Genomic DNA, 72,089 nt, shown 5'->3' with positions numbered 1-72,089 from the left:
AAAGCCTTTCAATTAATTTTAAGTTAAAGAAAGGCGGGTTATTGACTATGAAGATCTTACAAGATTTAGTAACAAGTGAGTATAACTCCGGGAGTGATTATCAAAAATGGTTGAAAATCAAAAACGTCTCATCATGACAATGAGGTCGACAACCCATACCAATTTTTAAAAGATGCGTGGATTAGTATAGCCTCTATGCTAACTAACAAGACGGACGGACGAACAAAAGTTCGTACAAGATGCGAGGTTGGTGACAATATACGACCATATTAAATTACTTAGAATATTGTATGAACGCCGCGCGGCATCGAATAAGTCGTTATACATATTTATGAAATAAATTTCCATTTTATATTTTAGGTGAGAGATGTCCAACTGATAAAGGTAAGTTGTTTTACAATGTCAAGATTATAGCTATTTAGACTACCCTTCTTGACCCCATCCAATGGATACTGATAACTATCCAGAAACATTTTGGGATTGTGAAAAGACATTACCAGTAATTATTCTTTTGCAACCATCTCAGTCGTAATTAACCTATCACCAATAGTAACCCCTAGAAAACCCCTACCCTAAAGCCCAATTCCAACACAATTTTTGATCATAATATCGTTACATCAAACCAATATGCTTCCTTCAAATGGGCGGAATTTACTTTAGTTATGGACACTGTAACCATTCTGAATGTCCACAGCAGTGTCAAGCCACGTCCTATGTCATTAAGAGCTGATGGGCTGTTGTTCAATCCGGAGAATGTGTGTTACGTTGTGCTGAGCTAGCCACGTGATCATTTATTATATATTTTTTACTCCACGTATTATAAGACAAATACTATTTCAGGCCCTGTTGTTAATATGTGTAGTAATTCAACACAAGGAGGATCCAGTATATTACTAGATATAAATATACAACCAACAGATAACTTTAACAGCTGCTCCTGTACACTAAAATTAATACGTCCGGAAGTGGGTACAGGAAGAATAGTTAGCTTTAATTCTACAACTTTAACCAGGTGGTGTTCGTATAATTTAACTTTAAAGACCAAAGCTTCAACTGGTCGGTATAACTGTGACATATCGCCAAAGCCACTACCATATAATCTACAACCAAACGGTGAAGTCAATATATTCTTGCAGAAACATAATGGTTCAGATTTTACAAGATGTCTTGAAATTCAATCATCAGGTAAACATTATAAGAACTGTGTATTAGATAAATAGAATTAAAACTGTGTATTAGGTAAGCAGAATAAAAATGTGTATTAGGTGAGCAGAATTAAAACTGTGTATTAGGTGAGCAGAAATAGACTGTGTATTAGGTGAGCAGAATTAAAACTGTGTATTAGGTAAGCAGAAATAGACTGTGTATTAGGTTAGCAGAATTAAAACTGTGTATTAGGTAAAAGTAATTAAAACTGTGTATTGTCCCGATCTTAACAGAGTCTCAGAAATAAAAATCCGTGTACGTATGAAATTTAATAGCCAAAATATAGAGGAATGGTGTATTTATCATGTCTTCGACCTCGATTATGCTAGGGAAGAAAGATTTCAGAAACACCCTCGACAGAAAATCCTCGGGCTGGCGGCCTCGGTTTTTCTTTTTCTCGGGTTATTTTCTTCAGTCTTTCTTTGACCAGCATAACCTCTGTCTCGTGCTTTATCCTACACATATTAACTACGTTAGCCAACTTTTGTTATACAGTTCCGTTAATGACACTGATCCGATCGCTCGTGACAAAATAACCGTTGGTCCAATCTTGGTGTTCTCGTAATTATATTTTAGTTGCGACTTATAAGCTTCTACGACAGATTCACCAAGTCACAAGTGGTGTATGTACCCGGTGATTCCTAATAACGGCGCGAAGATTCATAGAGGATCTTTTCTTTCTTTGTAAAATATTATACATGTATTAGCCAATAAAAACTACTGCATATACTTTGCTAGGTGCAAAGCGCCCTGCAACATAAAATTCATTCCTTCTTCTAGTTTATCATTTATTTATGTTCGTTTAAATTAAGATATGTATATGGTATAGTGTTTGAATAATCACCTGTTTTGTTATAGAAACGCCCACTGAACTTCTGGTTGAATGTTCTCCACCTACACAGGTTACTCCTTCAACAACCATGTCAACCGAAGAAACAACTTCTGGTGATGATATGATCTTTAGTTCTACCGACAGTTTCGATTTTACCACTTTGGACCCAAGTACAAACCCGCCAGGTAATTATTGGGGTATTATTGCGGTTTCACTTTGTACCACATAAACCACATGCAATTCCAGAATCGAATAGATATGTAAACGATGCAGTTTAACTGCAAGGAACTGAACTAAATCGCGTACCAAATCAAACGACGACGCCTTTGTTTAAAGGACCATTGGTAAAATTAGATAAAAAGCTAACAGTTCTCGCTTTAATAGTTAAAAATAGATAATGGAAACCGCATATGCTGAAAAGTTCAGTCAAATTGCTTCACTCTGATATTAGCGATTCAGTATTAGGCTCACCTCGATCGGCATTACTACCGTTTTACGATCATCATCATCATCTCGCTTATCCATTTGTAGGTTAAATCGGCCATCACAAAACGTATTCAAATCCATTAAATATCGCAGACTAACGATTGCATCGAAAGTTGAGTATGGTCTTGATAAGTTAATTAATGTCAAATTAATAAGTTAGATAACATTTCAGGCCTCTAACTCTTTCCGAAATTTGTTAGGGATGAATGGTTTTAATAATGTAATAACAATAATAAAGAAAAAAACATTTAAAGAGATATGGCCTTTTTTAGTAAACGTAAAGAATATGGTCAATTCTTACAATGTTCGCCAATACGGTATATCGAGGAGCAACGGTTTATATATTTGGTCAGTATTCAAATCAGTGGAAGAAAAAAAAACCAAACACGACATATATATACGCATTTCTTTCACGATATAAGTTGAATTGAGTCGCTAAACTTAAGGACAACAAAGCTTATATTTCTACACATATTTCATTTAAGATATAAGTTGAATCGAGTCGATAAACCAAAGGACGGCAAGTATGCGTTTATCGGCACGCAGGTTCAACAAAGCTTATATTTGTACATATAAGCATTTCTTTCACGATATAAGTCGTTATTATTGTTCAGGAAGTTGATTCGTACGTCAGAATTGTACGTCAGAAAAAAGAAATATGTCGGTTAATCGCCCCAGTTCACATAGTTATCTGAGGTTTTTGGGGTTTTTTTTAATTTAAATTTCATTCGCAGTTTCAAGAACCACCGTTGGGGCTATTTGAAAAGAATGAATTTTAGATTAAAATAAATAACAAAAAACAATATTGTGATGGGTTCTATGTGAACCATGACATAAACATTTATGGTCCTATTTTGTATTTTGCTTTTCCCTTAAGCTGTGTTTACAGTTTGTTGAAGTGTATCTGTTTATTTACCCCCCAACGGCTCGAGTTTTAGCGTTGGGAGTGTTAGCAAATTAAACAACTTCAAAATCGTAACGACCTTTATACCGACAAATATATATCTTGTAATATAATCAGTTTAATATGTGACAAACGAGTTCAAAAATTATAACTGAAAGCCTTTAAGATGCATCCCACAACATTATTAACGGATTTCAAATAAACGTATAGCAAATTGCGTATGAAAGTAGCGACACTCAATTTAACTAGAAAAATATGATATTCCCTAAATAAAAAACACCCTATTAGTAAGCGCAGAGGGGCAGCACCACACACAATTTACACTAAAACAAATACATGGACAAGACATCATACTCAGAAACTACAAATAAATAAACAATTCAAAAAAGGTGAATGGTGCGCACGTGAAAGGGCAGTGGCGTATCCACGGTATGGCAAAGTAGAGCATTTGCCCTGGGCTCCATGGAGAGGTACTGGCATAGGACCATTGCATCAGTGAAAGCAAGGAAGGTACAATATTGTAATTTTCATGTAGTGCCATAATTTGTTAATTAAAAGATTAACGAAATTGACTTGTATTTTTATGGTAATTTTATGTTATCTAAAAGAAATGTTTGTCAGATGTTTAGACAGGGGCGTAATTCCAGTGCTTGTCAGAAGATACGCCACTGCTGTAAAGAATCACTAACTGGAACCTGTCGGCTTATTGGCCGAATAGTTAGCGGTTGTGAGAACAGTGAGCGACTTAAACGTACGACAGAGTGTCATTACTGCACGGCAAAAAAGAAGTGGTAAATGGAGGGCGAGTAACGGCAAATACAATCTGTATTGCCCCCCCCCCCCCACACACACACACACATACACCCGTTACTCAAGTTACGTGATAAAGGTGCGTAAAATAGATTTTAGAATTACCTAGCGATTTTAGTTTTGAGAGGGATTTTAAGCAAACTTTTGATAGATATAATAGTTTGAATATGTTTTTAGTTCAAATATATCAAATACACAGTTTGTACATTAGAAAGCATCTTAAGTCACTAAATAGCCGGTTGTTGTGACCATGTAAACATCAATAAAAATATACATGAAGACTGAAAAGGTAAACGATGAGCCATTACATCTGGACATTTTCTAGGGGACACCACGCCGGAAAATCCAATGAACTTTCTCGGCCATCACCGGGAGCGAACCCGCGACCTCCAGACTAGCGAGCCAGTGCCTTACTCACTTAGCCATCGTGGCTCCCACAATCATTTCACAATTATCTGATACAAAACTCGTAAGCATCACCGGGAGCGAACCCGCAACCTCCAGAATAGCGAGCCAGCGTCTTACTCACTTAGCCACCGTGGCTCCCACAAACATTTCACAATTATCTGATACAAATGTCTAAAAGATGACTGACTATATTGTTTGGCAATACACGGTCAAATGATCGTATAGTGGAAATATTTCCATGACAAGAAATTCACATTTACCTGTTTTCTATCTCATCCTTCCGCCATAAATCACTGATATTAATAACAAATCCTGTATATTCAAACCGTTTTCATCATCTTTAGATCAAACAAGTTACCAAATTTATATATTTATAGACAACATGTACCAAATTCGTGAATTTCTGAAATATTTAGTCGCTGGTTCCTTCTTTGCCCTTCTAGACCTATACCGTCTAAGGCAAATATGTTTAAACGGGCTGTTTACAAGAATTTCAAGATTTACCTTAGATTCTGCGTGTTACTCAACTAGATGTCTTGGCAACGCATGGTTTCCATGGGTATTATGTTTAAGAAACTTGGTGACCAGTTTCTAGTATCGCTCTGAATTCATAATTTAAATTATCAGATTATTAAAGCTGATATAAAACAACACTGTTCTGTGGTTAACAATCACTAAATTAGAGCTTAAAATATTATCAGATGTTCTTGACAATTTAACATACTATTGTATATTACAGTTGGTGCTATTATTGGTGGATTATTTGGTGTCGTAGCAGTAATAGGTTTGGCTGTTATCGGTGTTTGTCTTTGGTGAGTCTTTTTATTACTATAAAAAATACATTTTGAGATAATTTATTAGATTTAAATGACCTCCAAGGACACTTGAATTAGATAAATCTACAAAATCATTATTATTATTATTATTATTACATGTATATAACAATACGTAGACATGGCAACCTGGATTGTGTATGTTCTTTTTGAAACGATCGCTGTCGGGATATTTGGATACAATATAACAAATAAAATGATAGCAGATGTCTCCTTTCATTTTTTAGTAGTTTGATCATTTTTATATTAATATTTAAGGTTATTTCATGCGTATACATTAATGTACAGTCACGCATATTTTAAAAACAATAACTTTTCAGATTTATTATTTCCTTCTGTTTTATCTTTGTTTAAATGTTTTCTATAGGAGAAGACATAAAAGCAAAAGAATGGAAGACGAGGATCCGACTTACAATACCATAGGTCCAGAAGATGCTTTTAATATATCACAGCATGGGTCTCAGAACCCACCAATACCATTAAGACCCTCGGGTTATGAACCTGTTACTTCAAGTCAATCACAAGTGAAGGGAGGTGTTTATGAGAACTCTCCTTCGAAACTATCAACATCCCCTGATCAGGCTTATGAAAGTCTGACTTCATCCATGTCACCATCTTATGAAAATATTGCTGCAACAGCCCCAGAACATGGTTACGAAAGTCTACGCTTAAACTAACCTAACCAACGCAAATGCACTGATCTAGCTCGAAGCAGTGTTTATCAGTTGTTTTCTTTGTCTTGTTTTATATTCCATATTTTATATTTGACTGGATTCTAAAATCCTATTATGACCGTCTCGCGTTCTTACTGGTATACTGTAAATAGTCAAAAAAATGTATAGTTCTCCAAATGGCGCGAAGACATTTTCAATGACCGGTGAGTGTACAATCAAGCCCACTCAGTTATTTGAACTGCAGCTGTTCTTTGTAAATGTTATTAAACGTAGCTGTTTAATTTTGTTTTTCGTTTATTTTGCACATTTCGATTACTATATAATGTTACAATTTTGTATTTCGTTCATTTTGTATTATGCGATTATTATATAACAATGTGTTAAAATTTTGAAATTTTATTTTATTATGAGAGTATATATAATCCTAACAATTTTGTATTTCGCTTATTTTGTCACATAAGAACTATAAAAACCTAATAATGTTACAACTTGTTGAATTTCATATTTATTTTATGCTGTATTATGAGTTCTTTATAATGATATCAGTGTTACAAGTTCTTTGCTGATGAACCTTATTGATGTTATATAATTGCCAATATAAATCCTTGGCATTTTTTTTTTCTATCTGGGACATTTTTTTACCGGATAACAGGATGTTTTAATATAGAAGGATATGGTTACTTGTACATATTAACATGAACCTTTAACAGGACTGGACACACAATGGTCGATTACATCACAATTAATGAAGTTAATAACACTATGTAGAATGAGGTGTAATTAAACAAGCGATTCCATGTTCATGTCCTGTCCAACCTAATATTATTTGCACATGTCTATCAAGCGTGTAAACAATGGCGTGCACGTTAAAGAGTAGGTCGAAGCGCCGAAGTCCGGGAAAAGTCGGAGCAGAATAGTAGGACGTTAAACCCCATTTTATTTCTAATACAGAATGAAATAGTTCCCTGCATATATTATTATTACAGGACTCGACTGGACACATAAGTCGGTAACAACACGACTAATAAAGATTACAATGTTGAAGGGGGTGTAATGTTCATGTCTGGTCCAACCTTTGATAAAGACCGGGTAATATTATGTGAAACTTAACTCAATAATAAGTAGTAATTACATTAGATAGAATGGTCACATTTGGACCGACTATTCCCGTAAGCTGCAATTGGTGTCTTAATAAAATAGTAAACAAACCATGCAACCTCCACTCAGTCTTATATTATGTAAGGGTTAAATCTGCCTATTCAGTGCCTTCCCTTTAGCCTCATATGTTATATAAACTATTAATATGACATTTATTAACGTGACAAGCCCATAAAAAAACCTCTCTGGATCATCGGATGGAAGTGATTTTCAATGGATTGAAACACGATCTCCATTTATTAATTTAATTTAAACGTGGATAATCGAGACTTTGTTGATGATCGTAACAGTGGTACTTGACAATGGAGACGTCTTTAATCGAAATATCAATTCAATTCAGTTCAAGACATTTTAACCTAAAATGTTAAATCCGGGTCTACACTTTCAAGTGTAAACTCAAACTTTTTAAAGTCTACCATTATAAACTCATAAGGCTGAATTTAGAGAAGGTGGGCCAGAATTCAAACCTGTCTAGAAGTTAGCATGGGACGAAAACTGGCATTAACCTTAAAGGATTGCTTGGCCAAGACATTCAAAGAAGTACCCGAGGAAGCCGCTTTCTAGGCTGCATACATGCCATGGAAAATAAAATGATCACACCCTTCTTTAACTTTCCTTTCAAATCAATGAAACATTCGCTATTTACCGAGTTTAAGAGCTATGAACCTATTCATTAGCCATGAATATTGATGTCCTAGTCACGTTTCTAAAGCTTGTTATAAATATCAGAATACAAATAAAAGGGAAATTACTCCACTTTTCAATACATCCTGTTTCACCTGTATCGGAGGTAATTGAGCAGTGGACGTGTCTATAATTGTGTTATTTGTACCAATTTCAATGATTCTATCCAGAATACATGGTAAGAATTTATAATTGTTTCACGTATTATTCTTATAAATTAGATTATTATGCTCGCAACCGTCACTTCATTATCACAAATCTCCAGACCGATCTACTGCATGTTAAGAATAGCGAAATATTGCAATCTGCGAAACTGAACTTTTTCATTTAGCATTTAATTGATTTTACAGTTTCCAATTCGATTGACTTATGGATCTAATACTTACCAAATAATTGCTATCCCAAGGGCATTCCTGCTATTTTCTTCATCAAAATCCCAAACCCAAATATTTAATTCAGCTTTTTAAATGGCCTTATCTTTTTCAATTTGATTGACTTCAAGATATAATGATTACCAATTTCATTAGATGTTGTGTTGATTGTTTACAGGAAATAGCTGTCCAGATAATAGTAATGGTAAGCCATTTACAAAGCCACTCTGTTTTCAAACGTTTTATACGATTTTGCAAACCATACTGTTCAGATTTGGTCTTGTCGAAATACTCATCTTTGTTCAAGAAAGGTTAGTTCATAATGAGCCAGGTTTGAATGTCAAGCAAGTTCTAGGAACATAAAATCTTGATTTGAGTCCAAATAAAGTGCTCAGTTAAGCAGCAGTCGCTCTAAATACTGTTGGTGGACTTAAAAGTTTAATCGTAGACGTATAGTTACTTTTAAAAACACACACATATTTAGTTAAATCTACACCTTCATATTTACCATCAGCATAGAGATCTACTGCCCATTTTAATGAAACCATGATTGGGTCTGTATTAAATCTACACGTTTTATATGAATATCGTGTTATGTCTAATTCCTTGAAATTTTAATGAAACCCTGACTGGATCTATTTTAAATCTACATGTTTTATATTAATATCGTGCTATTTCTAATTCCTTGAAATCATATTCTATCCGAAGGTATCGCGAAATAGTTTGTATTGTCAACTACTGTGATCAACATGTGTGTTACGAATTGTTACAAACCGTTATTTATATTTTCATAAAATAGACAGGTCATTATCAGTGAATTTATATACCCTAGAACATACTCTTTCAACTAAGCTTGTGAGGCAGTCTGAAATTTTCCTCTAATCCGAAATGGCGACCAGAATAACTAAAGTGCTATTTCTGAGAGTTGTTTTTACCTATTGATGATGTTTGTGTCAGCTGATTGTTGCCTATTATGATAAAGAAAGATATTGCAGTCACGAATAATAACATTCGGTACTTTCGTAACGCTTATAAACGTGTAACAATTTAAAAATTGTTTTAATATCTTTCCTTTTCATTGGAATCTTGTTCTACTCCATAATGTAACTTCGAAGAAGCGAAAACATACGTTTATTGCTTACAAACAAACTTGTGAATCTGAATTTGTAGAGATAACCAAATAAGGGTGACAACTCTTTTGTTATAGTCATAATATATGGGCCTTCCACACGCTGAATGGAATGGGCTGCATCTATCCAATTGACGCATTAACTTGAACATTTCGATAGAAACGTACCACGTCTTAAAATCGAAAAAGGACGCATGGCACAATGGCCGATTGACCGTCACAGGAACAACATATTAATAGACATACCATAAACCCGAATTCCATTAATCTAGGATAATAGGATAAAATTTCCGGTACGGATTAAAATTTCAAACTCAGGACAGATTGGTTACATTACTAGCAAATGACGGCTTATGTTGCATAATATATGACTATCGGAGTTATCTGTGAAGTTTCTATATCATCATATAAAACGAGTAAGCAAAAGCACACACCATCACACAACTTAATTCTGGAAATTCGCTACACCTTTTAATTCACGAAAACTTCATGATTACTGGTTCAGAATATTTGCGAAAAGTCCAAAATTAATGAACATTTTTATACAACTAATGTATAAAATGTTCACCACAAATGTTCATGGTTTATGTGTATAATGCGTGATTTGTTCATAGTGATAACTGTGTGGCGTACTCAAACATTCAGTAGGTTATTTTAGTATTTTGTAAATTACAGCGTAAAAGCCAGCAATAGTTCTAGTCATACTATTTTCATTCATATTTATTATAATAATACGTGTTGCTAGACCCATGTTCGTCAATTTTAAGGTTCCAAAGAATAAAACCATTAATGATATTATGTTAGACACTGCTAGTTAACATATTCATAGTGGGGGTTGGATGGCTGAATGGTTAGCGTGCGCGCCCTGTATCATAAAGTCTGTCATTGAGTCGACTGGCGTAGTTTCGAATCCCCGGTTGTACGTGACAAGGAGTAGGGTCGCCTGTCCAACCTCGTGGGTTTTCTCCGGGTCCTCCGGTTTCCTCCCACTGCTAAAGACCCCTACGCACAAGCGAATTATTGAAATAAAATTAAACCATATGTTAGTCCCGAAATGACCTAGTTTGTGTTGAGTGGACGTTAAACCCCATTTCTCTCTCTCTCTCTCACATATTCATATGTTTCGTATGCTAATGGTAGGAATATTTTTTTGGACGGAATGCTGTTTGCTAATATCCGAAGATTGTGATTATAATATTTATTTTATTGGTCATTGTCTATCTCCCACGACAATGGAATTTGTATGACAGATGGTTGATAAATAGGTTTATTTGGTACAAGGTAATGATCAAACCATAAATTATTTGGGACCCCCTTAACATTTCTCCATAAATTTGTGCCAAACATATAATTATTCTTATATCCCAATTACATTTTTTATCAATCCTTCTATATCTCAAAAAAAATATACAACAATTATTGCATGTTTATAAATCTTGATGAATAGTATTTTACTAGTTACGTACAGTAATTGTGTAATTAACTTAGTGATTACCACTTATCTATAACCAATAATTATGTTAACCCCAATATATTCCTCTCCAATAGTCAGCTTATAAATTGTTATCACGAAAAACTAACAACAGCTAAAGAAAGTTTAATTTCTTACTTTAGTGGGCTTCACCAATTGTGTACATGAATTGTTTAATTAGCTTCATGTGTCTCCTCACACTTTGATCATATGTTAACCTTTTATCAATTATCCTATTAGTTGTTTATGTGTTAAAAGTTATGTTTCCAATTGAACTAATCACTTTTTTATTGTAATAAAATAGGTCTTATGGTTTCATTTTATAGGACTATAAATATTTCCTTTTAGTTTATCAATTTATCATTTGTACTTGATAACGATAACACAATACTTGTCGAAACGTCGTGCTATATGTGTATAAACAAGTGATTGTAGTCCATATAAATTGTGTTGTGATTTTTTACATGTATATAGTTTCGTTTTCTCGCCATGTCACACATTCTTCACCGTGATGGAACACCGACGAAACAAGTTGTATTTGTATCAGGTATTTAAAAATTCTATAGAGTTGATAAAAAGGAGATTTACAGATTGATATATGTTGTGTCATGTCCACAGTACTGTTAAAGATTACGCCAAGGTTTCTTACGGAAACTGAAGATGTTATATTATCATTTCCATGAAATGAAATGAAATGGGGTTTAACGTCCTACTGTTCTGCTCCTATGTTGGGCTAATGAATACGGGCATACGCCATACAGTGTGCTATGAGGGAAATTTTGTCTGGGCAGCGGCACTATCGCCTACTCTTATATCGAATTCCATCTGCCAAGGGATCTTTTACGTGCATTCCAATGTATACACGGGACCTGGATTTTTCGTATCATCTGAAGGACTAAACAGCTGTCCTTGTCACGCCCTCCGTCCTGCATCACTGACAAGGGGCAACCATCGGAAAATCTGGATGAACTTTCTCGGCCAATGCAGGGATCGAACACCCGACCTCCAGGCTAGCGAGCCAGCGTGATCCCCACACTAAGAGTGTTGCTTGGGGATCACGTGGCTAAGAGGGTAAGACGCTGGCTCGCTAGCCTGGAGGTCGGGTGTTCGATCCCTGCATTGACCGAGAAAGTTCATCCAGATTTTCCGGCGTGATTCCCCTTTGTCAGTGATCCCTTGGCAGTTGGAATTCGATATAAGAATAGGCGATAGTGCCGCTGCCCGGGCAAAATTTCCCTCATAGCACACTGTATGGCGTATGTCCGTCTTCATTAGCCCAGTATAGGAGCAGAACAGTAGGACGTTAAACCCCATTTCATTTCATTTGTAGTGATGAAAATGGCTTATTTGAGCCAGGAGTCAAAAATTCAGTTTTGTCTGTGTTTAATTTTATAAACTTTTCAGTCATCCATTCACTGATTTTTTGATATACACTTTTTAAGAGTGAATTGCTTATTCCGAATGACACACGGGGGTCCAACGACGCACAGTTCAGTATCGTCAGCAAACAAATGAAAATTGGTTACAAAGTGTCCGATAACGTCTCCTAGTGGAAGAGTGTAGACTGCAAATAAGAGCGCGCCAAGAACTGAGCCCAGAGGGAAACCATATGGACACAGATCACCAAATATTCCTACGCCGTCACCCACGAAACAAGGGCCAAAGCTATTTTTAGTCTTCCTCTCCCTTTTCCTTTTTCCCCCTTTTGCATGGCGATTTTTGTTGACTTTTTGGTGTAGAATTGAGGAAAAGGGTTTGAAAATACATTTTCTGCCAGGTTTTGGTGAATATTCATAATTTTGATGCGGAAGGATACAAGAGTTGAGAGGTTGGTTACGTTGAAATGTAGGGCCTGAAATTGCATGTTTACTTGTCTCTACTTCCAGCTTGTGTATCTCAAGTTTTTCATGAAGAACCTCATACGTGCTTTTGGGCAAGTGGTTGCCACATGTTGCTCCATCTGTGGTAGAAAGCGTTCTACCCAACGGAAATTTGGGAAAAAGTTAGAGCCGGTCTAAGATACGAGAATTAACATTGGAATCAATGGGGAAATCTTTAGTGATCTGTGTCCTGTCTCGTACACGGCTTGGTTTGGATTGATTGTTTTGTATACATACTACTTGACTACGGTCCGATAGATATGACTGTATCAGGTTTACCGCCGGATCTGACAGAAGCAATCTGTGAGACGATGCAGAAGGATGCTGCACCTATCGTGAATAGCTGCAGCTATAAAGCAGCACAAACATCTGTATGTTTCTTATCCATACTCTGCAAAACGTAATTGTGTACGTATATTAATGACGGCCGGCAGATAGGGTTCAAGTAGGTTATAATGCGCTAAATGTTCCTTGATTTGAACGGAGATCACCCTTTCCAGCAGTTTAGAAACAATAGAAATATTCAAAACAGGTGGATAATTTTCGAAATTGTTACGATCGAGAAATGTTTTGTTTGTTGGTTGTTTTTTTGTTTTTTTTTTGGGGGGGGGGGGTAACAAAGGTTTAACAATAGCCGGGAGGGATAATGTTTTACGTTAAACAAATTGCGAAAGAAACCATTACAGTTTGATTCAATGATAAATATGTCAAACAAAATCATACTCAAATTATGCCGAATTAAGCTAAGGCTAAATGATGTTATTAACATAATGCAGTTGGCGGTCTTCAGGTATTTTAGGAAAGCGGTATGGCGTATGCCCGTCTTGAATAGCCTAGTCGGAGCAGAACGAACAGTAGGAGGTTAAACCCCATTTCATTTCATTTCATTTTGATATTCTATTCACGTTAGCAAGCTTTTTATAAATATCAGAATACGGATAATAAAAGGGAAATTACTCCACTTTTCAATACATCCTGTTTCACCTTATGGTCTCAGACTAGCAATTATTTGCCCATTGACTTCAATGTTAAATGGCTGTAACATCACAGGCTGTAGCTTTTTGCTCAACATTCCGTTGGTTCCAATCTTTATAGGCACAATGGGGACAACATTTGGCAATCTCCTCATCATAACTTTGTAGGGGGTTGACCATTTAGATTTTTTGCTACGAAGATTTGAAGTTGACTGGGGTGAAAATCTCACTTCCGACACAATGATTGCTGCAGAAAGACACTTTACACCCCCTATCCCTCCGCTGTAATATCATCAGTATTACCCAAAACTGCTATGAAATTGCAAATTTGATCCCTTTTCTCCAATTCTAGACCAAAAAGTCAACCAAAAAATTCAGGAAGAGGGGAGAAAAAAATTAAGGGAAAAATTGTCTATTTATAATTACTAGACTTAGTCCTTATCGGAGATAATTGAGCAATGGACGTGTCTATAATTGTGTTATTTGTAACAATTTTACTGATTCTATCCAGAATACATGGTAAGAATTTATAATTGTTTCAGTTATTATTCTTATAAAAATTAGATTATTATCCTCGCAACAGTCACTTAATTATCACAAATCTCCAGACCGATCTACTGCATGTTAAGAATAGTGAAATATTGCAATCTGTGAAACCGAACTTGTTCATTTTCATTTAGCATTTTATTGATTTTACGGTTTCCAATTCGTTTAACTTACAGATCTAATACTTACCAAATAATTGCCATCCCAAGGGCATTCCTGCTCTTTTTTAAATCAAAATCCCAAACCCAAATATTTCCTCCAGCTTTTTAAATGATCTTATCTTTTTCAATTTGATTGACTTCAAGATATAATGATTACCAATTTCATTAGATGTTGTGTTGATTGTTTACAGGAAATAACTGTCCAGATAATAGTAATGGTAAGCCATTTACAAAGCCACTTTGTTTTTAAACGTTTTATTCGATTTTGCAAACCATAGGCCTACTGTTCAGATTTGGTCTTGTCGAAAAACTCAAGGTTAGTCCACAATGAGCCAGGTTTGAATGTCAAACAAGTTCTAGGAACATAAAATCATGATTTAAGTCCAAATAAATTGCTCAGTTAAGCAGCAGTCGTTCTTAATATTGTTAGTGTGGATTAAAAAGTTTGATCGTAGACATATAGAGGCCCTGGTTTATTTGTTGGCCTACAAGCGCCGGTTCAAATTTTTGCACTTTCCTACCCCCGATGTAGGGTGCCTACGGGCGCTTAAAATGTAGGTGTATATTGTGTCTAACATAAGGTGCCTATTGTGTATTCTATGAATAGAATAATAGAATACATGTACCTATAGTTCACTGGAAATTTAATACTACAGCTGTATTGCCCAGCCTAGAGTTCTCCGCGTAAATCAAAAGACACTCTCTACTACCCTCAAGATATCGGCGAGAGGAGTCGAAGAGGGAAATTTCAGAAAATTCAGCCATAAAGCCTGTCCGAGACACTTCAATTTGAGGCCCAGAAATGCACTCAGATGCGAGGAGAGAGCGCAAAATCTACGCTTTGCCGGCCCCTCCAAAATATTCCATAGCCCCAGCAAATTTTACGAGCTGGCTACAGGCCCGATTCTTTCTATGTTCATAATATAGACAGGTCAATGTCAGTCATGAAAAACAACAATCGGTCCAAGATGGTCACCGGGGCAAATTCCGTATTACGTAAATTGCTGGGTATGATATGATTATAAATTTGGTGTCAAGTCATAGGTTTTTGGGAACATGGAATGCAAATTTATACCTTTTATTTCACTGAAATCACTGGTTCATACAGGACTCCAATATGACGAAAATGCTTGCAGAATTAGCCATGTCTCGTGTTGAATATTAGATATTACTATAAATTTTGATTTAATTTCTTGGTTTTGCAAAGTCTGGCTATTCGTTTAGTTGGTTATCCTCAATAGATCATCTTCTAAATCATGGATGACCACTAAATCCAAGATGGCCGTCGTTGAAAGGCTAAAAGCAGTGAGGCTTCGTCTAATGATAGTTTTCTATTAAAAAGCATCTAAGATGTTAATGCTTAAGCAGCAATGACAGCCTCATTTTCCCTTGGTTACATCGCATTTTAATTGAAGATATTTTTGGCGATTATAAATGTGTAACAATGTAAAATTTGTTTTAATACCTTTCCTTTTCATTGGAACCTTGTTCTACTCCATAATATAACTTCGAAGAAGCGAAGACATACGTTCATTGCGTTACATCCAAACCTGTGAGTCCGAATTTATAGATATAACCAAATAAGGGTGACAACTCTTTTGTTATACAGTCATATAAGGACCATTATACCTTCTACACGCTGAATGAGTTGCATCTATCCAATTGACGCAATGACGATCAAATACATGAAGTGAAAGGTTTCAAAAACAGATTGACCGTCATAGGAACAACATATTAATAGACATACCGTAAACCCGAATTCCATTAATCTAGGGTAATAGGATTTAATTTCCGGTACGAATTAAAATTTCAAACTCTGGACAGATTGGTTACTAGCAAATGACGGCTTATGTTGCATCAGCACACACCATCACACAATTTAATTTCAGACACGGATATCTATTTGGTGGGGCAGCTTCTGGAAATTCGCTACACCTTTTAATTCACGAAAACTTCATTATTACTGGTTCAGAATATTTGCGAAAAGTCCAAAATTAATGAACATTTTTATGCAACTAGTGCATAAAAGGTTCACCACAAATTTTCATGGTTTATGTGTATAATGCGTGATTTGTTCATAGTGATAACTATGTGGCGTACTCAAACGTTTAGTAGGTTATTTTAATATTTTGTAAGTTACAGTGTAAAAGCCAGCAATAGTTCTAGTCATACTATTTTCATTCATATTTATTACAATAATAAGTGTTGCTAGACCCATGTTCGTCTATTTTAAGGTCCCAAAGAATAGAACCATTAATAATATTATGTTAGACACTGCTAGTTGTCCCCCGCCTTTCGAAGAAAGCAGGGGACTATTAAAATGGGTTCGTCCGTCTGTCTGTCTGTCCGTCTGTCTGTCTGTCCGTCACACTTTTTGGGACACAATAACTCTCTTCCTAATTGAGCTAGAATGTTCAAACTTGGTGTATGTGTTTATTAGGTCAATGCCTTGATGGAGTTTGAAGATGAGCATTTTCCGCTTAGGGTAAGCAGAGATAAGCAATTTGATTGGTTGATGCTTTGGGACACGATAACTCTCTTCCTAATTGGGCTAGAATGTTCAAACTTGGTGTATGTGTTGATAAGGTCAATGCCTTGATGGAGTTCGAAGATGAGCATTTTCCGCTTAGGGTAAGCAGAGATAAGCAATTTGATTGGTTGATGCTTTGGGACACGATAACTTTTAATTGAGCTAGAATGTTCAAACTTGGTGTATGTGTTTATTAGGTCAATGCCTTGATGGAGTTCGAAGATGAGCATTTTCCGCTTAGGGTAAGCAGAGATAAGCAATTTGATTGGTTGATACTTTGGGGCACGATAACTCTCTTCCTAATTGAGCTAGAATGTTCAAACTTGGTGTATGTGTTGATTAGGTCAATGCCTTGATGGAGTTCGAAGATGAGCATTTTCCGCTTAGGGTAAGCAGAGATAAGCAATTTGATTGGTTGATGCTTTGGGACACGATAACTTTAGTTCTAATTAAGTGAGATTGATGAAACTTGGTGTATAGTTTCATTACAGTAATACCTTGACTAAGTTTGATAATGAGCATTTTCTGCTCAGGGTAAGCAGAGCGATACGCAATTTGATTGGTCGAGACTTTGGAAAACAATAACTCTCCTACTTTGATTGTCCCCCGCCTTTCGAAGAAAGCAGGGAACTATTAAAATGGGTTCGTCCGTCTGTCTGTTTGTCTGTCTGTCCGTTCCGCTTATTTGTGATAAATTTATATGTGTCCTCTAATTATTTTCCTATTTCGGCGGGGGACATCAGCCTCACTGTTGGCTTGTTAACATATTCATATGTTTCGTATGCTAATGGTAGGAATTTTTTTTTGAACGGAATGCTGTTTGCTAATATCCGAAGATTGTGATTATAATATTTATTTTATTGGTCATAGTCTATTTCCCACGCAAATGGAATTTGTATGACAGACGGTTGATAAATAGGTTTATTTGGTACAACATAATGATCAAACCATAAATTATTTGGGACCCCCTTAACATTTTTCCATAAATTGGTGCCAAACATGTAATTATTCTTATATCCCAATTACATTTTTTTTCAATCCTTCTATATCTCAAAAAAAATATACAACAATTGTTGCATGTTTATAAATCTTGATGAATAGTATTTTACTAGTTACGTACAGTAATTGTGTAATTAACTTATTGATTACCACTTATCTATAACCAATAATTATGTTAACCCGGGAGGGATAATGTTTTACGCTAAACAAATTGCGAAAGAAACCATTACAGTTTGATTCAATGATAAATATGTCAAACAAAATCATACTCAAATTATGCCGAATTAAGCTAAGGCTAAATGATGTTATTAACATAATGTAATATGGCGGTCTTCGGGAATTTTCGGAAAGCGGTATGTGTGTGTTTTGGTTGTGGAATGATAAATAATTTCTTTTCAAATTCCTCGAACACAAAGCGGTTATGCAAGCGAAATGTGCCGAAAAATCAATTCAAAAATAGTTACGAACATTTCTTTCAAATTGTGTTGTGTTCTTTAATGATGTACTCTGTAGTTCAAAGAGAGTCCCTAAACCATGATGCACCCTGTAGTTCAGAGTCTTTAAACCATGTAGTTCGGATAAACCGTTTCAATTGTACGATATGTTAAGTCCGAAATCACATAGTTTCTCTTAAATGAATATATTGTTAAGGACAAGGTAAAGTGACAAAAATTGTCCCAACACCTGAAATTAGAGGTCCTCAAAACATCTCTCACAACACCTTTAGTGCCTTTAGTTTGGTGTCTAGACGTGCTTGAGATGATACCGAACAATAAAAATTGGATGAAAATGACAAATAATGACTTTGGAATTTGTAACTTTGGAAAATATGAAGCAAATATACCATTCAGCACTGCGCAGCTACGGGGTAAACAACTCAACATGGGAAATCACAAAGTCTCACAGAGATACCTGAATATATACATTACAAGCATCAAGACGTCAAATTTTGAAAACTGTTTTTGTTTTAGCACACCACGTCCAGATAATTAAACTTTTTTTTTCAATTTATCCTCCATTTTTTTCAAGGGACTACTTTCAGACTTTCTGTACCATCATAAACATCATTTGGATTAAATGTTTCGGGTCTGTATGGAAAATTGTAAATACTGCATCACAATTTACTTGAAACTGCTTTTGGTTTTCTTCAATTTTTTATAATGAAACACATTGTTATGATTTGTATTACTTCTTAATTCACCCTTTGAAACTTTGTGTCAGGAAGCATAAAGATGCACTGACAATTAAACCTTGAAACTTTTACTAAGTTTTACAGTAAACTAATTTGTTATAAATTTTATTCACACTCAACACATTGTTTAATCTTAGATTGTACACTAATAGTCCACTATTAAACGTGGAAAGGTCCAGCTGAATGATTGATTGGAAAATATGAGATGTGTTTCAAATGGTACTCCATACAAAAATTGTATCTTGGTAACAAATTCTATATCAGACCCCCAAAATGATTATTATTCTAACATAAATGAATAATAATCTATCAAAAATTTAGAAACAAGCTTTTTTGCTAACATCTACCAACACTTGACAACGGCATCCATGATAACTTAGATTTTGACAGTTCTGTTTCCATCAATTTACAGGACGGTTCATATGAATAATATTAATATAATATTACGATTTACCACTTGATGTACGGTTGATGTACGGTTAATTGTGATAGTATAAGTCAAAAAGTATTTACTCCATTTATTTTATTTTATTTTTCTGTGTTGAATTACTGCTCAAAGGAAGTGTTGCTCGCATCAGTGAGTTCGTTTTAATATTATCAAATCCCGTAAATTTGTATTTTGATATGAATTAATCGTATTCTGCAGTTTATACAACGGCGAAATGTGTTATTACTAAAGGGAATACGACATAATTGTATGTATGGGGATGTAAATGATACCTTTACATATCGATACAATGTTCCGCTAAGCGTTGTCAGTTTAACGATTATTCGCATCACTCGTCTAAAGTTATGATGGGTCATTTTCAAGATTGAAAAAGAAAATGGCGGATCCCAACCCCGTGGTAGCAATGACGTGGACTCACACTACAAGGAAATGGGAAAGCAATTCGAAAATCTAAGAATCGACTACTGTACTACATAGATCAGAGTATAAATAGAGAGATAATAGCTGTCCCCAAGTTTTATCGTTTTGTCTGTAGGTGTAACCGCGATTGGGCAAGAAAGTGATGAAACTGAAATTTTCGTTTACGTGATAGCACGCGGATGTACGAATTAAAGGGAAATTGACAGTGAAATAGTGTATTGTGTTGGGAAATAATATCTTCAGCCTTGTGCAACTATGCAACAAGGTGTTGTCACTTTATCTTGCCCTTAACGCGCTATAAATATCTGGATGCAATAGGCTTGGTGTAGACGGCTTTCTTGTTGTGGCTTGTTTGTGGCGTAGAATGGAATTCATTGTCTTGATTTCAATTATAATGTTACACAATAAATTATAATTTCTTCTTACTGTAATTATAGAATGAAATGATATCTTAGTTTATATTATCTCCTTGAATCTACCTGGGAGATATGTGCAATCGTATGCCTACTTAGATAAATTAATTTAACAATCTACAAAGATTCAATTATAGGTTTTTTTTAAAAACTATAATTAAATGTTTGCAGAAATAATTATTAAATTATTAAATTACTTAAAATTATACACTGTTTACCAACCACTGAGGTTTTAATTACAATAAATCATATAGGTGTTTTTTTTTTCAGCTCGACGTAAGACATAAGAATAAGTAATTGTGTGTTGCACTGTATGTTGTTTATTGTTAACCAAAAAATATAGTCATATTAACAACCATCACAGTCGTGTTTTAATTTATTCACCCACAAACATTTAACAAAATACAGCAGAATTACACTTGTACAATATAATCATTCAGTTGAATCACATTATATCTTATGTGTTGATGCTCATATCGTGTTACGTAATTGTAAAGTGGGAGAGGGGTCTTTCTACACAATTATTTTCGTATGAAATAAAACGTGCGAAGCCTTACCACCCTGTTGGCCTCACTACCCGTATGCATCTAAATGAGCAAAATAATTATCTTAGATTTCACAAACTTCTCCGGTAATCCCCTAAACCCCAGGCCAAATTTGACATTGTTCCCACATTTGTAACCCCGCTGCTCAAATTTCTGAACATGCCCCTGTCTGGATGCAATTTCAAAGTTGTTGTATTAGGCTATTCAGATGAATTTACTCACCTACCCCCGCACCCCATACCCACATAGTTATGAATTTCTTGTTTCATTTGACTAAAGTAACATTTTGAGGAATCATAGAACTAGAATACTAACGGGAACACCCACTCGGTGACGTATAACGGTGATGACACAATTATGCTGTACATCGCATGCGCGAAGTCAATAAGGCACAAGTAACTTCCGGCCGTATGTCAACATGGCAGAAGCGTACGACGCCCTGGAATTTCAAGAACTTGACGGTGTAATAGATGTAAGTTATTCATAATTTTAATGAGTTTTTTTAAAATTAGTTATATAACATACCATCGGGAGTATAAACCATTTATTTTCGGACATTAAATTATCCGAACACACGTTTGTGTATCATTTTCTACTACATATTATAAAATTATTATTAATAAATTATGATGACATTCACATTTTATTTAGGACTTGTTATTATTTTTATTTATTGTTTTGTGTATATTGTTGTTAGATTTATGGCATGTCCGTGCCAGTTTTGGCTGGTTTCCCAGTGCCCTTTTCCTGTTTATAACGAGGGGTTTTACATAGGCTAAGCCTGTTCCCCAATCCCATTCAGACATCCTGAATAAAAATATTGTTTATAAAAAAAAAATGTTTATTCTTTACTACAGCTTTTCTTTGCTAAAGATTTGTTTGAGACATCTCAACCTGTCGTTCCAGTAGCATCCGTAAGTTTTCTACATATACAACATACATACATATAGTCACATAGTGTTCGTAGCAAATGGGCAAGTTTTGAAACTCATTATAGTCCCGACCATGTCTATATATTTTTTTTCTTCTCAAACGATCAAATTGCTTTGGAAATGAAATGATATGGGGTTTAACGTCCTACTGTTCTGCGCTCCTATGCTGGGCTAATGAAGACGGGCATACGCCATAAGGTGTGATTTAAGGGAAATTTTGCCCGGGCAGCGGCACTATCACCTATTCTTATATCCAATTCCAACTGCCAAGGGATCTTTTACGTGCATTCCAATGTATACAGGTGACCTCGGGTTTTCGTATCATCCGAAGGATTAGACAGCTGTCCTTGTCAGGCCCTCCGTACTGCATCACTGACAAGGGGGAACCACGCCGGAAAATCTGGATGAACTTTCTCTTCCAATGCAGGGATCGAACACCCGACCTCCAGGCTAGCGAGCCAGCGTCTTACCCACTTAGCCACGTGATCCCAAATTGCTTTGGAACAGTTTCTTTTATTTTGTATAATATTTACTTTAAAGGGACAATAACACTCTTGCTGGCTTGAAAGCTCCAGAAAATAAATAATATCTCTATCTAAGTACTAGATGTTTAAGTGTCCCACCTGTTGTGTAAATTATCCATTACATCCTATTTTACTTGTCCAGAGGGTTCGAAAATATTTTTAAATCGAAGTTTCATTTGAAAAGGTTTACGTTAGACGTTTCAAACCATTATGTTGAATTTTTCAAATTTTTTAAATAAGGTGTGTTAAGATGAAATTTGTATCATCAATTAATTGAAATATTCTAAAATAGTTAAATTTGTTGACCAGAATAAAGATTGGGGCATATTATTCAGTTACAACAAGAGTGGTATTGAGCCTTTAAAGAACTGTATTAATTTGGTATCAAGCTCGTAATTAGATAAAATTGTGAGGGAAATTATAACCTCCAACCCAGTCTTTGGTTGTGTACAGATTTACACTGGTAATTTTAATTCATAGCTATTGATTTTGTTTGGTTTTTATTTACGTTGTTTTCATTGTTATTTATTTTCTTTTTAAGATTCAAACTAATCCAGTTTAATTTTATGGGAAAGTTCAAGTAGTGGTTATATGAAAAATGATCTGATGTTCACATGATCCCAAGGGTTTGCCGAACCTCAATCGAGTTTAACCCCAACAAGGAATATTATACATCAAAACTGTTCATCTGCCTGTGCATTTTCTAGTATAAGTTTATCATCATTTGGAACAAATGGTTAAATTACTATTCAAGATAACTAATTTAAAAAACAAGAACAACAATATGTGGTTGGAATGATCCAAGGCTCTGTTCAAAGATATTTTATTCACATGACAGTGATGCTTGTTAAATAAAACTTGTGAATTTAACAGATAATGACCATTGATAAACACTAAAGGCAAATAGAAATGCACAAAAAAATCCATAAGCTTATGATAATAATGATTAAACATACATTATGCAAGAGCTAAATCTGCCTATTGCAGGTTTTCTTTAGGCCTGAAATGTTTTCTAAATTATTAATTAGACATTAATTAACTTATCCAGGCCCTAATCAACTCTCGATAGCATCGGATTTCTCCAATATTAAATAGATTAGAACAGTTCAGCCATATTTTGATTTAAGCTAAAAATGAAGGAGTGAGACTTTACTTCGAACAACCAGTACGATGGTTGAAATTATTGCACACGTCTTGTCAAACCTTCAAAGGCTAATATCTTCGCTCGCAATAGAGTAATTTGAATGAAATTTTCAAATTATTCATTTTACATTATTTATCTTCGAACTATTATAGCAAGAATGGCTAGCTCTTTATCAAAATCTTACATAATGTATATTTAAGAATAATTTAATACATTTATAAAGCTCACACATTACAAGTAGTGCACCTGTATAAAATTTGTATAAATTTTGTTATCATTGTTAATATTTTATACTGAGATGCAATAAAAATAATACATCACTTCTATAAATGGATGAATGTAAATCTTGTTTAGAAGTGAATCCAGGTTTAACACCCTACTTAGTACTTTTCAGCTCAATTTTGTTTTAAAGATTTGCTTTAATCTTGCAATTAAGGATGTAACAACATCATATTACGATGATAACATGTGAGAATGTTTTGAAGATTGTGTAAACGCACCCCGAACAATTCTCAATCAAAAAAATTAAACCCAACAGAATCAGTATGTTGATTTTTCTGGTACACACGTGGGGTATATAATGCAGCTTTTAAAAAGCTAGGTTTTGTGCAACTGTGGAAGGTGCAAAGTTATGCCACGTCATCTCAGAGGTGCTATTTCATTGCGTCTCGATATATTTTGTTTACAATTATCAACCTGGCCCCAAGTTCACAAAGCATTCCCAGACTTAAGAATTTGCTCAACTTTCAATCACTGTTTTTGAGAAATATCTTTGATCCAGAAACACAAAACTTTGCACATAGTTTCTTATTGATATATTTACATTAAAACAACAATAGTTAGTAAAGTGCTATATTTAAGTTAAAATAAGACAAACAATTTTGAGTAAAACCTTAACTTAAGACTGAGAATGCTTTGTGAACTTGGGGCCTTGTTTTCTTTTCATTACTTATTATCTACAATACAGTAATAACAAGAAATAAAAAATCTGTAGAACACTGCTGATTAAGTTCTAGATTTAATCCTAGATTCAATCACATTTAGGGGGGTTGGATGGCTGAATGGTTAGCGTGCGCGCGCTGTATCATAAAGTCTGTCATTGAGTCGACTGGCGTGGTTTCGAATCCCCGGTTGTACGTGACAAGGAGTAGGGTCGCCTGTCCAACCTCGTGGGTTTTCTCCGGGTCCTCCGGTTTCCTCCCACTGCTAAAGACCCCTACGCGCAAGCGAATTAAGTAAATAAAATTAAACCATATGTTAGTCCCGAAATGACCTAGTTTGTGTCGAGTGGACGTTAAACCCCATTTCTCTCTCTCTCTCAATCACATTTATATTTTTATACTTCCAATATCGATATTGATTCCAATAGAGCCAGGAAATGTTTAGTTTAATTATACACTTTCTATTTTGTTGTATGAAATTATCTGTATAACCTGTGTTTTTGTTACTTTCATTGTGTGAAATGCTTGCAGCAAAGTGCTGTAAATAAAATACCTGACATCACTGATCACAGTTTAACTCTTTTACTTCTCATTTGACCTCAAATCTATGTGGAGTGGAGTCAGTTGGAAGAAATAAATCAAAATGGAGTGAAATCTACATTTTAATCAAATTCGTACCACATGATTATATTCTACCACTTTTTGCTCGTTTATATGGCAACTATATATTATTGCTAAGCTATTTTTGAATTGTAAATTACATTTACAAGTATGTAAATATTGATTCTTTGAATTATATATTGTCAATCAAAATCTGAATATGCAATGTGCTATGTAGCCATATATGTGAAATAAACTATTATTATTGCTATTTACTTTCTCTGTAAATCTCTGTTAATCTGTCGACAACTTAAACAAATTTCTTTTTGAGTGTCCTCAACAAAACTATTACATACAGAGCAAGTACACAGCTTTCGTAATTTATATGTTGACTTATTTGTGTTCATGAAAAGATCAACCTGTCTAATATATATTACAGTTGTAGGCTGACATTGAGAATAAGACTGTAAATGTTTTGATGTTATGCCCCTACATATCTTCATATTCTCAACAGTTCTTGTAAGTAAATCTATAGATGTAACTTTAATTTGAACAGGAAACAAAAATTATTATATTGTACTTCACAATTCAAGTCCTTGTCAATGGTTAAATGGTATGTTACACTTTTATCTTCAGTTTTAAACAGATAGATATAATCACTTGAAGACTGACATAGCCACAAAGCAGGCATTTGACATAAAAATGATTTCTGCAACATCTGAAAGGTTACTTCGTTCATATGTAAACATTGAGTTTCCTCGGTTTTCCTTGGACTCTGAATAAAATAGACAAAATCATAACATTCAATTAAAACAAGAAGAATTGGATTCTCATACATGTATTCATAATTTTCTCGGTTTCTGAATAAAATCGAAAAAATTACAAAAGTAAATATAAAGAAGAATCGGATATTCATACAAGTATTTATAAATAAAATTATGGGAGATTACAGAAGGAGCTAGCAGTTCTCATTATAATAGTTAAAAACTAGATAATATAAAGGGAATTTGCTGAAAATTTCAGTCAAATTGATCCACCCTGAACCGAGAATTTAGTGATTGAATTTTGGGCATAGCCTCGATCATCATTACTAAGCTCGGTACGATAAAAAAAAACATGGTCTCGATTATCCATTTTTTGATTTAATCAGAAGTAGCAGACTGGGCTCTAATCCAGTATATATCACAGGCTAGCGATGCCATCGAGCGTTGATTATGGTCTGGATAAGTTAATTAATGTCTAATTAATAATTTAGATAACATTCCAGGCCTAAAGAAAGACCTGCAATTGACAGATTTAGCTCTTGCATAATGTCTGTTTAATATTGATGAATTAAATGTTCATATACTGATCTTTTATAAGGAAACATCGAATGTTCATATTCATAATTAAGTTAACAGCAATTTAAGTTACCGGTGACTTCCTTGGATTCAATTTCTTTGTTGTTACGCTTTTCTGTAGAAGAATTAAGGTTGATAGTCTCCCTAACCCTTCTTTTAATCTTCGATATGTGGACCCAGAATTTTTGTAAACATCTGAAATATTCATAAAATCAAAATAAAAAGGTTCCTACATACAAAACAAAAGGTTCAGATATAATTATTTTTTTTCCATGCTTGTTGATTATTCATACCGGGAACAAGATTATTTCGGAATTTAAAAATAAAAGGATTTGACAGGTCAAGGTCAGTCATAAATAAATATACAATTTTAATTTTTATGGAGCTGCTCAGTTAAAACTTTGACCTTTAAAAAAAAATAATAATTAGTAATTCATAAAATTAAAGTAAAAGAAGATTGTTGAGAGAGAATCGTCATGCTGTCACACACTCATCGGGTGTAGTAATCGTCAATTTCATAACAAATTGAAAGTAGACTAGGCCTGCTACGGCACTAATGTAAACAAACTATATGCATACAACTTTGATGAGAGAAAGGGTAAAATCTAACGGGCAAACATGAAAATACAGACATTCAGCTAGTATGGGTTTAACTTAACTTCATTGTTTCATTGTAGGTTGTCAGGGTGGACTGCCAACTAGAATCTACATAATTAATTTCTTTTGAGTTTTCACTTACTTTTTCAACGAAATAATCCGGCTCAACGCGTCTTGAACATATTGTCAAGGTCTTGTCATTTATCGGGTCTGATCTGGTAGACTGTATGATACGTAATGATTCTCTCTCCACTCTATGTTTTTTTGGGTAAGCGATAGAATGATCAACCCCGATTTTTTTTATTGCAGGCGGAACATCCGAACAAAACACAATTCGCGCCAAGCATTTTGTTAGTGCGAGCAGAAACCGAAAGTACGCTGTGCCCGATATCAGCGTCAGAAGCCCGCCGTCACATAAGGTAGTGACGTCACACGGTGGGCGTTCCCGTTAGTGTTCTAGTTCTATGGAGGAATGTAGTCTTTTATAGATTGAATGCTCATTTGCGATATTATTGTCCGTGGTTGTGGGCTCTAAGCCTAAAGAATGAACAAAAAGCTTGTGCCGGCTGATCTAAATTATTTCTTGAAACACCGAAAAGCTTGAAATATGTCAGTTTTCACTCTTTAGAATGCTTTTGTAAACAAGTGTTTATTGTAGTTTTGGTTACATATTCCCAATAAGGTTTAGAAAAAAAGATATATATACCCTTAGTCTCGGTGCATAAAAATGTATTTTATATGACTTTTATATGGCTTTCGAAGATAAATTTCGAAAATTCAAAATGGCAGGCAATTTTTTAGATTACTGAGTTGAATCTAACTTTGAATAGACCAGATAGTGTAAATGGAAGAATTCAATTAAAATAAAATCAATAATGACATTGCTTTAAAAGCTAATAACGTTTCCAGGGTTACTGAATTATATTCTGGGTTCAAAATTTAATTTAAGAAATCTAAACATCTTTTTGGCGTTATTTTTTTTTTTTAGTGCAATTCATATCCAACAGGCAAAAATGACGATTAATTGAAAATCCGCCATTTTGGATTACATTTTTGCTGCCATTTTGAATTTCTGTCGTGTTGGATTCAGAGACATCGAAAACCACATAAAAGACATATCTTACGAGATAGTCACTACTTATATATGGGGACAATGCCATTTTAATACCAAATTTGACAGTCATTTTGAAAAATGGCCGGTACCAGTTTAAAATACATTTTCCCACTATATCCGCTACGTAATTGTAAGAATTTAAAAAAAAAATTATTGTCCTACCATTGAAACGCACTAGTTACGAGATATCGCTCTCAGACACATGTTAATTACGTCATTTCGCCTTAGCCGACTTCGGCCGAATTTGAGTACGATGTTTAATATACATGTAAGTATGACTGAACCGAACTGCATTGGTTTCTTTTGCAATTTGTTTAGGGTTACTCCACTTTTGAGATTAACTTGTCCCAACTTCAAGTGCAGTTTTGAGACACAAAGTAAATGTTCCATTTTGAGATTAACTTGTCCAACCCACAAGTGCAGTTTTGAGACTCAAAGGAAATGTTCCATGGGGTCGATGACAAATAAATAAGAGACGGTCAAAGCAATACACACTCCTTTTTAGGAATCCAGGTTGGAATTAATTATATTCATTTCACATGACTTTGCTCGTGCCGAAGTGATTAATTTCTTAACATGCTCGGAGGAAATAGTTTTGAAATAAAATGTGTTAGTTGGTTCATAGGCAGAACTAGATTTTGATCTCGATTGTTTTGAATTTTAGGATCAAAGTATTTAGAGATTAATTCAGGTAGGTCAGCTACTTTATAACCGACTGGGAGATTATCAGCAGTACCTTCATTGACAGTTCTTTGAGGACATTGAACAGCAGCTTTGAGTCACCATTGTTACTGATTGCTCCCTTTAAATGTTATATTATAGCTTGACTGATGTCTTTGTTGCATATTTAAAATACGTTTCTCCAGATATATTTGATGATGGATTTCGAGTTTTGAACGCCTCCAAATCTTCTCGGCTTTCCTACACCCTTGTTTGGAGATAGAGAGAGAAAGAAAGTGGGTTTAATGTCAACTCGACACAAAGTAGGTAATTTCGGAACTAATGCGAGGTTCAATTTTCTCCCACTAATTTGGTTGCATATATGGGTCTTTAGCAGTTGGGGGGCGGAGAAAACCCACGGGGTTGGATAGGCGACCCTACTCCTTGTCACGTACAACGGAGGAATCGAAACCACGTCAGTTGACTCAATGACAGACCTTATGATACAACACGCACGCTCTAATCATTCGGCCACCCTACCCCCCACTCTTGTTTGGAATTTCGAAGATCGTCTGTGAACCATTTGGTATTAGGTCTAATAATAATTGATTGTAGTTTTAGAGGTGTGTGCAGTCAATGAGTCTATATTTTCGACAAGTCTATCAACTATTAAAGCCGTAAATCTGAATAACAATAATATTTAGCTGATTCGTTGCTAACAGTCGAATGTATTTTTGATGGTAGGTAGGCTGTTTACTAATACTCGAAGACTGTGATCATAATATATTTGTTATTGGTAATTATGGACTTAGTATAGACATGTGCAGTAAGACTATACTACATTATAATAATGGTGAATATTATTTCCTTATCGTTCCTTTTATATTTAATACTAGAGTTAGTCACACGACTGATATAATCAACAGTATGTCTGTAGGAGGCGATCTGTAATTAAATCTAAGGTTCTTCATCTGTCATATTAGAATTTATAAACTTATATAAATAATAACTATGATATACTATGATAATAGTTGGATTTTCAGCTCTCCCCATAGATTTCAGAGACAGCAAACTACAAGGTCCCTACAAGGGGGGGGGGGGGTTGGATGGCTGAATGGTTAGCGTGCGCGCGCTGTATCATAAAGTCTGTCATTGAGTCAACTGGCGTGGTTTCGGGGAGTAGGGTCGCCTGTCCAACCTCGTGGGTTTTCTCCGGGTCCTCCGGTTTCCTCCCACTGCTAAAGACCCCTACGCGCAAGCGAATTATTGAAATAAAATTAAACCATATGTTAGTCCCGAAAGGACCTAGTTTGTGTCGAGTGGTCGTTAAACCCCATTTCTCTCTCTCTTCTACTGGGGGGGGGGGGGGGCGAACGATTAGCGCTTGCGCGCTGTATTATAAGGTCTGTCATTGAGTCAACTGCCGTGGTTTCGATTCCCCAGCTGTACGTGACAAGGAGTAGGGTCGCCTGTCAAACCTCGTGGGTTTTTGCGGGTCTTCCAGTTCCCACCCCCACTGCTAAAGACCCCAACGCGCAAGCGAATTATTTAAATAAAATTGAACCAGATGTTAGTCCCGAAATGACATAGTTTGTGTCGAATGGACGTTAAACCCCATTTCTATCTCCCTCTACATCAACCTTAATATTTGATACTTCTACAACTGATAATATTGCTGATTCTACTATAAGTTTATATTATTCAATAGGAACAGACATCGGAATTGGATAATAAAGAAAATAATACAGAAGCACAAGGTATATGTAAAGCGTTAATATTTTACATATTTGTAAAATAAATATATACCCCTTGTTGAACAAATGACATACTATACATTATGTTCCATAACTGTGTTACTCAAGAGTTCTTAATTTAGATGCAGTCAGCGATGGTACTCAACCAAGCTTTCATAAACTGAATTTAATGTATTCGTGCAGAAGAACAGTAAATATCAAATAGAGCATCCAGAAATAAATGAGAGGTAACGCCCACTTAACACAAACTAGAATATTTTGTATTTTTTTTCACCTAATGCCTGGAATGGAATCCATGATAACTATAATGGCTAGCGTTAGACAGTTCAGCGATACATCAGATGTCCGCAGGCGACAGCTAAAACATATTCCAATAATTTGATAACACCTTGTTGTCGTTGCTGAGGGAGCTGCATTAGCAGAACAAGAAATTTCCTTTTACCAAAGATCACAATAAGATCTATTTTACATAGCGCATTTATGAATTGAATACTATACCATGGAGCTTTTTTTAAAATTCAATTTACTTCTATATTTTATAGTTGGTGTTAAAGGGACAATAACACTCTTGCTGGCTTGAAAGCTCCAGAAAATAAATAATATCTCTATCTAAGTACTAGATGTTTAAGTGTCCTACCTGTTGTGTAAATTATCCATTACATCCTATTTTACTTGTCCAGAGGGTTCGAAAATATTTTTAAATCGAAGTTTCATTTGAAAAGGTTTACGTTAGACGTTTCAAACCATTATGTTGAATTTTTCAAAATTTTAAATAAGATGTGTTAAGATGACATTTGTATCATCAATTAATTTAAATATTCTAAAATAGTACAATTTGTTGACCAGAATAAAGATTGGGACATATTATTCAGTTACAACAAGAGTGGTATTGAGCCTTTAATATTGGTGGAGTGTTAGGTGTTATATTGGTTATTGGTGGCGTTGTACTTACTATATTAATCTGGTAAGATTATTCAATAACAGTAAATATTACTTTAAGTTTATTTCTATTAATTTGCATTCATCCATTTCAATATTATTTGTCGATCGTCAAGAAATTTTAAATTCTCTCGCAAAGTAAGAGTAAACGTAGAAAATACTCAATATCCATGCTGTTGCTTTACGGGAGCGTGATCTGTTAGATGTAGCAGAGCTAAGACACCACCAGAGAACGATAACACGTATTCTTCATAAGGTATACAAAATAATATAACGCCTACGGATGTGACGTATCAAGGTCTTCAAAATAACCCAACACCTAAGACGACCACCACGTCAACCCACCATCATCAAGGCGTCAGGTTAACGAACACCTTAAATTGCCCCAACAAACATCCACAGTCGATATCACATCAATATCATCTTATGAAAATCTCGTGTCTTGTCAACCGACGGTCACCGGTGAAACCTATGAAAACCTTACTTCAAATGAACGGATAACGAATCATCAAAATCAACAATTATCCACAGTCCACGAATATGAAAGTCTCCCCGGTACTTGAGATAAGACTGCAGGAAACACAATATACCAGCGATGCGTTTCGCCTGAACAATATTTTGTAATACGATTTCTGTGAGACAATGGTCATTTCTTTCATTTCTAGAAATATTTCTTTCTTTCATTGTCCATAATTTGTGCGAAAAGTGCCTCGGTGGTTGACTGAGAACAGTTTTCATTTGCCGGCGTGTTGTTGGTTAATGGACACTTCAGGACAAACTCACGTGCAATATCCTTTTCATTTGATTTGCAGTATTAAAAAATAAAGGCCAGTTATTACTTTCCATGACGTTTGATAATTTCTGAATATTGCTAATTACTCTGAATAGATTCGAAACATAATATTACGCGTTTACCGTGTGTTGCAGATCTAAAGCATATTTTCTGAAACATAATAATCATTTTATACACAAAAACTGTTTAGGTTAGGAAAGAGCAAACCATTGGCATTCCAAGGTATAGATGGCATTCCAAGGTATAGACCTGGCCTCGGTTTATTCGTCTGGACGACTTGGCGTTTTCTTACCAGCCACTACGTCGTTCGCCACTGACGATGTGAAAATCCCCGGCGCGAAAATCAAACGGCCACCGCAACTCCCGACAAATAGATGTGGCGCGCTTACAGTCTGAATTTAATATATCCTTCCACTGTGATTTTTTATACTCCAGAATTCCGCATTTCACTCATACCTGAATAACAACCATTCACACAATTTGCGATGTTCAACCTTCCTTAACAAGTTTGTTAGTTTGTTTTCTACAATGTATTGCTGTCTTAAAATTATATTTGTTTTTGTTTTTACTTTGACCAAGATTCAAAATGTAGTTACTAGGAAGAAAGAAAGAAAGTTTTATAAAACCGCATGGCCTGAAATGTATTTTATTTTTTACCGTGGCTTTGCCCACAGAAAATTTTCCTTTCCACAACCATCCGACATCCCTTCACGTATTACCCACGGGTGGTGATGTTAGTTTATTATGCTTAGCGCAGGGGTCTTTCCTGTAGGTATATTCCTGTACACGGAGTAAAGCCACGAGGTTGAGAAGGTGTCCCTATCTCCAAGCTACATGCGCACAAAGGGGGTCGAAACCATGACAGACAGTTAGAGAGCACCTTTAGCTTTTCGCAGATTGTGATTAGTCAACTCCAAACAAACCCACCACTTAAAACCGGCTATACAGAAAATTAGTCTTTGATAATCACGGACAAAGATATAATTATGTCAACTGGCATAATCCGAGAGAGTAACCAATCGAATGCACGGAACGATAGAGATATCTAGTTTAAATTACATTAGCCATTAACAATTAGCCATTAAGTAATCGAACCGGGTTGTATACCAGCTTTGTTATTAGCTCTTTTTGTCAAATCTACAAAACTATATTCTTCCTAGTTGGCTTGTTTGCTGTTCATTATATAATACTGTAAGCTTAAGATGGCAAGAAGTGGAAGGATAATATTATCAATCTTCGTATTATCAATATTAATTGTAATACAAGGTAAGGTATCTAATTCTATCTTTTTTATTCCGAACAGCTGAACAAGTGTGCACATGCACATTTCCGTTGCTTTATTTTTCTCATTACCGGGAAGTTGTGTACTAGTCCTAACACATTTGTTTAACCGTGGAAAACCCACGGAGTCATATATGACCGAAGTTAATTACGGCCGCACACAAATTAACATATTGTTCCGAATAAACCAAATTTTACATTTTACAACAAATTGACAAGATGTAATGCCTTTTCAAGTTTCAAGGTCTCAGCTATCACCTAGCAACCACCAGACATGGTTACCTTTATTCAAAGCCGACGCGCAATTAGTACCTCTTAAGTTTACTAATTTTAAATCATAATTGGGTAAATTACATGTTTTTCATTGGAATAAACAATACGATTTGGATTCAAAGAACACATCACATAGGAACAGATTTGGCTAAGTATATATAATGTTTTCCGCGAAAAAAATAAATTGTTGAACATGAGTAGGTCACATGTGATCCATTGGGTGTTTTGGGTGTCGGTAATATTCTGTCATATGTGACCCATTGGATTTTTAGGTTATATTCAACATATGAATCAATTACAATTATACTTATAATGGTGCAGTACGGAGGGCCTGTCAATGACAGTTGTCTAGTCGCTTTGGTGGGAAGCGGCATGCACGTAAAAGAACCCTTGACAGTTGGAATTCGATATATGAGTAGGCAGTAGTGCCGCTGTCCTGACAAAATAACCTTCATAGCACACCCCAATCGGTGCAGAAAAAAGTACGTTAAACCCCATTTCATTTCATTCTTGATATATTTAGACACCTTAATGAACAAAACTGCTGTAATTGTTTTCCAATAATATATTCCTTCTACAATGATTAAGTCAAGAATTTCTTTTCATCTAATATTTCTAATTGCCAGGAAAACTTTAATCACAAACTGAAATTACATAGCAAGACAACCACCAAATTTAAAAAGTTAGTTGCTACAGAGCGTCGACCACTGTTTCGATCATTTTTCCTCATAGCTCACCGTATGGTGCATGCCCGTCTTTATTTTTTCGGTAGGTGTCTGATGCAATTGTAATTGGACTTTTTCGATGACGTTTTTCTCGCGCGAAATATGCGCATGTTGATTTTCGCGTTCTGGCATGGAAACACGGATTTATGCAAATTCGGCTTTGGCATGGCTGCCATGGCGTTATTATAAATAGACCGCGAATGTTCGTAAACAAAGAGAAATCATCACGTTATTCGATGGAATCTCCAAACATTCAAGCGATTTGTCTGTAGACATAGAAAAGCAAAAAAGAAAGCTGACCTTACACATCATTAGTACACAATGCCTAAATTATAAAACTTTATTTTGGCAAGAACCCTTTTTTGTTTTTTACTTGGTAGCTTTAATATAATATAGACTATCCAATGGAATCTTATGTGTAGGGTGATTACTGTCACGAATTGAAAGTTTAGCTATTGCATAGTTTTATGCTAAAAGAAATATAAACGAAGTTTTGCAATATTCATCGCTCATGTGCCTAGTTTTTCACACGTATATTACGCATTATTTGGTTCAAAATAGGTATAGTTAAGTTTTCCTTTAGTTCTCCTTGTACTCCTCTATGGTAGTATATTTGATTTAAAATTCTAAATTTGTTAATGTGTTATCGTCTAATATATAACTTCTATTCATGTAACTTCTAGATTAAGACAATGTATAGGACCTAATCCAATTTCTTTATTTGTTCAGGGTAAATTTTAAATCTTTTTCATCTTATTACTATTATTTAGACAGAAAATGTCTTCTTCGTTAACGTTTTACATGTTAGCATGAACATCGAACAAATTTAGAGTTTTGAGACTTCTTCCAGGCACCCATCATTATAAAGACCCGTCTTCATTAGCCCAGTTCGTAGCAAAACAGTAGGACGTTAAACCCCATTTCATTTCATTTCATTATGAAGAAGTTTGGTGTTGCCACTGTCTGCTTAATTTGGTGATTGAGCACCTGATCGGGACCACTATGTTGATATAAACGACTCACTCTTCGTCAGGTTGAATGATTACACGGAGTATTAAAATTGGAAACAACTTCGAACGTGACATATTTTTCAAAATAGGCTATACAACATTTATTCATTTTAAGACAAGTGCATGATTTGGAGAATTTTATTTGATTTTGGGGGGTTGGATGGCCGAATGGTTAGCACGTGCGCGCTGTATCATAAAGCCTGTCATTGAGTCAACTGGCGGGGTTTTGAATCCCTGGTTGTACGTGACAAGGAGTATGGTCGCCTGTCCAACCTCGTGGGTTTTCTCCGGGTCCTCCGGTTTCCTCCCACTGCTAAAGACCCCTACGCGCAAGCGAATTATTGAAATAAAACTAAAACCATATGTTAGTCCCGAAATGACCTTGTTTGTGTCGAGTGGACGTAAAACCCCATTTCTCTCTCTCTTTATTTGATTTTTTTACAGTTGAGCCAATTTATATTCATATATTGTTAATCTATATTCTATTACTGCTCTAAACAAAACGACAACCCATATTAATTTTGAAAAGATGTATGGATTAGTAACATTGGTCATAGTGATCCAACCCCTAGGAAATCCCTACCCTACAGCCCACAGCCCACAGCCCAATACCTACTGACATCAATGTCAACAGAAGAAGTGAAACAACTATGTCCAATATAATTTTGATCGTTTGATCAAAATATCGTCACATCAAACCAGTATGTTTCCTTCGAGTGGGTAGAATTTAATTTAGAAATTGTTACTCTTGGTAATTGTTATGTACGCTGTAACCATTCTAAATGTCCACAGAGTAACCGTGTTCTGTTAATTATATCTTAGTAGTTCTATCTAACAGCGATAGAAAGGTAGCATGTCTTTATTAGACTAGTCACAAGTGGTGATTCCTAATATCTTAACGTCGCGAGGATTCATAGCAGATCTTTTCTTTCTTTGTAAAAATAGTATTGTCAGTCAAAGCATTGTGCATGTATTAGTCAATAAAAACTACTGTATATACTTCGCTAGGTGCAAACCTTCATTTATTGTTTTAAGTGCCCCACAACATAAAATTCGTTGCTAGTTCGTCATTTATTTATGTTCGTTTAAATTATTCAATTAAGGTATGTTTAATTTCAAAACCTTCAAGTTACATATCATTTTGTTAAGTGTTGATGTTTAATGTGTGTAGTGTTTGAATAATCAATTGTTTTGTTATAGAAATGCCCACTCTGATTGAAGCCAGTTCTTCAACAACTATATCTACCGAAGAAACAACTTCTGGTGATGATATGATCTTTAGTTCTATCGATAGTTCAACAGAAGTTACCACCACTTTGAACAAAAATACAAGCCCGCCAGGTAATTATTGGGTGATTACTAAAAGCCACAATTAAATTTACAGTTCATTTGAAAGAGTTATTGTTGCCGTCTGACTCGGTTCCCGGTTTTTCTAGGTCATACAATAAGCGACTGTTATCCTGAAATGTTTCTAAGATGGCGTATAATAGTAAATAAATAAACACAAATCAAACCTTATAATGATATACAACTATGGAAAACATTTATTCAGCAAGCAATTACTTACACAGACGAATCTATAATAATTTCAGCAAGCAATTACTGACGTGGGTTCGATACCCAGCTTGTACTTAACAAGGAGCTGGGTCGCATATTCATCTGGTGCTGACGTGCCATAAATATGTTCATCTTCGTGGGTTTTATCCGGGTCCTCCAGTTACCCCCCTAAAGACTCATAAGCGCAAATTAATTACTAAATTAAAACTGAACCATTTGTTAATTCCGACATTACATAGTTTATGTCGTATGGATCTCACGCTGGGCTGAATGCTTTTCATTACAGACAGCGGATCAACTGGCCATGTCTTAGCTCCAACAATTGTATGGGGTTGCCCACAGAAATTGTTAGACACACAAACTTGAAATAGCATACTATAAACTATACGCCGTGCATACCAACGCCACTAGGCCATGCATATTGGAAAAAATCAGGCAATGCATGTTAATTCAAACTCAATGCGTCGATTCTAGTCCAACAATCAACAAAAATGGTTGAGCTGTTTACAAGAATTTCAGGATAGGCCTAAGAATGTGCGCATCCCTCGCTGTATTGACAATGCACAGTGGAAATCCGGGTTACCACATGTGCAATATAGTGGTGGAACAGTTTCCAGTATAGCTCGGAATTCAGAAATTCAATTATCAGATTATTAGATCTGATAAATCTTAGATGGTTTAGTAGAAAACGTAGTTACCACCACGAACTCTCCAATTAAATCAGAAATGTTAACAGATGTTCTTGACAATTTAACATACTGTTGTATATTACAGTTGGTGGATTGGTGGGTGTCGTAGCCGTTGTAGGTTGTGCTGTTCTTGGTGTGTGTCTTTGGTGAGTTATTATTACTACAAAAACAGATTTTCAGATCATTTATTAGTTTTTGATGACCCGTAACAAGGACACTTGGTTTATATAACTCAACAAACTATCATATTTAAAGTAGCTAAGTCCGTAACTCAATATCATCAAAAATCTTCGACATTGAAAACACGATTTTATTTGCAATTTAAATCAGCATTGGTGTTGTGATCATACCTGCAAAAGATGCGCCTCTGATATCCAATATTTAAGACAAAATAAACAGTTTACCATTGGTACACGAATCGTGTACCATAATGCGTTTCAGCGCCATTTGTAACAAGGTGCTCAAAGAATGAGGCTAGACATATTCCACAAGTCATGTCAAACGGTGATATCATGTTCTTATTTGGAGAGCATGCGCAATAAATAATATCGGTGTTGACTGGAATAAACAGACGCTAGAAACTGACTTGCGGTTGAGACTTCTGGCGTATTTCGCCGAACATAACTGATGACAATTCACAGTAAAACGGACACGATTGAATGTAAAACAGTTTATATAAATTCATATTACATTATTATATGTGTTGCGACCCATTTGTGCCAATTTCTAGGTCCAAAATATTAGCGATTTAGATCCTTTAAACATTATTATATAACAGTCTAAGTGAAAACCGAAGGTTTATATAGTTCTTTTTGAAACGATCGCTATCTGACCCCGTCGGATCTTTTGGATCAATACTTTTTGTACTCAAGAGTTTTTGGTATTTTGTCTTTACCTCAATAATAAATTGTATTAGATTACCTTTATTCCGACATTATTTCATATTTTTCAGGAACTTGTAAATGTTTCAACCCTTGTTAAAAGAGAAACCCAGACCAGCCGCTTCCGTTTGCCTTTAGTTTCCTAATTACATATTTACTATGTTTAAAATCTATTTGATTTGTGTTTCTTGTTGTCAGTATCTGAAACTATTGTAATGCAATCTGAATACAAATATAAACAAATGACAACAGCTGTCCATTTTAGTACTTTAATTATTTTATATATATATAGAACCCCGAACCTACCAACATCCCCCGACCAGGCTTATGAAAGTCTGACTTCATCAATGTCAGCATCTTATGAGAATATTGCTGCAAGTCAAACAGTCCCAGAGCATAGCAACGAAGGTCTAGCCTTGATATTGGATAAAGAAAATGTCTAAATATTTTACTAATTAACCCTATGACTTCATTCTGTAAATTTCAAATAATATACTTTTATGGTTTCATTAGTGGATTTAGAAGTAACTAGGTACGGTATTTGGAATATAATAATCTGGTTTATATAGTATCATTTTATGACACCGTTATATGATGTTGATTCTATGCGGCAATATTATTTTTAAAATGGCTGACACCCGTACAAATTCTTTAATGCAGTATTTCTTTTATTTATTTTTATTAAAAGTACTATATAATTTAACAGTGTACAGTTGTTTGATGTAATATTTCTTTTATTTTGTATTACGATTATAATCCTAACAATGTTACAATTGTTTAATGTAGTATTTCTTTTATTTTAAATTACGAGATTATTATTTGTCTTTCGCTTATGGTTTATTATAAGTACTGTATACTCCTAACAGTGTTGCAGGTTCTTTCATTCTGTATTTCGTTTATTTTGTATTATGAAAATATATATAATCCTAATAATTTTGTATTTCGTTTATTTTGTATCATGACAACTTTCTACATAATGGGATGGTGGCGAATTTGAATGCATTGAAACACGATCTGCATTTAACAGTTTAATTTAACCAGCAAGAGATGGATAGAAAACAGGCTCCAAAAAATTGATTTTTTTTCCGTACAATCAGGGGTCATTGTCCCAATGTCGAAAGGGACTGAGATCTGTGCGATATAAAGATACATTATTAGTTTCATCAAAATCGGATAACAAGTGTGACCCCTTGAGTGTCCACAACCTAATTCCTATTATATACTTTTACACAATTTGCGTACAGGGAGTGGCCATTTTGTCTGGTAGTTTCATTTCGATTTTCCCGAAATTTCGACTCAACCTTCATTATGGAGGAACGGTGATATATTTAAACGGTTTTTAAAATCGGTTAAAATTTTCACCTCTAGCGGATCCACAAGCTAAAAACACGATTGTTCGTACAATCAGGGGTCATAATCCAGGAAGTTACAGTCTAATATGTGCGAATATCGAACGGAGCCAAGATCTTTGTGTTATAAACATACATTTCAAGGTAAGAATTGTGAATTCTAGAGGGTCCATATCCTTGGTATTACATACTCTTACACTATTTGCGTACCAGGATCGGTCATATTGTCCGGCAGTTTCGGTCAGATATTTACGAAATTTGGACTGAATCTTCACTGAATACAAAATGAGACTTCTAGCTAGTCCATAAACTACAAATGTCATTTTCCGAACAATCAGGGTCTATAATCCAGGAAGTTACGTTCGGATATGCCCGGTCAGAAACCGGGATCGGTGTGTTATAAACATAAATATTAAGTTTCATCAAAATCGGATGAAAATGGTGACTTCTAGAGTGCCCACAAGCTAAAAACGTGATTTTTCTACAATCAGGGGTCATAATCCATGAAGTTATGGTATAATACATTCCAATTTCGTCAAAGTCGGATAAAAATTGTAACCTGTAGTGTGTCCAGAAACAAATTGTAGACCGACTGACTGGGGCCACGACAATATACGTCCACATGAAAATGTGGGCGTATAAAAATCGATAATCGAGACTTTGTTGATGATCGAGACTATATTGTGCACACTTTAAAGGCTGATAACTTCGCTCTGAAACGAGCACATCTTTAATCGAAATATCAGTTCAATCCAGTTCAATACTTTTTTGACCTAAAGGAGTTTGGCTACTTTAAATGTTAAATCCGGATCTACACTTTCAATTGTAAACTCAAATTTTTTAAAGTCCACCGTTCTAAACTCATAGGGTTGAATGTAGTGAAAGTGGGCCATCATTCTAATCTGTCTAGTCGTTAGTGTGAGATTAAAACTGGCAGTAACTTTAAAGGATTGCTTGGCCGTGACATTCGAAGGAGTACTTTCTGGGTTGAATACAAAGTAAAATGATCACATTATTCTTCTTTAACTTTCCTACCAACTAACAAAGAGACATTCGTTATTTACCGAGTTTAAGAGCTGTAAAGTTATTCAATAGCCATGAATATTGATATCCTTTTCACGTTTCTAAAGCTTTTTATAAATATCAGAATACGAATAATAAAAAGGAAATTACTCAACATTTCAATACATCCTGTTTCACCTGTATCGAAGGTAACTGAGCAATGGACGTGTCTATAATTGTGTTACTTTTAACAATTTTACTGATTCTATCCAGAATACATGGTAAGAATATATAATTCTTTCCCGTATTATTCTTATAAATTAGGTTATTATACTCGCAACAGTCACTTAATATTTAAAAATTTAAAGACAGGCCCACTGCAATCAGTGAAGAAAAATCACAAACCGAACTTTTTCATTCAGCATTTTAATTGATTTTACGGTTTCCAATTGAATTAAAGATCTAATACTTACATGTACCCAATAATTTCTAACCTAAATGGCCTTAATGCTGCTACGGAATGCTGAAATATCTCAAGGGTTTGGTTTTCAATGTGATTGACTTATATAATGATAATGGGATTCATTTAAAATATTGTGTTAATTCTTTTACAGGAAATAGCTGTCCAGACAACAATAATGGTAAGCCATTTACAAAGCCACTTTGTTTTGAAACTTTTTATACGACGGTGCAAAACATATTGTTCAGATCTGGTGTTGTCAAAATACCCATCCTAGTCTGAGAGAGGGGGATCACGTGGCTAAGTGGGTAAGACGCTGGCCGAGAAAGTTCATTCAGATTTTCCAGCGTGGTTTCCCTTTGTCAGTGATGCAGGATGGAGGGCCTGACAAGGACAGCTATCTAGTCGTTCGGATGGGACGAAAAACCGAGGTCGCGTGTACACATTGGCGTGCACGTAAAAGATCCCTTGGCAGTTGGAATTCGATATAAGTAGGCCGTAGCGCCGCTGCCCGGGCAAAATGTCCCTCATAGCACACTATATGACGTATATGCCCGTCTTCATTAGCCCAGGTTAGGAGCAGAACAGTAGGACGTTAAACCCCATTTCTTTTCATTTCAAAATCTGAGAGAGGTGTGTCAACCACGAGCCAGGTTTGAGGGCGAAGAAGTTCTAGGAATATTACCATCACAGCCCGGTCAAAATAAGATTATAATTTCGATTCATTTCTTTTTAGTCTTTCTGATTTTTAAACTATATGTATTTCAAACCATTTCAAAAGGTTAATTTTCAAAACAAACCAACACATATTTAGTTAAATCTACCCATTTTAATGAAAGCCTGTCTGGATCTGTATTAGATACTATACATGTTCTATAATAACATTGAGTTATCTCTAATGCCTTAAAATCAATATAGTGCCCAACGGTACCCCTTCATGGTGTGTATTATCAGCTACTGTGATCAACGTGTGGTAATGAAATAACAATGCACATTTTAATAATATAGTTTTCTGTTAATTTTCAGCTCCTTTAGTCAACATGTGTAGTAATGAAGTAAAGACAGGATCTAGATTATATTTAGATATAAATATTAAACCTGGAGATAATATAACCAACTGTTCCTGTATACTACAATTAATACAACCTGACCATACCAAGTCCGACTACCTGGTGAATTTTGATCCCAAAAATTCTCAGTCAAACTGGTGTATATATGATTTTACTGTAGCAAACGTGGGGTCACGTGGTCAGTATAATTGTGCAGACAGGGGGGATCTATTGATATTCCATGTAAATCCAAACCAGACGACACATTTGTTGCTACAGAAAATAAATTTACAGAATACAGATTTTACAGGATGCATTGAAGTCCAATCAGGTATACATTTAATCAAATATTTTGATATTTCGATTGTGAAATTTGAAATGCTAATATAGAATATTGCTATTTTATCAAGAATAAAAAGTAAGTGTCCCGTTACTCTTTAAATACGAAATCAGGGAAGTGTTCATCCATTTTAATTCCGAAGTTAGTATTTAATAACAGTTAAACCCTTTCTTCATTCTTATCTATATCTATATTTGTGACTGTCGTTTGTCTGTCTGTCTGTCTGTCTGTTCGGGGTTGGCGGTTACACTAGGTCTGCCCCGAGTCTGAAATTTGGGGTATAGGGGTAGCTCGGACCGGGGAGTAACATAGGCCAGGTGGCGTTAGTCTACCACTTCCGGTTTCGGAGTTATGACCCCTCGAGCGAAGCCGGTCTGTTCGGGGTTGGCGGCTACACTAGGTCTGCCCCGTGTCTGAAATTTGGGGTATATGGGTAGCTCGGACCGAGGAGTAACATAGGCCAGGTGGCGTTAGTCTACTACTTCCGGTTTCGGAGTTATGACCCCCCCCCCCCCGAGCGAAGTCTGTCTGTTCGGGGTTGGCGGCTACATCTGCCTCGAGTCTGAAATTTGGGGTATAGGGGTAGCTCGGACCGGGGAGTAACATAGGCTAGGTGGCGTTAGTCTACCACTTCCGGTTTCGAAGTTATGACCCCCGAGCGAAGCCGGTCTGTTCGGGGTTGGCGGCTACACTAGGTCTGCCCCGAGTCTGAAATTTAGGGTATAGGGGTAGCTCGGACCGGGGAGTAACATAGGCCAGGTGGCGTTAGTCTACCACTTCCAGTTTCGGAGTTATGATCCCCGAGCGAAGCCGGGTATCCTGCTAGTAGTAGAATAATACATAATTATAAATACATTTTAATATGATTGTAATGCATAGTTATGAGAATTTTTATTTTCCCTTTCTTTTTAGTTTCAAAAATTAACTTCAGTATTAGCTGTGAATCACGGGTTGAATATATCGAATCACCAACAGATTCAGTTGGAACTGATATAACCGTGTTCCCAACAACAGATAGTTCAACAATAAAATATGATAGAACATCAACTGAAATACCAAAATCGTCTTTAAACATCGAGACGATTAATGGCCTCTCCATCACCACGCCTGTATCTTCAGAATCCCATGGAGCATCACTATCACAGGGTACTTTATCTTTATTGTTTAAACAAACCCCAACTGGTATAAAGGGATGGGTGGCAGAGTGGTCTATCGCATGCACTTTAGACCAATGAGTTATGTCATTGTGTGAAGTGCTATATGTTCGATCCCATTCTTGTGCGTAGAATGACCTAGTTTGTGTTGAGTGGACACCATCTCTCTCTCTCTCTCTCTCTCTGTGCGTCTCTCTCTCTCTCTCTCTCTCTGGAATATGTGACTATCAAAAGCAGAATTAGGGTGTTATTATTTTCCCTTCTGTACTCCGTGGGATAGTGACTTCCTATGATTATTTTCCCTTCTGTACTCAGTGGGATAGTGACTTCCTATGTAGTAGTAAAGTTTTAAATCATAATTGCACTTTGTATTTGTTTCTGATGCATTACATGTTTTAATATTTTTTTATTGAATATATATGAAATTCCCCGTCTTCATTAGCTCAGTCCGAACAGAACAGTAGGACGTTAAACCCCATGTCATTGCATTTCATATATGAAATTCAACGGTTTTCTGAAAGCAGACAGGATACTTGGAACAACCATATTAAATAAAAACTTTTAAAATTATCAAGACTAAGGGGGCTGTTAAACCAAGATAATATAATATTCATTTATTATCTCAAGAAAGATGACGAATTGTTTAGTGACTAAATGATTTCTTGTTTCTCTTTTACGACTAGTTGACGTTGTTATTATTGTGGTACTGAGTATAACTGTTGTTATTGTTATTATTTACATCATTACCATGTGTATTTGGTAAGTACAATATTTGTTATAATCTAATATAAACAACCACCAATAGTTCGTGTCCTATTTCAATAAAAAACATATTATAATTTCGCATAGTTCATCTTATCGGAATCTAATTCAATTAATCTCCTTGAACTTATGCTCAACACCGTAATGTTGTAAATAAGGTATGTATTGCCTGTTCGTATTCACAAACATTGATGATTTGATACATTTGCAAGATATGTTACATCCAAAGATCTTTTATGATTTGAGATATAAATAATTTTTTTTTTTCAACACTGTAGGTAAATCGAAACTTGAATAAAACTACAATCGTAGAAAGTTATTAACTCGAAAACAAAAAACCCCAATATACTTGATAAATCTGATTTAATAATTTATAGGAGTCTAAATCTAACAGGTTGTGCTATTTTAAATTAAACCGGTGTGATTTTATGTTTATTTTTAAGCAAACTGAAAACGAAAGAGCAAAGGAATGATAAACATCTGGAGACACCAATATCAGCAATAAATCCTGGCTTCTCTCAGACCGGTGCTAACTTTCAGGATAATGACGAGGATGAATTTGATACTCTAGGTGATAATGGGTCTAATAGGGTTGCTTCTGAAAATGGTGTTAATCTCATTTATGCAATACCCACCAAAAGTGGTAATATAGAAAATAGTAACCGCTTTTTCGATGCTGACCACGTCTCTATACATCCTGTTAAGCCAGAATCACTCGAAGTGCAGCCAACAGCAGCCATCGCAACTGATCGGGGTAGGGAGGGAGATCTACTGTATTGATTAATGTTTAACATATAGTAAGCGCAACCGTAAAAACTACGTGATTTGTCACAACCGAATGACCAGACGTTTATGGCGGGATATCGGGTTCAAAATGCCATCTAGTGTAAAAGGGAGAAAATCAACAATAAAAAGTAGAAAATCTAAAGTAAACGTGAAAATTCTTATCTAAAAGGGTATTTTTATGGTTAAAACCTATAAATTTATGTACTTAGTCTGCAGAAACATCAAGCTTTTCAACTTTCATGGACATAATTTCTACTTTCTACTATCAACTTTTGACTTTCGACTTTCCACTTTCTACTTTCTACTGTCAACTTTTAACTCTCGACTTTCCACTTCAGATTTTCTACTCACGATTTTCTAACGCAGATTTTCTCCAATACTATGGTGGCTGATAGTGGCCATGTAATTTTTCGCCATTTTCATAACCCGTCAACACGACATAACGACAGTATTAGTGAGAGCATACGTCAAAGTAGACTTGGATATTAGAGACTTTTGGCAAGCGTAAATTCCTGGTCCGCATCGCGTATCCATATGGATTTTGTATGTGACGTCATCAATGTGTGCGGCAGCACGTATCGAACAGCTTTCATACGGAAAGGGTCCGTATAACATCGTCGTCATTTTATCGCCTTTTTTGCTACTTTTATACGCTGAAATGTTGTTGCTTAGCGTTTTTATGAATCTATGTGTATCCTAGAACACGAAGGTGTATATTTGATGTGATTTTAACCATGATAAAGACGGGAATTTAATCATTATTTTTGATAAGTTTTTCTCGGTATTTTCATATTTTTCCTGTTTGTCTAAGAACTAAGCTAAGCTCAACTACTCATACGTACGCGGCACGAACGTCTGTCAAAACTCTAAAACTACACTGACGCAACGTATCACATATACGATACGGATACGCGATACGGATGTGAAAGATTCCGCTTGCCAAAATTCTATAATATCCAAGTCTACTTTGACGTACGCTCTCACTAATACTGTCGTTATGTCGTGTTGACGGGTTATGTCCTTCGGATGAGACGAAAAACTGAGGTCCCGTGTATACATTAGAATGCACGTAAAAGATCCCTTGGCAGTTGGAATTCGATATAAGAGTAGGCGATAGTGCCGCTGCCCGGGCAAAATTTCCCTCATAGCACACTGTATGGCGTATGCCCGTCTTCATTAGTCCAGCATAGGAGCAGAACAGTAGGACGTTAAACCCCATTTCATTTCATTTCATTTCATTTGACGGGTTATGAAAATGGCGAAAAATTACATGGCCACTATCGGCTACAATAGTATTGGAGAAAATCTGCGTTAGAAAATCGTGAGTAGAAAATCTTAAGTGGAAAGTCGAGAGTCAAAAGTTGACAGTAGAAAGCGGAAAGCGGAAAGTCGAAAGTCAAAAGTTGATAGTTGAAAGTAGATATTATGTCCATGAAAATTGAAAAGCTTGATGTTTCTGCAGACTAAGTACATAAATTTATAGGTTTTCGCCATAAAAATACCCTTTTAGATAAGAATTTTCCCGTTTACTTTAGATTTTCTACTTTTTACTGTTGACTTTCAGCTTTTTATTCTAGATTGCATTTTGAACTCGATACCCCGCCATAGACGTTGTCCCTAATTAGGTCCTCCGGCACGCAAACCCAGACAACAGAAAACTACGTTGAAAATCCCGTGGAAATCTAACGGCCAACACCATGCTAGGACAAAATTTGTTGTTTTCTAAATATTCAGCTAGTTTTATTTGTTACTATTATTTAAACTATGAATCCATTTACATGTATATATATTTGAAGATCCTTAATGCATATGCAACAATTCCAACCTCATAAAAAGTATACATTTTCTTTTAATACGTTTCTTTTTAAATGAAGTTTTTTGGTGATTACAAATGTGTAACAATGTAAAAATCATTAAAATGATAGAATTTTTTTTAATACCTTTCTTATTAATTGGAATCTTGTTCTACTCCATAATCTAAATTTGATGAAGCGAAGAAATACGTCCATTGCCTTACTGGATTTGTAGCTATAACCAAATAAGGGTGACCACTCTTTTGTTACACAGTCATATAAAGACCTACTACACGCTGAATGGGCGACATCTATTCAATTTACGCATTAACTTGTCTATTTCGATAGAAACATACCACGTCTTAAAACTGAAAAGGAATGCATGGAACAATGATCGTCAAATACATGCAGTGAAAGGTTTCAAAAACAGATTGACCGTAATAGGAACAACATATTAATAGACATACCATAAACCCGAATTCCATTAATCTAGATAATAGGATTAAAATTTCAAATTAAGGACAGATTGGTTACATTACTAGCAAAATGAAGGCTTGTGTTGCATAATATATGACTATCGAAAATATTAGTGAAGTTTCTATAGCATCATATAAAACCAGTAAGCAGAAGCACACACCATCAGACACATGAAACTTTATTTCAGAAAGAGATATCTATTTGGTGGGGAAGCTTCTGGAAAATCGCTACACCTTCTAATTCATGAAAACGTCATCATTACTAGTTCGGAATATTTAGTTCAAAATTAATTAACATTTTATACAACCAGTGTATAAAAGGTTCACGACAAATGTTATGATTATGAAATATATTTTATGTGTTCAGTAGGTTATTTTAATATTATGTAAGTTACAGCGTAAAAGCCAGCTATAGTTCTAGCCATTCTATTTTTATTCGTATATTACAATTATGTGCTTTTAGGGGCATGTTCGTCTATTTTAAAGTTCTAAAAAATTGAACCATACAACCTTTAAGCGTGTATGGATTCTTGATAATAATATATGACGGTGATAATAATATGTATTTTATTGGTAAAATATAGAATATTAATTTAATCTTATAACTGCTCGTATACTAGGGGACATAACTCTGGAAAACGTAGTTGATGCTTGAAATAATCACACTGCTGTCTATAGATTCCATTGAGCAAGCCTTGCAAAAATCGAAACGGCAAAACCCTTTCAATATATCAGGTGATTGTGACATATTGGTGTCTTTGTGCTTATAAAGATTTTAAAAGATCGTCATTGGAATTTTCAAACCATGATATGTCATGAATGTAACATTGAAGTCAATTGGGGGAAATATTTATGATTTAATAAATTTATTAGTTTGCAACAAAAGGTTTTACTTGTTTACAAAGAGTCACTATCACCGAACCATGAACACAAAATATTGTAACCATTTCCTAAGTCAGAGCTTTGTCTCTGACTTGCATTATTTGTATTGACAACTATACGAACTCTTGCTATAGATATGGGTAGGTGACGATGATATTTAGAGGTATTGTCCTTCCTTGTTTAATTGATAGAAGTTAGGTGTGCATACGACTGCTTACCCGAATGTGTTCTTATTGTTTATATCAATATTATTGTCAGGTAAGAGAAGCTACATAGATATGTTCACACAATCGTATGATTTATTTAACAGGCGATATAATAATAAGTTTAACTGTTTATCAAACTGCATTATTCTTATTGTTTATATCAGCAACATCTCAAGGTAACTCGCATATTTAGAGACAATCTTTTTTCTGTTATACTATGTAAACATGGACAGAATAGACAACGTAAATGATCACTGATCATAAAAGAGCTAAACATGTAATTCAATTATTCAATTAATTCGAAATTAAAAACACGAATTAAAATTTAATATTAGTCAATTTCAATCAATATTGGTTATCTTGTCTTCAAAATATGGGATCCTTATATCCAATATTTAAGACATAATGAACATTGTAAAATCAGTACATGAGTCGTGTATTCTATTGCTTCAGTCGCCAATTGTAACAAACAAAAACAAACTTTACCCACATGACAATGTAGTTGTAGTTGGCTTGTTAACAAACGACACACTCATTATAAAAAAAACTTGAAGATGGGACTAAACAGACATGAATGACTGTCGTTCAATTGGGACTGTTTACGTATTGCACCAAACATAACTGATTAGAAATTACAATGCTTTCTAAAAAAATGAATATAAATCACTTTACATACATTCATATATTACAATAAAATGTGCTTTTAGACTAATGTTCGTCTATTTTGAGGTTCCAACAATAGAACCATACACCCTTTATATGAAAGTAACCATTAATAATATTATATTATACTAGCAGGATACCCGGCTTCGCTCGGGGGTCATAACTCCGAAACCGGAAGTGGTAGACTAACGCCACCTGGCCTATGTTACTACCCGGTCCGAGCTACCCCTATAGCCCAAATTTCAGACTCGGGGCAGATGTAGCCGCCAACCCCGAACAGACTTCGCTCGGGGGTCATAACTCCGAAACCGGAAGTGGTAGACTAACGCCACCTGGCCTATGTTACTCCCCGGTCGGAGCTACCCCTATACCCCAAATTTCAGACTCGGGACAGACCTAGTGTAGCCGCCAACCCCGAACAGACTTCGCTCGGGGGTCATAACTCCGAAACCGGAAGTGGTAGACTAACGCCACCTGGCCTATGTTACTCCCCGGTCCGAGCTATTGCTATACCCCAAATTTCAGAGTCGGGGCAGACCTTGTGTAGCGGTCAACCCTGAACAGACCGGCTTCGCTCCGGGGTCATAACTCCGAAACCGGAAGTGGTAGACTAACGCCACCTGGCCTATGTTACTCCCCGGTCCGAGCTACCCCTATACCCCAAATTTCAGACTCGGGGCAGATGTAGCCGCCAACCCCGAACAGACAGACTTCGCTCGGGGGTCATAACTCCGAAACCGGAAGTGGTAGGCTAACGCCACCTGGCCTATGTTACTCCCCGGTCGGAGCTACCCCTATACCCCAAATTTCAGACTCGGGGCAGATGTAGCCGCCAACCCCGAACAGACAGACTTCGCTCGGGGGTCATAACTCCGAAACCGGAAGTGGTAGACTAACACCACCTGGCCTATGTTACTCCCCGGTCCGAGCTACCCCTATACCACAAATTTCGGACTCGGGGCAGACCTAGTGTAGCCGCCAACCCCGAACAGACAGACAGACAGACAGACAGAAAGACAGACAGACAAACGACAGTCACAAATATATATATAAAAATTAGACACTGCTAGTTAACATATTCATATTTATTTCGTATGCTAATAGTCGAATGTATTTTTGATAGTAGGTAGACTGTTTACTAATAGTCGAAGACTGTGATTATAATATGTATTTTATTGGTAATTATGGACCAAATATAAACATGTACAATAAGAGTAAGACTGAACTAATGGTGAATATTATTTCCTTATATTTAATACTAGAGTTAGTCACACGACTGGAATAATCAACAGTATGTCTGTACGAGGAGGTTTTGTTTGGGTAATGCTGTTAATTTTACCAATGATATACGGTAAGTGTGTATATATTGCCCTTGATTAAAATATATTTATATGTATAAATACGACAAGATATTCAAACTGAATACTGTAATTAAAACTAAGGTTCTTAAAGGACAATATTGGTGCCAGTCATTATCACATGTGAGAGAACTGGTTAAAAACGTTCCAAATATTATTTTATCACAGAGATCGTTGCTACGATAGATGAATAATCAATGTTTCAAAAATAGGAAGTGACGAACGCAAAAGGAAAACACGAGTTATCCCTCTATGTAACTGGCTGAAGTGACGGGTGATAACAGATACATGGGCGAATTTCTGCTCACTAAAAATTCCTTCGAAGACCAAATGTTGTTATATGAGACTGTAAGAGTATATCTGACAATTCAAAAAAGTAATTGCATGTCATTAGATAAGTGAACACGAGAAAAATAGAAACAGTCCGTACATTCACGGCTGTTTATTCATTCTATATTTATAAAAACATGGTAATGCACGGACTTTTTCTATTTTTCTTTCGTGTTCTCTTATCTACTGAGAGTCAATTTTGTTTATGAATTGTCAGATATCCTTTCATAGTCCCATACAACAGCAGAAAACCGCCCATGTATCTGTTATCACCCGTCACTTCATTCAGTTATATAAAGGGATAACTCGTGTTTTCCTTTAGCGTTCGTCACTTCCTAGTGTTGAAACATTGATTACTCATCTATCGTAGCAATGATCTCTGTGATAAAATAATATTTGGAACGTGTTTAACCAGTTTTACCACATATATGATAATGACTGGCACCAATATTTCCTTTAAACTGTAATATAAGAATTGATAAACGTACACAAGTAATCACTGGAGACTTTTGGCAAGCGTAAATTCGTGGTCCGTATCACGTATCCGTATCGATTATGCTTGTGACGTCATCAATGTGTGTGTTTTTCTCATACGTGATACGCCACACGGATACGGCAGCACGTATCGACGGAAAAGGTCCGTATAACATCGTCATCTTTTTACCGTCTTGTTTGCTGCTTTTAGACGCCGAAATGTTGTGGTAGCGTGTTTATGAATCTATGTGTATCAGAACGCGAAGGTGTATATTTGATGTGATTTTAACCACGATAAAGACTGGAATTTAATCATTATGTTTTATGAGCTTTCATGGGAATTAAATGTTTTTTTAATAGCTCAGCGACTGTCGAGCGACTTTAATCCCTCAAAGAATTTGTAGGCTAGGCACTTGACTAGTACTGATGGTGATCTTGGTAGATAACTGCCATCATGCTGTAATAGAACTAAGCTCAGCTACTCATACGTACGCGCCGGGAAAATCTGCCAAAACTCTAAAACTACATTGACGCAACGTATCACGTGACGTTACGGATACCTGATACGGATTGGAAAAAATCCGCTTGCCAAAAGTCTCTACTATCATAATTATACGTGTACATTTATATGTCAGTCAAACAGTAAATTTGTAACCGTAATAAAACAATTTAATTTAGGGCAGTTTAATATTTCTATGAAAAATTCTTTTTCAGGCGAAAGATGTGAATCTGAAGATGGTATAGTATTATTGTTTTTCTGTCTCAATTCTATTTCGTCTCCCGAATTTGGTATTTTGCTGGTGCATTATTGAACAGTTCCTATGTATTCCCTATCTAAACGTAAGAATACTGCAGAATGTTGAAAACAATAGTCTACGACAGACGGGGTATAGAGTGAAAGGCAAAGTCGAGCAAATCGAAAGTTTACTTCCAAAATCGAGTATCGAGAAAATCGAAAGTTAACTTCAAATATACTTATAAAATTAGAATGGTAAATAGGAATATAATATCAGATATGTTAATTAGTGTGTAAGATATTTGAGTTAACCCTGCATGCAAATAATAATTCCGTTATTGTTAATAATTCATTTTATTTTGCGGTAATATAGGTAAAAGCGACAGAAAATTATATTTAACTACACTTACAGGTGTTTTTTCAGCCATCAACATTTGTGGTGATGAAGTAAAGACAGGATCCTTATTATATCTAGACATTAATATACAACCTAAAGATAATATTGATAACTGTACCTGTTTACTACAATCTGACCAAGACGCAGCCATACAAGTTCTATTTGATTCTTTAAGAGGATCAAATTGGTGTGATTATTCTTTAACTATTACTTCTTACCCACTAACAACAGGAAGATTTTACTGTAGAGACAACACAGCTAAACTTCTATTTAATGTCAAACATACAGAAACTCTTGATATAATACTACAGAAAGAAATTCAGCCAACTTCCAATTTTACACGATGTGTTCAGATTTCTTCAGGTAATATTATCAGTTTAGCATATTTAACATAGTGGGACCACTGATCATGAAAGGTAATAGAAGTACCAAAAAACAACAACGAAGACAAAATGGTGTAATAAACATTATTTTCTAGTTGTATTATCAATATTATAATACAAATATAAATTAATATTAAAGACTGATTTGTTAGATATAAAAACATAATTAACTGAAAGGAGATATATAGTTTTTCTATAATATATTGCCACCTTTCGATAGACAATTCCTTAGTTCTCGAGATACGGTCAAATTATTACAGTAGATATATTATTACAGAATATGACCGAGAATTTACGACATGTGTTCGGTAGGGTAAACACTCACTTGAGTTCTAAACCCTGCAGTATATAAGGCGCTATTCGTCCCCCAATAGGCGTACGGGTTTGATGAATGTTAGGGGGGAGGGGGGCAGAGCTGATATGCCCGAAACAATTTCCGCGGAGCTTGCCGTATAGTAGCCGCCCCCCCTCCCACCCCAAAAAGAAAATTTGATGGCCGCAAACGCGTTTTCATGGCGCGAATCGTGATAGTGGGAACCTAGCGTTTAGACTGTTGTATGTTAAAACATCTTCTATTTCTATGTAACACCTCCCTGGTTTGCACGAATAAAATGAATAGTCAGGCCTTGTATTCTCCTTAACGCCGCGACACGTGTAAAAATAAAATAGATATTTGAGTAACGTCCTTGTTGAATACGTATGCCATTAATAATATATAATATAAAGAAGACCGCGTGTGCCCTCTTATCAAGATAAACCTAGAAATATCAGATAAATATATACATAAAATGGTCCCGTGATGCATAGGCGTACGAGCTCGATGGATGTTTGAAAATTTAACTTCCGCAAACGCGTGTTCTTCCTATTCCAGCCCGTGAATACAGCAACTTCAATGTGGTCCAATAGCCTACCTTAGGTGACTTACCCGAATCCCAAACAAGCAATCAATCGTCGCTGGGTATGACTCGCCCCCGCCCCCCCCCCCCCCCCCCCGCGAAATTTTTGAAAATTTAACCGCCGCAAATGCTTTTTTCTGCTATTCTAGTCCGTGAATTAAGCAATTTCAAAGTTTCCAATCGGTTTTGTATCCGAAATCCCACACTATGCCGACCTGAATTTCAACCATCCAATCAGACTTGGAGCTGTATTCACAAATAATAATCGATGCCCGAAAAATGTCGAACAAAGTGGCTCCAGACAAAATGCTTTAATCCATAGTAAATTCAGTACAAATTCGTAGTATTTATTTAAAAGAAAGGTAAAATTATTGTTTTATTAGATTTCGGGCACTTTATTTTACCCGTCTTCCCGAAAAGTCAGATTGCCCGAAAGTGAGGGGTCAGCTGCCCCCCTGCACCCTGCCCCCCTGGCTCCCTGGCTTGTACGCCTATGCGTCCCCCTATTGGTTCAAACTGTTATAATTTAATAGAGCTGCTGTCAGACCGTGGCATAAAATCTTTGGTCAGTGGCGGACATAATTATATGCTTTAAACATACACGTGTGTTTCCAGAAAGATCTTATTGCAGTAAAGCTCAACTAAACCTTGAACTAACCAATTTCGTTGTTTAATTTGTAGATACTCTGGTTACTGTATCATGTTCGCAGCCCGACAATAAACAAACATCTATAGCTTCTACTATAACTACTCCACCAACCTCAATATTCGATACTACAATTTCTACTAAAACTAATACATCAACTTCAAGATTTAATAGTACAGCGTCTACCAAAACTACCACATCAACCCCAATATATCATACTACAACTTCTACCAAAACTACTACATCAACCTCAATATATCTTACTACAACCTCTACCAAAACTACTACATCAACCTCAATATATCTTAGTACAACTAATAATATTACTGATTCTACTGTTAGTTTATCTTCAACATCGGATTCTGAATTGGAGAATAGACAAACGAATACAGAAACACCAGGTATATATATGTACAGTGGTAAAAAAAAAAATATACTCACAGAAAAATATACTTTTAGCAACTGTGTATTGTTGAACAAATGATATTATTAGGAATGCCAAACATTATGTTCCTGTGTTACTCAATAGTTCCTAATTTCGATGCAGTCAACATGGTACTCTAAAAGCGAAAAGCGTTCAGAAATTGAATGTAATGTATTCCTAAAGAGAGCGAGAGAGAGAGAGAGAGAGAGAGAGAGAAATGGGGTTTAACGTCCACTAACACAAACTAGGTCATTTCGGGACTATCATATGGTTTAATTTTATTTCAATAATTCGCTTGCGCGTAGGGGTCTTTAGCAGTGGGAGGAAACCGGAGGACCAGGAGAAAACCCACGAGGTTGGACAGACGACTCTACAGATTTGGATCCAATTCGGAATGATCCAGCATAGGGTTGTACATATTTATATTGGTCCATGTCCAAGCCCCAAGGGCAGAGCCACGCCAAATTTTTGTGGTTTTTGTCTACAGGCTGGAATTCTAAATGGAACTTGTCATATTTATTCCTTATTCTGTAAGGATAGCAACTATTTATTTTGGCGCATGTCCCGATCCCCAGGGGTGTGGTACCACACCTACTTTTTTGTTAATATTTATCAGTAAATACTCTACAGGTTGCAATAATTAACAGATTTTGTTTAAATTCACCATATCAATCATTTCAATAACAGGGTGGTACATATTTATATTGTTCAATATCCTCCCCGCAATTCCGAATTGGATCCAAATCTGTTAATAATTGCAACCTGTATATCATTTACAGACAATATATCAACAAATGGCGCGAGGGGGGGGGGGGCAGCACCAACATCCTTAGGGTAAAAGGAATAACTATAGCAAATTCAAAGATAATCCATCCAGAATTGTGGCCTTCGGGCTGATACATTCAGAATTGCGACCTGTATATGATAAACACAAAAATTGGGCGTGGCTCTGCTCCTGGGTGTCGGGACAAAATCAATAGTTGCCGTCCTTAGGCTATAAGGAATACATAAGCCAAGTTCCAAGACGATCCATTAACAATCATGGCCTGTAGGCAATACACACACAAAGAAAAAATGGGGATCGGGCAATCACCCAAAAAACAATAGGGATCATCCTTAGGGTATAGGAATGGGTATAAAAAGTTTCAAAAGGATCGATTAAGAATTGTGGCCTGTAGGCGACACACAGGCACACAAAATGAAAATGGGCGTGGCTCTACCCCTGTGGGTTGGGCATGCACCATAAACAATAGGTCAGTCTTAGGATATAAGGAATAGGTATGTAAAGTTTCAAGATGATACGTTAAGAAATGAGACCTGTAGATGACAAACAAACAAATACACGAAATAGGCGTGGCTCTGTCACTGAGGGTCGGGCATGCACCAAAAAACAATAGGGATCATCCTTAGGATATAAGGAATAAGTATGAAAATTTTTTAAGACGATCGATTAAGAATTGTGGCCTATATGTGACACTCACACGCAAAAGAAAATGTGCGTGGCTCTGCCACTGGGGGTTGGGCATGCACCACAAACAATAGGGATATTCCATAGGGTATAAAGAATAAGTATGTAAAGTTTCAAGATGATAGGTTAAGAAGTGCGGCCTGTATACGACAAACAAACAAATACAAGAAATGGGTGTGGCTCTGTCCTTGGGGGTCGGACATGCACTAAAAACAATAGGGATGATCCTTAGCATAAAAGGAATAAGTATGTAAGGTTTCAAGAGGATCACGTATGAATTGCGGCCTGTAGGCGACGCACACACAACCACACACACCCACACACACCCATTCACACAGACAGGGGCGACGGAAATATACGTCCACATTTGTAGAAATGAAAGAAATGAACATTGTCTTTCAGAAATTGTATCACAAAATATTGTTCAGGCGAAACGCATCGCCGGTTTATTGTGTTACATTTAGTCTTATCTCAAGTACCAGAGAAATTTTCATATTCGTGGACTGGGGATGATTGTTGATTTGGATGATTCATTATGTGTTCATGTGAAGTAAGGTTTTCATAGGTTTCACCGGGGACCGTCGGTTGACAAGACACGAGGTTTTCATAAGATGATATTGATGTGGAATTTGGATCAGAGTCGACTGTGGATGTTTGTTGGGGCGATTTGAGGTGTCCGTTAGCGTGACTCCTGGGTGGCTGGTGGGTTAAAGTGGTGGTCGTCAAAGGTGGTGGGATATGTTGAAGACCTTGATACGTCACATCCGTAGGCGTTATATTATTTTGTAGATCTAAGGAAGTATACGTGGTATCTTCTTCTGGTGTCCTATTTCTGTAACATCTCCTAAAATAAAAAAATAAAATAAATATTTTTTGAATAGGAATAAAGTGAGTTTCAAGCTCTCGTGAAGAATGACATTTTAAAACAAAAGCATGACTATTGTATATTTTCTACATTTACTCTTACTTCTTGTCAAAATTGACACTCGAAAAATAAAATTAAAATCGACGAATTCAAATTAATGAAAATGAACTTAACGTAATATTTAATGTTGTTGAATAATCTTACCATACTAATATAGCGAGTAGCACGCCACCAATAACCAATATAATACCTAACACTCCACCAATAATAGCACCAACTATAAAATATAGAAGTAAATTGAATTTTAAAAAAACAGCGGCTGTCAGCCAGGATACGCCCACATTTTGCAAGAGATGGATAGAGAACAAGCTTTTGGTCCGATTTTCACGAAATTCGAATTCAACATTTATTACGGTGTAACGGTGATATAATCAAACATTTTTTTGAAATCAGATAATAATTATGACCTTCAGAGGGACCACAACCGAAAAAAGGCGATTTCGTACAATCAGGGGCCATAATTCAGGAAGTTACGATCCGATATGCGCAAATATCGAAAGGAACCAAAATCTTTGGGTTATAAACATGCATTTCAAGTTTCATCAAAATCGGATTAAATTTGTGACCTCTACAGGGTTCACAACCTTGATATAACATATTTTTACACGATTCGCGTACAAGCGACGGCCATTTTGTCCGGCAGTTTTGGTCCGATTTTCATGTAATTCAAACTCAACCTTCATTACGGCGTAACGGTGATATAATCAAACGTTTTTTTTATTATTATAATCGGATAATAATTGTGACCTCCAGAGGGACAACAAGCCAAAAACGTGATTTTTCGTACAATCAGGGCCCATAATTCAGAAAGAAATGTCAAAAGAAAGAGGGTGATTACCTTGTGTGTCTGATAGACCATCTGGAGCTACGTATAAAGTTGTTGTTTCAGTGGGGGTCTCTCCAGATCCTGTATAAGAAGAACTTGGGTTTTTTGTCACGTTTTCAACTGATGTTGATGAATCGCTGGCCGATCCTGCAACACTTGATGTTGTTGATTCTCCACGAGTTTCCGAAGTACTTGCAGTGGTACTGGAGTCAGTAGTTGAAGCTGTAAATGACGTTGTGTTAGTAATCATAAGCGAGATACTTGTTTTGGAACTAGATGGTATTGCTGACGTAAGATTTGTAGCCGAGGACGTGTGAGTTGGGGTTGTTGTTCTTGATTGAATTATTGTCGTAGTAGCTTCACCATTTGTGGAAGTCAATGAAGTATCTGTTGGTTGCTGAGTTGGGGGGCTTTTGGGTGTATTACTAGTTGTAGTGGCCGGGGAACTCTCTGTCATTCCGTTGCAAGATATACTTACATTAGTGGCTACAATGATAAAACGAAGTATTAAATGTACAATAATTAGACATACATTATGCAAGAGTTGAATCTGCCTATTGCAGGTCTTTCTTTAGGCTTGAAATGTTATCTAAATTATTAATTAGACATTAATTAATTTATCCAGACCATAACCAACTCTCGATGTCATCGCTGGGATGTTTATTGGATTAGGCTTCGATTTCCTGTTCGACTTCCATTCATATTTTAATCAATAAATGGATAATCGAGGCTATGTTTTTATCCTGCCGACTTTGGTAATGATGATCGAGGCTAGACCGAAAATCCAATCGACAAAATCTCGGTTCATAGTGGATCAATTTGACAAAAAATTTCAGCAAATTCCCTTTACATTATCTAGTTTTTAACAATTATAGCGATAACTTCCAGCTCTTTATCTAATCTCCCATAATGTATCTTTAAGTACATAAGGCAGAAATGAAATGGGGTTTAATGTCTTACTTTTATGTATCAACCGGTCTATTGAATTGGTAAGACGGAATTGAATCATGTATAAAGGGTTATAAAGCGAAAAGATCTGCCGTTCTCTTATAGAAATACATTTATCATGTTTCTGTCATTGTGATAATATATGGATAACTTGCAAAGAAATAGTTTAATTTTGAAATAGACGATCGTGACTGCAATGTGTGATTGACACATGTATATCTTGGAGTATTTTAGCATTTGTAATGATTCTTTGGCGCTATTGGAAAGGAATCACTTTCCGACAGATTCTCAAACGACGTTATCTCGAAAACTATGTAATTATCTTTCCATAGGCGAGAATATATTATAGACAGATGAGGTAAACTTTCTATTACTTGAATTAATCCAAACACATCGTGTAAAATTGGAAGTTGGCTGAATTTCTTTCTGTAGTAGTATATCAAGAGTTTCTGTATGTTTGACATTAAATAGAAGTACAGGTGTGTTGTATCTACAGTCAAACCTTCCTGATATTAGTGGTTTAGTAATAGTTAAGGTATATTCCCACCAATATGATGGAGGTACAGAATAAAACTGAACTGATTGGGCTGCGTCTTGGTCAGATTGTAGTACACAGGTACAGTGATCAATATTATCTTTAGGTTGTATATTAATGTCTAAATATAATTTGGATCCTGTCTTTACTTCATCACCACAAATGTTGATAGCTGAAAAATAGGTAACTAGTGTAGTCAAAAATAAGATTCTATCGCCTTTTCCAATATTACCTCAAAATAATGTGAATAATTAATAAGAAAAGAACTATTATTTATTTGGTATTCGGTTTTTCCTCGATTTTGGGAGTAAACTTTCGATTTACTCGACTTTGCCTTTCGCTTCATACAGTTTCACAGACTATTCTTTTCGACGTGATGCAACAGTTTTAATAATACAAGTTTATATAGGGAATACACAGGAACTGTTCAACAACGAACATACAAAACAAAACATATACGAATTCAACCAAAAAATACAAATTCGCGAGACGAAATAGAATTGAGACAGAAAAACAATAATACTATACCATCTTCAGATTCACATCTTTTGCCTGAAAATGAATTTTTCATAGAAATATTAAACTGTCCTAACTGTTATTGTTTTTTACGGTTACAAATTTACTGTTTTATTGACATATAAATTTACACGTATAATTATGATAGTGATTACATATATACGTTTATCAATTCTTATATTACAGTTTAAGAATCTCGTCTTAATTACATTATTCCATTTGAATATCGTGTCGTATTGATATATATATAAATATATTTCAATCAAAGACAATAGACACACACTTACCGTATATGATTGGTAAAATTAACAGCATTACCCAAACAAAACCTCCTCGTACAAACATAATGTTGATTATTTCAGTCGTGTGACTAACTCTAGTATTAAATATAAAAAGAAACGATAAGGAAATAATATTCACCATTTGTTCAATCTTATTGTACATGTTTAGTCCATAATTACCAATAAAAAAAACATATTATAATCACAGTCTTCGGGTATTAGTAAACAGTCCACCTACCATCAAAAATACATTCGACTATTAGCATACGAAATAAATATGAATATGTTAACTAGCAGTGTATGATATTAATCATATTACTTTATACATGCTTAAAGGGTGTATGGATCTATTCATTGGAACCTTAAAATAGACGAACATGGTTCTAAAAGCATATTTTAATGTAATATATGAATGCATATAAAGTGATTTATGTTCATTTTTTTTAGAAAGTATTGTAATTTCTAATCAGTTATGTTTGGTGCAATACGTAAACAGTCCCAATTGAAAGACAGTCGTTCACGTCTGTTTGGTCCTTCTTCAAGTTTTTTTTATTATCATTGTGTCGTTTGTTAATAAGTCATTACTAATTACTAATGTAGGGAAAGTGTTTCTTTGTTTGTTACAAATGGCGACTGAAGCAATAGAATACACGACTCACGTGTTTTTACATTGTTCATTATGTCTTAAATATTGGATATTAGGATCCTATATTTTCTAGGTAAGATAACAAAACCAATATTGAATGAAATTGACTAATGAAAAATTTTAATACGTGTTTTTAATTCGAAAATTTCGATTTAATAGAAAAATTGAATTACATATTTTTAGCTCTTTTAATGATCAGTGATCATTTACTGTTGTCTATTCTGTCCATGTTAACATAGTATAACAGAAAAAAGATTGTCTCTAAATAAGTCAACATATAAAGTTGTAATAATGTATATGTAAGTCACCTTGAGATGTTGCTGATATAAACAATAACAATAATACAGTTTTGTAAACAGTTAAATCTTATTATTATATCGCCTGTTAAATAAGTCACACGATTGTGTGAATGAATATATGTAGTTTCTCTTACCTGACAATAATATTGATATAAACAATAAGAACAAGTAACCAGTCGTATGTGTACCTGCCTTCTATCAATTAAACCAGGAAGGAAAATACCTCTAACTATCATCGTCACATAACCATATCTATAGCAGGAGTTCGCATAGTTTTCAATACAAATAGTGTAAGTCAAAGACAAAGCTCTGGCTTAGGAAAATGGTTACAATATTTTGTGTTCATGGTTCAGCGATAGTGACCCTTTGGAAACAGGTAAACCTTTTGTTGCAAACTAAAAAATTTATTAAATCATAAATATTTCCCCCAATTGACTTCAATGTTACATTCATGACATATCTTGATCTGTAACATGTATGAACATTCCTATGATGATCTTAATCTTTATAACCACAGAGACCCCAATATGTCACAACCACCTGATACAAATATTGAGAAAGGTTTGCCGTTTTTATTTTTGCTAGGCTTGCTCAATGGAATCTATAGACAGTGATGTGATTATTTCAAGCATCAACTGGACTAAGACTAGTAATTATTTCCCCTTATTTCATGATGGACGAATGTAGTGCGAGTTATAAATAGACAATTTTTCCCTTAAATTTTTTCTCCCCTCTTCCTGCATTTTTGGGTTGACTTTTTGGTCTAGAATTGGAGAAAAGGGATCAAATTTGCAATTTCATAGCAGTTTTGGGTAATACTGATGATATTACAGCGGAGGGATAGGGGGTGTAAAGTGTCTTTCTGCAGAGCAGTCATTGTGTCGGAAGTGAGATTTTCACCCCAGTCAACTTCAAATCCGTGTAGCAAAAAATCTAAATGGTCAACCCCCTACAAAATTATGATGAGGAGATTGCCAAATGTTGTCCCCATTGTGCCTATAAAGATTGGAACCAACGGAATGTTGAGAAAAAAGCTACAGCCTGTGATGTTACAGCCATTTAACATTGAAGTCAATGGGCAAATAATTGCTAGTCTGAGTCCAACTACGTTTTCCAGAGTTGTGTCCCCTATTATACGATCGATATAAGATTAAGTTAATATTCACATTTGGACACAGATCACCAAATATTCCTACGCCGTCACCCTTTTGCATGGCGATTTTTGTTGACTTTTTGGTGTAGAATTGAGGAAAAGGGTTTGAAAATACATTTTCTGCCAGGTTTTGGTGAATATTCATAATTTTGATGCGGAAGGATACAAGAGTTGAGAGGTTGGTTACGTTGAAATGTTATGCCTGAAATTGCATGTTTACTTGTCTCTACTTCCAGCTTGTGTATCTCAAGTTTTTCATGAAGAACCTCATACGTGCTTTTGGGCAAGTGGTTGCCACATGTTGCTCCATCTGTGGTAGAAAGCGTTCTACCCAACGAAAATTTGGGAAAAAGTTAGAGCCGGTCTAAGATACGAGAATTAACATTGGAGTCAATGGGGAAATCTTTAGTGATCTGTGTCCAGGCTGTCACTGATATGCCTTAGTTTTGAAAATATGAAGATTAAATTCTCAGAAAATATGAATAAAATAGTTTGGCTACAGAAAAACTAAAAAAAGTTAATTAAAAAAAAAAAAATCAAAGTTTTGAAGAAAAATTGTGATTTTACTGCAAATTTCTCAATTTTCAATTTTTATTGAATTTTTAACAGTAAGTAAAATATTCTAATGCCCAATGTTGGCTTATTCAGTCTCAGAAAGCACAGATAAAATGAACAGTATTGAAATTTCACCAAATTTTGTCTAAAAATCAGGAATATTCACAAAAAATCTTGAGATTCCCCCCATTTGGATGTAGAAATTAATATTTTCATGACTACTAAAATGAGTCAAAATGTCTAAAAATGCCCATATTTTCTTTGCTAATATAACTTAGATGGGATCTACATGTTTGTCAGGTTTAGAAATAGCTCCAGCTTTCCTACAGAAAATTGAAAATTGGTTACACTGAGTTAATAATGTACAGCAGATGGGTTTGTACAAAATGTTCAAAACAGGGGTTGGCTCAATTTTGCCACTATTTTACCCAGAATAAGCATTTTTTTCTTCTTTGAAACATTAAATTCTTGCATTTCCTTCATGTAGGAAGCAATATCCCAGCCTTTCTAGACATTTTTTACTCCATCATTCTGTTTAGAGAGGCAATAAATGCCCCACCCCACCCTTTTCTATTAATGTGTTTTGAGGGATTTAAATGCACCTGTGTTGACATGTAAATGATCTTAATTGGAATTTGTGGTTGAATTACAGCTAAGAATGTTATTTTTCACCCAAAAATATTTTTTTTGTGCATTTCAAGGATTTCTAACCCTGAGGCATTTCAGGCCAATGAGACCAGACCCAGATATAAAACTGGTGTAGATGTGTAAATGTCAGTTTAATGTTCAATATTTTCTTATCAAAATCCAGCATTTGTGGTGTTTGCTGCATTTATGTTGCCTATAAAACAATAAAATGTTAATTTTTCTCCTTTTCAGGCCTCTTTTTATGTTGTCAAGTCTGTCATGACTACTTTTTTGACTTCATTTTTTCAGGAAATTAATGTAAAGTTCCAGACATCTTGCTTCAGCACAAGGATTGCAATACAAATTTGTAACATGCCTCTGAGGTTTGAGATGTTGGAAACATTGAATTATTCCCAAATTTGTGAAAATTGTGTATTCTGTGACCCTTCTGTTAGAGAGGGGTGATCATAGACCAAATATGGCATTTTTTTCATTCATCAAGGCCTATTTTTAACCATAATTCATATTTATTGCACCTATTTTAGTTTATATGTGCATATGTTAGCCAGGGATGGTAAAACATAGCTGTTAGACAGATTCCTTTGGTAATGTAAGTTCTGCAACCATAGATTAGATTAATACAATCAGTGGCATGTTCAGGGGGTAGGCATACATGTTTCAGTATAGATCTCTAATATTACAATCATTGCAACTGGTTTGCATTTTTTCTGTTTGCATATTGTCCACAGATTCTAAAAATATATTTCTTGTCCGTCCGGATATTTAAAAAAGTGGAAAATTATTGGTATTTTGAGAGATGCTACATGTAAATTTTGTACATTTTTCATCACATGGCAGTAAAAAATTATATTTTTGAAAAAAATTCCAAATTATGAGTGTTTTGTATGTAGTTTCTTTGTTACTTGTCTAATTTTTTCACAGAACTCAGATACTGCCTTTAATAAGAAAGATTTTTAAATTTTAGCACAAAAGGCCTATGGACCTGAGATGCACCAGTGTACATAAAGCAGCATGTGTACTTAAAGGGCCATCATTTTTACAGTTATTCTTTGATTTTGATTTTCTTTCACCGGCATGTTGCCAGAACACATGGGAAGGAAATAAAAAAGGCCTTTTGGTGATCCCTGAAGTTTCACCCCTATATAGGACACAGATCACCAAATATTCCTACGCCGTCACCCACGAAACAAGGGCCAAAGCTATTTTTAATCTTCCTCTCCCTTTTCCTTTTTTCCCCTTTTGCATGGCGATTTTTGTTGACTTTTTGGTGTAGAATTGAGGAAAAGGGTTTGAAAATACATTTTCTGCCAGGTTTTGGTGAATATTCATAATTTTGATGCGGAAGGATACAAGAGTTGAGAGGTTGGTTACGTTGAAATGTTGGGCCTGAAATTGCATGTTTACTTGTCTCTACTTCCAGCTTGTGTATCTCAAGTTTTTCATGAAGAACCTCATACGTGCTTTTGGGCAAGTGGTTGCCACATGTTGCTCCATCTGTGGTAGAAAGCGTTCTACCCAACGAAAATTTGGGAAAAAGTTAGAGCCGGTCTAAGATACGAGAATTAACATTGGAGTCAATGGGGAAATCTTTAGTGATCTGTGTCCATTTTACTAATAAAATACATATTATTATCAAGAATCCGACTATTAGCATACGAAACATATGAACTAGCTTAAAGGGTGTATGGTTCTATTCTTTGGAACTTTAAAATAGACGAACATGGGTCTAAAAGCACATATTAATGTAATATACGCTTCAAAAAAAGTAGGTGATGTTGAAATGCAAATACCTATGCAGGCTGTGATTTGATAAATAGTCTTGGACACTTGACATGCTTTGAGAGTATGTTCACAGATGAAGTTCATCGCCCCAACAGAACCACTGAGCTGCGCGTGCGACACGCAATAGCGCTATACAAGTGGGATGGGGTTCATTGTCAAATTGGACACTTCAAGGAAGGGTTGATGAAAACTGCCGGGTGCTGGTTTATCCTATCCATGTTTGCTTTCCTATCGGTTCTTGCATAAAATTTACTGTTTATCGATCTTTGCTTTAGTGTGTTAGGTTTTATTCGCAATGAAACGTCTTCAACAAGATGAACGTCTACGTGCTATTGGCATGCTTCAAATGGGTTCTACACAGCGAGCAGTAGCCAACATGCTTAATGTTTCAAAGTCTGTGATCAGCAGACTGTGGAACCGGTACCAGCAAACACACAATGTTGATGATAGACCTCGTTTAGGTTGTCCTAGAGTCACTGCACAAGCCCAGGATGGATACATTCGTACACAGGTCCTGCGAAATCGAGGTCAAACGGCCAATCAGCTTTCTGTAAACTTGTACCAAGTTACAGGAATTCGATTTAACACCCAAACAATTAGAAATCGTCTACACGCAGCCCATTTGCATGCGCGATGGCCGCGTGTTGTGCCTCCATTAACTCGCCAGCACATGGCAAACAGGCGTCAGTGGTGTAGGCAGCGTAGTAATCGTCGATGGGCGCGTTAACGTCAGACAGCATGACAGATTCGGGCGTGGGTCTGTTATGGTGTGGGGAGGAATCACCATGACTGGCAGAACGGACTTGCATATTGTTCAAGGAAGAGTTACTGGTGTGTACTACCGTGACCACATCCTGGCACCGATATTTCGACCCTTTGATCAACGTGCAGGTCGACGTTTCATCTTTCAAGATGATAATGCCCGTGCCCACCGCGCTCGTGTCGTGAATGACTACCTCCAGCGTCACCATATTGTCCATATGCCTTGGCCAGCCACGAGTCTTGACCTTTCCCCTATAGAGCATGTATGGGACATGATCGGGAGACGTGTTCGTCGACGTCAACGTCAACCGACAACACTGCAAGAATTGGCCGTGACACTGCAAGAGGAGTGGGTTAGATTGGCCCAAATCGTGATTGGACGGTTGATTAGGAGCATGCCACGACGAAATGCTGAATGTCTGACGATTGGTGGAGCAATTACTCATTATTAAGACAAAAATCAAAAACGTCCAATTTCATTTTTGACAGTGTATCTCTTTTCGAGTGAAATAGGGCCGTCGGATAAGCCGCCCATATATGAACTGCTTATGTTCATGTGTAGGCAATTGGCCTGTTATTTACACTGGTTACCTCTAATTACAACAGGTTACAGGACCTAATTAGGGACAACGTCTGGTCATTCGGTTGGGACAAATCACGGGTGTTTTTACGGTTGCGCTTACTATAATAAATTAAACATTAATCAATACAGTAGATCTCCCTCCCCATCCCGATTAGTTGCAATGGCGGCTGTTGGCTGCATTTCGCGTGATTCTGGCTTAACAGGGTGTATAGAGACGTGATCAGAATCGAAAAAGCGGTTATTGTTTTCCATATTACCACTTTTGTTTGGTATTGCATAAATCAGATTAACACCATTTTCAGAAGCAACCCTAATAGACCCATTATCACCTAGAGTATCAAATGTAACCTCGTCATTATCCCGGAAGTTAGTATCGGTCTGAGAGAAGCCAGGATTTATTGTCTCCAGATGTTTATCATTCCTCTGCTCTTTCGTTTTTAGTTTGCTTAAAAATCAAAAAAAAATCACACCGGTTTAATTTAAAATAGCAGAACCTGTTAGATTTAGACTACAATAAATTATCAAATCAGATTTATCGAGTATAATGTTTTTTGTTTTTGAGTTGATAACTTTTTACGATTATTGTTTTAATTAAGTTTCGATTTACCTACAGTGTTGGAAAAAAATATTATTTATATCTCAAATCATACTAGATCTTTGGATGTAATATATCTTGCAAATGTATCAAATCATCAATGCTTGTGAATACGAACAGGCAATAAATACGTTATTTACAACATTACGGTGTTAAGCATAAGTTTAGGGAGATTAACTGAATTAGATTCCGATAAGGTGAACTTTCTGAATTAGGAACAAACTGCGAAATTATAATCTGACTTTTATTGAAATAGGACACGAACTATTGGTGGTTGATTATATTATGCCCCCGTCAGACCGGGTGGGCGTCTTTACTGCACTGTTGCGATCGTACGGCGACCTGAAAATGCACAAGGTCGCCGGCAAACGTGAAGGACGTCATCCCGGTTTGGCGGGGGTATTAGATTATAACAAATGTTGTACTTACCAAATGCACATGGTAATGATGTAAATAATAACAATAACAACAGTTACACTCAGCACCACAATAATAACAACATCAACTAGTCGTAATAGAGAAACAAGAAATCATTTAGTCACTGAACAATTCATCATCTTTCTTGAGATAATAAATGAATATCATATTATCTGGGTTTAACAGCCCCTTAGTCTTTTATTTAATATGGTTGTTCAAGTTTCCTGTCTGCTTTAAGAAAATCGTTGAATTTCATATATGACATGGGGTTTAACGTCCTACTGTTCTGTTCCGACTGGGCTAATGAAGACGGTGAATTTCATATAGATTCAATAAAAGAAATATTAAAACAGCTAATCCATCAGAAATAAATACGAAGTGCAATTATGATTTAAAAATCTTATACTACATAGGAAGTCACTATTCCACTGAAAGCAGAAGGAAAAATAATAACGCCTTAATTCTGCCTTTGATGTACGGATAGTCACATGTTCCAGAGAGAGAGAGAGAGAGCGAGATAGAGAGATGGTGTCCACTCAACACAAACTAGACCAATCTACGCACAAGAATGGGATCGAACACGTAGCACTTCACACAATGACATAACTCTTGGTCTAAAGAGCATGCGATAGACCACTCTGCCCCCCCCCCCCCTCCCATCACTTAATACCAGTTGGGGTTTGTTTAAACAATAAAGATAAAGTACCTTGTGACAGTGAATCTCCGGGTGGTTCTGAAGATACAGGCGTTATGATGGAGAGGTTATTAATTGTCTCGATGTTTGAAGACGATTTTGGTATCTCAGTAGATGTTCTATCATATTTTATTGTTGAACTATCTGTTGTTGGGAACACGGTTATATCAGTTCCAACTGAATCTGTGGGTAATTCGGTATATTCAATCCGTGATTCACAGCTTATACTGAAGTTAATTCTTGAAACTAAAAAGAAAGGGAAATATAAATTCTCTTAACTATGCATTACAATCATATTAAAATGTATTTATAATTATACATTATTCTAACATAGGAATGAAGATCAAGAAAAAAAAACAACCAAACATAGGAATGGATAATATTATCAATCTTCGTATTATCAATATTAATTGTAATACAAGGCAAGGTATCTAATTCTATCGTTTTTATTACGAAAAGCTGAATAAGTCTGCACATGCACATTTCCGTTGCTTTAAATTTCGCATTACCAGGAAGACGTGTACTAGTCCCTACACGTCTGTTTAACCCTGGGAAACCCACGAAGTTATATATGACCCAAATTAATTACGGCCACCCACAAATTAACATATTGTTCCGAGTAAACCAAATTTTACAACCAACTGACAAGATGTAATGTGGTTACCTTTATTTAAAGCCGACGCGCAATTAGTACCTCTAAAGTTTAAGAATTTTATATCGTAATTAGATAAACTGCATGTTCTTCATTTGAATATAGAGAGCCAGAAATGGGGCTTAACGTTCACTCAACACAAACTAGGTCATTACAGGACTAATATGCTTAGGGGATTTTAGCAGTGGGAGGAAACCGGAGAAAACCTACGAGGTTAGACAGGCGATCCTACTACTTGTCACGTACAACCGGGGAATCGGAACCACGCAAGTTGACTCAAAGACAGACCTTATGATACAGAGCGCAGGTTCATTTGAATAAACAATAAAATTTGTATTCAAAGATAACATAGGAACAGTTTTGGCTAAGTATAATGTTTTCCACGAAAAGAATAAATTGTTGAACATGGGTATGTCACATGTGATCCATTGGGTGTTTTGGGTGTCGGTAATATTCTGTCATATGTGACCCATTGGATTTTTAGGTTATATTCAGCATATGAATCAATTACAATTATACTTATAATGGTGCAGTACGGAGGGCCTGTCAAGTCGCTTTGATGGGAAGCGGCATACACGTAAAAGAACACTTGACAGTTGGAATTCGATATATGAGTAGGCCGTAGCGCCGCTGTCCTGACAATATAACCTTCATAGCACAAACCAAAAGGATATACATGTATCTAAACACCTTGATGAACAAAACTGCTATAATTGTTTTCCAATAATATATTCCGTCTACAATAATTCCATCAAAAATTTCTTTTCAATGGGACTTTTTCGATGTTGTTTTTCTCGCGTGAAATGTGAGCATGTGGATTTCCACATTCTGGCATGGAAACACGGGTTGCCTTCCACAAAGTCAATCAACCACGTTTGTTCCTGCAAATTCGGCTTTTGCTTGGCTGCCATGGCATTATTATAAAAAGGCCGCGAATGTTCGTAAACAAAGAGAAATCATCACTTATGACGGTATTTACATTCATTTTTTTGCAGACAAGTGCAGGATTTGGAGAGCAAATTTATATTCATATACTGTTGATCTATATTCTATTACTGCTCTAAAAAAGATGACAACCCCTATCAATTTTGTATTCATGTTCTATAAGAACACTGAGTTATCTCTAATGCCTTAAAAATCATATTTATATAGTTTCCAACGGTACCGCTAAATCGTGTGTATTTTCAGCCACAGTGATCAACGTGTGGTAATGAAATAAAAATATACATTTTAATAATATAGTTTTCTGTTAATTTTCAGCTCCTTTAGTCAACATGTGTAGTAATGATATAAAGACAGGATCTAGATTATATTTAGATATAAATATTAAACCTGGAGATAATATAACCAACTGTTCCTGTATACTACAGTTAATACAACCTGACCATACCAAGTCCGACTACCTGGTGAATTTTGATCCCAAAAATTCTCAGTCAAACTGGTGTATATATGATTTTACTGTAGCAAACGTGGGGTCACGTGGTCAGTATAATTGTGCAGACATGGGGACGCTATTGATGATATTCCATGTAAATCCAAACCAGACGACACATTTGTCGCTACAGAAAATAAATTTACAGAATACAGATTTTACAGGATGCATTGAAGTCCAATCAGGTATACATTTAATCAAATATTTTGATATTTCGATGATTGTGAAATTTTAAATGCTACTTTTGAATATTGCTATTTTATCAAGAATAAAAAGTAGGTGTCCCTTTAATCTTTAAATACAAAATCAGGGAAGTGGTCATCCATTCTAATTCCGAATTTATAGAAGTTAATATTTAATTACAGTTAAATCTTTTCTTCATTCCTATGTTTGTTTGGTTTTTTTCTTGATCTTCATTCCTATGTTAGAATAATGTATAATTATGAATACATTTTAATATGATTGTAATGCATAGTTATGAGAATTTATATTTTCCCTTTTTTAGTTTCAAGAATTAACTTCAGTATTAGCTGTGAATCACAGATTGAATATACCGAATTACCCACAGATTTAGCTGGAACTGATATAAACGTGTTCCCAACAACAGATAGTTCAACAATAAAATATGATAGAACATCTACTGAGATACCAAAATCTTCTTCAAACATCGAGACAATTAATGGCCTCTCCATCACCACGCCTGTATCTTCAGAATCACCCGGAGATTCTCTGTCACAGGGTACTTTATATTTATTGTTTAAACAAACCCCAACTGGTATTAAGGGATGGGTGGCAGAGTGGTCTATTGAATGCACTTTAGACCAAGAGGTATGTCATTGTGTGAAGTGCTACGTGTTCGACCCCATTCTTGTGCGTAGAATGACCTAGTCTGTGTTGAGTGAACACCATCTCTCTCTCTCTCTCTTCTCTCTCTCTCTCTCTCTCTCTCTCTGGATCATCCGTACTTCAAAAGAAGAA

The 72,089-nt window shown here is 35.6% G+C and overlaps 3 protein-coding genes and 3 long non-coding RNA genes across 8 annotated transcripts in view; 3 read left to right on the top strand and 3 right to left on the bottom strand.

Moving 5' to 3' along the window:
* The window catches only part of LOC126811636 (uncharacterized), a 9,302-nt gene extending 2,653 nt beyond the window's left edge, over positions 1-6,649 (top strand). Inside the window, exons 1-6 of one of the 2 annotated variants that reach the window (XM_050537423.2) lie at positions 1-75; positions 361-384; positions 841-1,185; positions 2,065-2,223; positions 5,386-5,458; positions 5,847-6,649. The exon at positions 1-75 is cut by the window's left edge and continues 300 nt beyond it. In XM_050537423.2, the coding sequence (XP_050393380.1) occupies positions 48-75; positions 361-384; positions 841-1,185; positions 2,065-2,223; positions 5,386-5,458; positions 5,847-6,156 (939 nt within the window). In that variant the 5' untranslated portion in view covers positions 1-47 and the 3' untranslated portion in view covers positions 6,157-6,649. The remainder of the gene's footprint in view (positions 76-360; positions 385-840; positions 1,186-2,064; positions 2,224-5,385; positions 5,459-5,846) is intronic. The other variant, XM_050537421.2, reaches the window with a different exon arrangement.
* A 19,086-nt stretch (positions 6,650-25,735) lies between these two features.
* On the bottom strand, positions 25,736-27,371 carry LOC126810906 (uncharacterized). Of its 2 annotated transcripts, none has more exons than XR_007675323.2 (3): positions 26,849-26,869; positions 26,629-26,750; positions 25,736-25,990 (listed from the first exon to the last, which is right to left on the bottom strand). It is a non-coding gene; the product is annotated as an uncharacterized LOC126810906 (long non-coding RNA). The 2 variants fall into 2 exon arrangements; XR_007675322.2 differs by lacking the exon at positions 26,849-26,869 and adding an exon at positions 27,295-27,371 and having other exon boundaries at positions 25,745-25,990.
* A 6,058-nt stretch (positions 27,372-33,429) lies between these two features.
* LOC126810907 (uncharacterized) lies at positions 33,430-39,696 on the top strand. The gene is made up of 4 exons (XR_007675324.1): positions 33,430-33,678; positions 36,902-37,042; positions 38,033-38,093; positions 38,900-39,696. It is a non-coding gene; the product is annotated as an uncharacterized LOC126810907 (long non-coding RNA).
* A 1,679-nt stretch (positions 39,697-41,375) lies between these two features.
* On the top strand, positions 41,376-45,833 carry LOC126810904 (uncharacterized). Its single transcript, XM_050536267.1, has 6 exons — positions 41,376-41,460; positions 41,794-41,820; positions 42,666-43,019; positions 43,941-44,174; positions 44,866-44,941; positions 45,388-45,833. Exons 1-6 carry the CDS (start codon positions 41,400-41,402, stop codon positions 45,722-45,724), a joined length of 1,089 nt encoding a protein of 362 aa, XP_050392224.1. The 5' UTR covers positions 41,376-41,399; the 3' UTR covers positions 45,725-45,833.
* An 11,086-nt stretch (positions 45,834-56,919) lies between these two features.
* LOC126810902 (mucin-2) lies at positions 56,920-62,040 on the bottom strand. Its single transcript, XM_050536261.1, has 7 exons — positions 61,973-62,040; positions 60,900-60,988; positions 60,625-60,648; positions 59,936-60,268; positions 58,626-59,099; positions 57,932-58,004; positions 56,920-57,706 (listed from the first exon to the last, which is right to left on the bottom strand). Exons 2-7 carry the CDS (start codon positions 60,955-60,957, stop codon positions 57,334-57,336), a joined length of 1,335 nt encoding a protein of 444 aa, XP_050392218.1. The 5' UTR covers positions 60,958-60,988; positions 61,973-62,040; the 3' UTR covers positions 56,920-57,333.
* A 5,315-nt stretch (positions 62,041-67,355) lies between these two features.
* LOC126810908 (uncharacterized) lies at positions 67,356-69,269 on the bottom strand. Its single transcript, XR_007675325.1, has 3 exons — positions 69,040-69,269; positions 68,346-68,421; positions 67,356-67,766 (listed from the first exon to the last, which is right to left on the bottom strand). It is a non-coding gene; the product is annotated as an uncharacterized LOC126810908 (long non-coding RNA).
* Between the last annotated feature and the right edge of the window lie 2,820 nt (positions 69,270-72,089).

The sequence above is a fragment of the Patella vulgata genome, chromosome 2 (assembly GCF_932274485.2).
Source record: "Patella vulgata chromosome 2, xgPatVulg1.2, whole genome shotgun sequence".
NCBI classification, from domain to species: Eukaryota; Metazoa; Mollusca; class Gastropoda; family Patellidae; genus Patella; species Patella vulgata.
The sequence above is the reverse complement of the archived record's forward strand: the minus strand, read 5'-3'. Positions and strand labels throughout refer to the sequence as shown.

What these genes read in the sequence shown, in the direction of transcription:
- LOC126810904 (XM_050536267.1), top strand. Translation starts at nt 41,400, where the DNA reads ATGGACGTGTCTATAATTGTGTTACTTTTAACAATTTTACTGATTCTA. An exon ending in CTGTCCAGACAACAATAATG is followed by an intron (nt 41,821 to 42,665) that starts GTAAGCCATTTA and finishes GTTAATTTTCAG; the next exon opens with CTCCTTTAGTCAACATGTGT. An exon ending in ATGCATTGAAGTCCAATCAG is followed by an intron (nt 43,020 to 43,940) that starts GTATACATTTAA and finishes CTTTCTTTTTAG; the next exon opens with TTTCAAAAATTAACTTCAGT.
- LOC126810902 (XM_050536261.1), bottom strand. Translation starts at nt 60,957, where the DNA reads ATGTTTGTACGAGGAGGTTTTGTTTGGGTAATGCTGTTAATTTTACCA. An exon ending in AAGATGTGAATCTGAAGATG is followed by an intron (nt 60,269 to 60,624) that starts GTATAGTATTAT and finishes CCTATTTTTCAG; the next exon opens with CTATCAACATTTGTGGTGAT. An exon ending in TGGTCTATCAGACACACAAG is followed by an intron (nt 58,005 to 58,625) that starts GTAATCACCCTC and finishes TATATTTTATAG; the next exon opens with TTGGTGCTATTATTGGTGGA.